The sequence below is a fragment of the Nicotiana tabacum genome, chromosome 13 (assembly GCF_000715075.1).
Source record: "Nicotiana tabacum cultivar K326 chromosome 13, ASM71507v2, whole genome shotgun sequence".
Taxonomy (NCBI): domain Eukaryota; kingdom Viridiplantae; phylum Streptophyta; class Magnoliopsida; order Solanales; family Solanaceae; genus Nicotiana; species Nicotiana tabacum.
The window spans coordinates 129,053,255-129,125,343 of NC_134092.1; the positions used below are offsets into that span (position 1 = coordinate 129,053,255).

General features: G+C 38.8%; 2 protein-coding genes and 1 long non-coding RNA gene across 5 annotated transcripts in view; 1 reads left to right on the forward strand and 2 right to left on the reverse strand.

Moving 5' to 3' along the window:
- Positions 1-7,047, forward strand: part of LOC142167939 (uncharacterized) — a 12,500-nt gene extending 5,453 nt beyond the window's left edge. Inside the window, exon 3 of the long non-coding RNA XR_012698186.1 lies at positions 6,869-7,047. This is a non-coding gene — a long non-coding RNA (uncharacterized LOC142167939). The remainder of the gene's footprint in view (positions 1-6,868) is intronic.
- A 28,129-nt stretch (positions 7,048-35,176) lies between these two features.
- LOC107782832 (mechanosensitive ion channel protein 2, chloroplastic) lies at positions 35,177-44,259 on the reverse strand. Of its 3 annotated transcripts, none has more exons than XM_016603767.2 (14): positions 44,106-44,259; positions 43,281-43,517; positions 43,130-43,189; positions 42,537-42,694; positions 41,936-42,059; positions 41,753-41,850; positions 41,547-41,660; positions 38,705-38,765; positions 38,434-38,583; positions 38,179-38,289; positions 37,879-38,046; positions 37,667-37,780; positions 36,747-36,803; positions 35,177-36,407 (listed from the first exon to the last, which is right to left on the reverse strand). In XM_016603767.2, the coding sequence occupies exons 2-14, from the start codon at positions 43,365-43,367 to the stop codon at positions 35,451-35,453; spliced, it is 2,259 nt and encodes a 752-aa protein (XP_016459253.2). In that variant the 5' UTR covers positions 43,368-43,517; positions 44,106-44,259; the 3' UTR covers positions 35,177-35,450. The 3 variants fall into 3 exon arrangements, with proteins under 3 accessions (XP_016459253.2, XP_075084616.1, XP_016459254.2); XM_075228515.1 differs by lacking the exon at positions 44,106-44,259 and adding an exon at positions 43,985-44,096; XM_016603768.2 differs by lacking the exon at positions 44,106-44,259 and adding an exon at positions 43,653-43,824.
- A 401-nt stretch (positions 44,260-44,660) lies between these two features.
- Positions 44,661-51,504, reverse strand: LOC107782831 (uncharacterized protein At4g38062-like). Its single transcript, XM_016603766.2, has 2 exons — positions 51,399-51,504; positions 44,661-48,854 (listed from the first exon to the last, which is right to left on the reverse strand). Exon 2 carries the CDS (start codon positions 48,819-48,821, stop codon positions 45,267-45,269), a length of 3,555 nt encoding a protein of 1,184 aa, XP_016459252.2. The 5' UTR covers positions 48,822-48,854; positions 51,399-51,504; the 3' UTR covers positions 44,661-45,266.
- Positions 51,505-72,089: the final 20,585 nt, after the last annotated feature.

Genomic DNA, 72,089 nt, shown 5'->3' on the forward strand with positions numbered 1-72,089 from the left:
AGCATAACTGAAATTCCTCAATTCAACCTAGCCCACAAGCCTTCGAATCAAATTTCCGACATCCGAAATTTCTTATAAGATTAGAAGTTCGCATCTACATACCGTATAAGTCTGAACAAGCTGTACCAAAAGCCGTAACCATAACTCACATACTCAAATTCAAATACCGCATAGCTCGAATGCTCTAAGCAATGATTTCAAATCAGAGTATCGACTCAAATCAACAAATGCTGGTAATAAACCTCATATCAGACAAAACCTCGTTCTAAAACCTTCGTACACTACCGATGATAAAAGAAACATACCGAATTCATAACCATTCATTAGACCAACAGGTCATGGAGCTCCCGTTCCTTCTACAAGAACTATAGCAAATTTCAAAGCCGACTTCCGATATTATCCTCCTAATTATACCACAATCAATCTGATAGCATCCATTCTAGGCCCAATGACCTCGTCTCCTCCAGCACGACCACTCTAGTGACATGACACATCAATACAATTTAAAGCCACAACCCGTGCAATTCGTGCACCAGATAACAACATTCCAAATGTACCCAATCGTAATAATGACCCAAACAGGAGAACCGTTCCGCAAGCTCGACGAGTACCACCCCGACGCTATGCTAATAACCCATTACACACCGCAGAACCATAATATATGAATCTTACACAAGGGATCATATTTCCACATAACCCTGCTGCAATACGCGACCCTATCCAAATACTGGTCCATATGAAACACCTCAAGCCACCCTGCTAAAATCAATAACCATGCACAATTCGACATCAAGTACCCAAAGTATATTACTATAACCACAGAGAAGCAAACGACACCATGCCATATAAAATCTGAAAGAACGTGACCAATACGTCATCAACCAAGCAATATCCAATACTATTCTCACTCAAATTCCGCTATAAGGCCATAATAGAACCGCACCATATGTGCATATAACCAACGAATCACAACTCCTCGTAGCATAGAATAGTAACTCACATATCATTCTAGAACACGAATAAGTTTCACATCAACCGAATGGCACATCCTTCAACAATAGCAGTATGGAGCCGATCAATCCGGCTCGGTGTAGAATACACATCCTAATTGGGCCTACCAATGGGCCCTGAATCAACTATGGTCAGCCACCAATAGATAAACAACCTCCGAACGTCCACAATGACGGAATCATAACACCTTCTATCATCTGGCTAGCTCCGGCCATAACTTCACAGTCCACCACCATGAAACAATCTACTCATGAGAACTCCCAATCTTCAATTCCATAGAATACATGAATCACCCTATTTGATTCCACCTCCATCGCCCGAATGCCTAACACCTCTCTCATACACAATCCTCCCACGAGAAATACTTTGAAACTTCTTCCGTGCCACCTAGTCATCGAAAACCATTCATGCTGCCTAAGAATTTATGTCCTTCCCTTCAAAACTGAACTGTGACCTGGTACATGTAAATCCTATTCCCGCACAACACACCACATCTGTTATGCCATCATATGAAAAGTATAAGAATTCCATTATCAACTCTGAGTCACTAGCAAATTACATACATTATTAGTCAGAAACCTCTTTCTTGCTTCTTTCTAGGATGAAACTATAACACACAACACGTTCCGTACATCGGTAGAAAATATCTGGTTCAAACCATGGTAGAACCCATCATGAACACTTTGAAATCCATTTGCACATAACCAAGCTATCTGAACTGAATTCCTCTAACTCCACCAAGCCACATAGGTTTCCAAATTCGAGAGTATTGCCACGAAATACCTGTAGATACTAGCCACATCATAAGTATCCAAAGAGCCGATCATACCCATTATTGTGCTAACCCAACATACTACCAAGTTGTCCTATTTCTCCAAGTCCTTTCTAAATTGCCTTCAAATTGCTACTTTTTCCTTGTTAGAACACTACTATCCTTAACTAAAACTTACCCCACGAACTCTAGCATAGAATCAGGCCGTCCTAAGGCTTATAAGCCGCCGAATTTCTTTTTTTTTTTTTTTTTTTGTATCCCAAAGGTTCCACAACCAAAAATGCTTACTCTGTAGAGACTTTATGTGAACCTAAAACTGTTTCCTTCGCCTTCTTGATACTGAAATGCATAATTCACAATGATATAAGATGCCACGAGTCTCAACACCGTTCAATGCAACTCCAGTTTTCTAGCCATATTTATAAATCTTGAATCCATTGGAACCATTCTCGAGAGTCATCCACTCTACTCAATTCTCGAATTAACCGACCAAACGGACCGAAACGACTTGTGCCCCATTAGCACACCAACACCTAAGGGAATAAAGAGTAACCCGCACTCCTACACAACCGAGCAAATTTCTACTCCATGTACACTATATTCTTTGTGAATAACCGCTCAATTATTTTATGGTCCTCCTATAACCATAGAGTGTAATACAACTTGTGTCCAGAAATTCCTTTGCCCGAGTCATCCTCGACCTCGACCTCTGCAAGTCATAACTGATTCACCGGTATACCCCGAACCGAAACTAATACGACCCATAACCGTGCAATCAACTCGTCGATAGCAGACTCCCCCACTTAGCCTTAAGCTGCAATTATATAAAATTAGAATCTGTAAGGATTTCTCCTTCTCAATTACCAAGGTCTCGCACCGTTAACCTGCCAGACTTCTCGAAGTCTTTTATTAAGCCTTTCATGAACATTCTGAATCTCCAGCCAAAATCACACACACGACCTCCTACCGGGTAGCAAGTAATATTCCTCACAAAGCTTCATCAACATCACGCCACCGCTAGCTGCACACAGGAGATAACCCACATGTAGAATTCCTTACCGACATTTTTCAATGACACTACACTGAGTGCAACGACCACTAAATCCATAAATTCTCCTGAGTTCATGCTCGCCCACCATTTGTATAAGTCTGCACTTTCCCTATTGACATCAACTATACGTCAACAATACCTTCCGAACTTAAGTCATATTGCACCTGACACGATAATCAGATCTCCACACCTCTATTCATTTCAAACACACTCCTTTCTGCCATATTAAATTTTTCCTTTGTACACTAACCATCACTCCAAATAGAGTTTATAGGCCGATTCACATACTAACACGATTCCAAAATATTCTACACTTTCTCAAGGCACACGACTACCCTACTAGTGAATTCATATGCTAATCTGCCACTCTTACTTCGATTAAATCATCTCCTTTAAGAAACATCTCAACCTCTACTTCTCCTACTTGACCTGCTAGTGCTTCAACCACCGCGAAACACTTCCCGTCATGTCTTCCCTCATACTTTTCTACCCAACCGCTGCATCAAATCGAAATGTATCTCTTTCGCACCTAAACCAATAAAATGTTACCGACTCTAAGTCTCTTCAAAGATTATCTTTCCCGAGCCATCAACATCAAAATACCCATTCGCAACCACCATTACTACACAACCATTTACTCTTCTTGAGTTCAAACTCATTGACATACATGAGAATTTAATTTGCCCCAAAATTTAACAACATGAAAGACCCTTCAAAACATTCACACTCGAGACGGTACGTTGCATCAAAATGAAAATTCAAGCACCCAATGGCCTTCCTTTACATTTCAAGGAAATACTTCTCGTCACATTCAAATCGTCTTAACATATCCCGCAGTTACATCACACTCAACACAAAGCCATTCCACCGCTCATTGAGCCACGAATTACACTTGTAAAGGCATTACCGGACATATGAGTCCAAATATACAGGTTACAACTGAAGCTACCGAGCCAAAACTACGGTTTAAACCTGGCCTCAAGTCCTCCAGACTAGCCCATCACCAAAACATATAATACACACCTCGAACCTCGTTCATAGAATCACAAGCCGGCGTTGCACAACTGATACCGAGCGCTCATGGTCGCATACGAGATGCGTGGAAGGAATTCAAAGAGTTATGTCTCAAGCTGAATCATTTTCGCACGATAGAATACAAGAATGTGAAGTTTCCTAAAGGTTCTGTAGCCTCTCGAAGATAAGTACAGACGTCTCCGTACTGATCCGCAAGACTCTACTAAACCCGCTCATGACTCGTGAGACCTATGTAACCTAGGCTCTAATACCAATCTGTCACGACCCAAAACTAACCCTGTCGTGATGGCGCCTATCGTGGAACTAGGCAAGCCGACTCATTTCCAAAACAAACCGATATATTCATTTCAAAGATAATTTCAAGGTAAAAATCTCCATTTAAAGAGTTCAAATCAAAGAAAAATAGAAGTGCGGAAAAGAAAAGCCCGACATCGGGGTGTCACTAGTCATGAGCATCTACTATAATCTGTCTAACAATATCAAGGCTAACTTAGCCTAGAAAATAGCTAAATACAACTAGAGGAAGATAAGAGGGAGAAGAGCAGGGGCTACGATCGCCAAACAGCTTCCTTACTATCTCCAAGAAAACCTGTAACCAGAACACTCAATAACAGCTACTGTGTCCAGCTACACCTGAATCTGCACACAAGGTGCAGGGAGTAACGTGAGTACGCCAACTCAGTAAGTAACAACAATAAATAAAGACTGAGCAGTAGTGACGAGCAATAAAGCATGTAACGTTCATATCAGGAAATCTCAGCAAAATACCACATGCTCTTAAAAATCAGGATTTGAATCAAACATCTCGTTTAAACCTAGTACCAGTAAAAATCATTTTAAAGACATTTTTTCAACAGTTTTTCAAACAAAGGCTCAATGCAAATGTGAGTAAAAATGATGAAATCATAAACAGCCCCTCGGGCAAACCTCATAGTCACTCTTGCCACTCGGGCATACCTCACAATCACTCTTGCCACTCGGGCATACCTCACAATCACTCAGCATTCGGCACTCGCACTCAGTAGGTACCTGCGCTCACTGGGGGTGTGTACAGACTCCGGAGGGGATCCTTCATCCCAAACACTATAATCTGCACGGACAACTCACGTGCGATAATAATAAAGTATGTTGTAGGCGGGCAGCCCTGATCCACACTCATCCTCACAAATCAGGCCCTCGGCCTCACTCAGTCACAAGTATATTGTAGGCGGGCAGCCCCGATCCACACTCATCCTCACAAATCAGGCCCTCGGCCTCACTCAGTCACAAGTATGCTGCAGGCGGGCAGCCTCGATCTACACTCATCCTCACAAATCAGGCCCTCGGCCTCACTCAGTCATAAATATCTCAAGCCACTCGGGCATTTCAGTAAAACAGGGCATTCGGCCCAAAATATTTATATGCATCAAAATAGAGTCATAAGACTGAGTTATGCATTAAACAAGTATAACCATGACTGAGTATAGATTTTCAATCGAAAACAGTGAGAGGATGATACAAAACAGCCCCTAAGGGTCCAAACAGCATTGGCGCAAGGCCCAAACATGGCATTCAGCCAAATTTACAGAAATTCTTTCTAAATCATATAAGTATCAACGGTTTCAACAAAGTATGCAACTTTACTAAACTCAAAGATCTTTCATTTGATAGGTAATAAACCATACAACACTTCGTATAATGAGAGTTATACTCAATGGAATTTAGGTCTTATGCGAACTCACTTGAAACTTTAATCTTATGAAATTTCCAACTTCCAAACTTCTCATTAACCATTTGAAATCATCCCGAGTCCCTCGGGACCTTAACCAAATATACCAACAAGTCTTAAGATATCATACGGAGCTATTGGAATCATCAAAATTAAATTTCGAGGTCATTTACACATAGATCCATATCCGATCCATTTTTCTAACTTAAATTTCTCAATTATGAGACTAAGTGTCTTATTTCACTCCGAGTTCCTTTTGGACCCGAACCAACTAACCTGATACAACTCAACATAGCTGAACAATACATAAATAAGGATAGATGGGGGAAACGGAGCTATAACTCTCAAAACGAACGACCGGGTCGTTACAATTTGGCATAGTTTATTTATGTATTGCATGTTGTCTTCCTCATATCAGTACATCTGATTTTGTGCTCTTGTGTATATTGTCAACCTTAGTTTTTGTGTTTCGTTGTCATTGTTTTAATATGCTTCTCTGCTAGTTAGTTGTCATGTCAGTGATGGATTTTCATACCTAATAGACCTATAAAGGTACCATGGTTATACCAGAGGCACACTATCAATCAATTTTTTGCTAGGATTCAAGTTAGGAAAAAGTTCTCAATGATAAATGAAACTAAAGAAGAGAAACTATTTGGATGTATCTTGTTGTAAGCTACTCGTCCCTTAATGGTCAACCTGTTGCTATGTAGTGGATATAGTAGTGGGTTTAACTTGTTATTCATAAATGTTTCTTATGCTTCTTGTTTTCTTAGTAGTGATTGTCAGTTCAAATTTCTTATCATCAAAATCATGTCTAGTCCATCCTTCATGCTGTAGTTATATGGGTTTTATTTTTCTATCTCAATACCTATTGGCACCAGAATTGGTCCAAAAGATTTGGCCTCTTTTAGCCCACCGCCCCTGGTCATCGTGTAGGGAATCAAGTGGACCATGTCCACAGTTTTGTATTTCTCTCTCACTTTTTAAAATTCTTCTAGTGGTTTGATTTTTTGCCTTTACCTAGCGGGGTGAACTTGTGCAAAAATGTTCGTCCTGAGACTGCAACCAGTGTTTATTTGGAAGTTTTTCCCTTGCCCTTGCTTAAAAACTAGTTCATTTACAGTGCTGCAGCATGTTCCTAGGCTCATGACTAGCATCTTGTATGTCCAATCTTTTCTTTTTCTTTTTTGTTCCATATATTTAGTCCAGGCATTCAATATCTTTTGGTGTTATGAGCATTCTTAGACCGGATTCACTTGAAGGGTAATGAGTTATCTCTCTTTTGTAGGTGGAGTAGATCAAGAAATGGAAGATGAAGGCAGCGATGATCTAGACCTTACTTTAGATGAACTTTGATTTTCTATAGATGAATGTTCTAGGAATCTTTTGTTATTAAATTTTGAAACTTACTATCTTGAAATGTATTAGACTTGTGCACTTCGGGTAGAACATTTGCTTTATGGATATTATGAGCTTGTTATTATTAATAGTTTCATTTTGTGATTTTTTAAATTTTAGTGTTATTATATATATAAAAATTTATTTACAACAGGGGCTATATTTCTTTTAAATGAACTGTTGCAATAGCCTATGTAAACTGTTGCAATAGGTCCTATAAACCGTTACAAAATGTCCTATAAGCCGTTCCAATAGGTAGTTAAAACCGATGCGATAGCTTTTTCTTCATTGTTGTAGTTTATTATAAACCGTAACAATACAAATAAAACTGTTACAATAGCTTAAAGAAACCGTTGTTATATCCTTACATAACCGTAACAATAGCTTACATAAGTGTTGTATTAGATAATATGGTAACGGTTATGAACCGTTGCTTACACAATATAGTAACGGTTTTAAACCGTTCTAATTTGAAAGAATAATCGTTCCAACAGAGAAAGGGAAAACTATTGAAAACCGTTGCAAGAACCGTTCCTATAGCTCTATTGGCACGCGGGCGGATGTAACGGTCTGTAAATCTTTGCAATATCTCTATAGCAACGGTTTATCTACCTATTGGAACGGTTTTCCATGCGTTACCGTAGACTAATTTTTCAGTAGTGTCCCTATTTTTCTGCTTTTAGGTTATGAAAATAGGAATCTTGATCAAGTTGTGGATGAAACTTGCTAGAGTGATCTTGGCTTCTACAAGAACTCTAAGTTCTATGAAGTTACTTCATCCGATCTTATAATTCATCCATATATTCTTTGGCAAATTCTTTTAGAAGAAGAACGTAGTGACATATTCAAAGGACCTTAGAGCAAGTTATTATATTGTATATGATAGTTTTATAGAATTGGTATTACTATCACATTATGGGAAGTTGGTGGTGGAATAAACATTATGGAAAGAGACATTTGATGCTAGAGACTGTTTCATATTTTCTTTTTCGTCATTTCTTTCTTTCACTGTAATGTGTTTTTTTTTTTTTTTGGCAAATATTTCATGTTGCATTTACTATCAGTTTTGTCCTTTGAGTACAAGGGATGAAGTGTGGATTCTAATTTTAAATTGTAGTCACAAGAATATCTCTTTGGAATTTGTTGCATGAGCTCTATGAGGACCATGATTTAAATAGTGTTTTTCACTTTTAAGCTGCTTATTTGATTATTGATCAGGTTATATCAAGGGATAAATAAATGTAATTTTTATGTAATAGCAAACTTAATTGATTATTATAGAGTTTGATTATCTTTTACAAAGATTATATGTTTAAATTTATTTTAATTTTTTTATGATCGCACAAAGCGCGAGTAAGTACACTAGTAGAATAATAAAAAATGCATTTAGTTGAGCAATGCGGTTGTAACCGCAATAATAAAAAGAGTTGTGTTGAGCAATCTTGTGTCAGTTGCGGCGGTTACTGTTAACAACAAAAAAGGCACACCATTGCATATTACGACAATTTTGATATTCTATAATGGCGGATTTTTGGGAACCGCTGTAATATACTTGTGGCGGACGGAATTATGGCGATTTCTTAAGTTGTCGTAATTGAGTATTTTGGCGGTTTTAAACCGCGGTTACACTCAAAAATAACCGTCACAAATCACATTTTTTGTAGATCTATATATATGAATTTTGCTAATCTACTGCATAGTTGTAGTGAGTTTTGCTAATTTACTACATAATTATAGTGTGTTTTACTAAATTATTACATATTTTTAGTAAGTTAGCATTGTATACAACTTTGCATTTATTTTTTTGCCCTTTTTAAAAATAACAACAACAACAACAATAATATACTCATTATTATCCCACACTGTGGGGTCTGGGGAGGATAGTGTGTACGCAAACCTTACCCCTACCTTGTGAGGATAGAGAGGTTGTTTCCAATAGACCCTCGACTCAGGAAAGCATAAGCACCACATTAATAAAATATAGACACAAAGGGATAGTACCAAAAAGCCATATAAAAGCAGAATAAAAATAACAAGATAGTAAGGTGATCAACAATGAAAGAAAACAACGGTTAGTCATAAAAACATACTACCAACAGAAAGCGAAACTGCGTGCGAATACTACTGCTATAAACACTCTAGACTACCTACTCTACTATCCTAATCCTCGACCTCCATACCATTCTATCAAGGGTCATGTCCTCAGTCAGCTGAAGTTGCGCCATGTCTTGCCTAATCACATCTCCCCACCTCTTCTTTGGCCTACTTCTACATCTCCGCAGGCCCTCCAATGTCAACCTCTCACACCTCCTCACCGGGGCATCTTGCTCCTCCTCCTCACATGACCAAACTACCTAAGTCGCGCTTCCCGCATCTTGTCCTCAATAGGGCCACACCCACCTTATCGCGAATAACCTCATTTCTGATCCTATCTAACCTGGTGTGCCCGCACATCCATCTCAACATCCTCATCTCTGCTACCTTCATCTTCTGGACATGAGCGATCTTGACTGGCCAACACTCAACCCCATACAACAACGTTGGTCTGACCACCACTCTGTAGAACTTACCCTTAAGTTTCGGTGGCACCTTCTTGTCACACAAAATACCAGAAGCGAGTCTCTATTTCATCCATCCCGCCCCAATACGATGTGTTACATCTTCATCAGTCTCCCTATCCCACTGAATAATAGACCCAAGGTACTTAAAACTACCTCTCCTAGGGATGACCTGCGAGTCCAGCCTCACCTCCCCTTCCCCTCCTCGAGTCTCGCCACTGAACTTACACTCCAAGTATTCTGACTTGGTCCTGCTCAACTTGAAACCTTTAGATTCCAGGGTCTGCCTCCATACCTCTAATTTTTCATTCACACCGACTCGCGTCTCGTCAATCAATAAAATATCATTTACAAATAGCATGCACCACGACACCTCTCCTTGGATGTGGTACGTCAGTACGTCCATCGTCAGAGCAAACAAAAAAGGGCTGAGTGTCGACCCATGATGCAACCCCATCATGACCGAAAAATGGTTTGAGTCCCCACCCACCGTCCTCACTCGGGTTTTTACTCCATCATACATGTCCTTACTCAACCTAATGTAGGCAACATGTACACCTCTAGCCCACAAACATCTCCATAAAATCTCCCTCGAAACTTTGTAGTATGCCTTTTCTAAGTCAATGAACACCATATGTAAGTCCTTTCTCTCGCCCTTTTTAAAAACATTACCATCATTTCAATTTCAGGGACTTTTTTGTCATTCCCCACGAGAAAAACAAAAACCCTCATCCTTCACAATAAAGGTATCTCTTTTGTTCTTCTCCGCCGGCAACATTTTTCTTTCTAAAATTCTCCACCGGCGAATTCCCCTCCCTATTTTTTATTTTCGGTCACTGTTCATCTCTATTTTTCTTCCGACGGCTCCTCCTTTCGGTTAGCAATTGTACTCATTTTACTTTTCCAGTATTTATCCTTAAAATAAACTAAAAATGAGAAAGACTCAAGAATTTCTACTACAATATTTTCACCAGTGCTGTAATTTATAGGGGTTCAAAATGCAAAGAGCCCGCTAATTGTCACGACCCAAAATTCCACCACATGTGTCGTGATGGCACCTAGTCTCTAAGACTAGGTAAGCCGATTTTCATTATATTTCGAAGCCATTTTTTTTTAAAGTAATCAAAATTAACAGCGGAAATAATTACAATATAACAACCTCCCAAGACTAGTAGTACTGAGTCACGAACTCTAACTGAATACATGAAATGATCCCAAGGATCGAATACCTAATACTGTTTAAATAATAAATAACAGTACAATAAAATGGAAAGATTTCAAGGAACTACGATGACCAGGCAGCTCTACCTTGAATCCTTGCGATCCCACTCTAACTCTGTCTGAGTCTGATATCTCCAATACCTGACTCTGCACAAAAATGTGCATAAGTATAGTATGAGTACACCACGATCGATACCCAGTAAGTATCAAGACTAACCTCAGTGGAGTAGAGACGAGGTACAGTCAAGACACTCACTAGTCTAATAACCTGTGCAACATGATATACAATATAATAGGAAACAAATAATAATAATGATAACACTAATCAACCAGTAATCTACACAGCAGGGCAACAAGAACACCATTAATGATACTCAACAGATAATAAATACATGTACACCCAATTAATTCAAGTTTTTCAAATAAATATCTTTCACATATAATTCTTCCAAATAACTCTCTTTCAAATATAATTTCTTCAAATAAATATCTTTCAAATATACTTCCTTTAAATAAATCTCTCTCGAATATAATTTCTTTAAATAAATATCTTTCGAATGTAATCCTTTCCAATAAATCTTTTCGAATAAAAATCCTTTCAAATAAATATTTTGAATATAATTCTTTCAATAAAAAAGTCACCATGTGACACTTCATTTCATAATCATTCAACCACGGGTCTCAGCCCATTTTCATATTTTTCATAAGCACGGGTCTCAGCCCTCTTTCATATTTCCACGGCACTTCGTGCCTATAATTAAATCATCATATTTCCCCGGCACCTCATGCCCTCATTTCATATCACAACTGCACGGACAATTCACGTGCCAATATTATCATTATTTACTCCCAGCACCTCGTGCCCACATTTCATATCATAATTCGCCTGGCAATGGCCACATACCCCAATTTCAACATAAATCATACTATTACCAATTTACCAACAATAAGACCAATGGCATAAGATATACAAATAAACACAAAAAAAATCACAACATCACATAACAATCACCAACGCAACAACTCCACATCATCACATATCATCCCTAACAATAGCCATGTGATGACCCAAAAGGTCATCTTATAATTTAGAACTCGAATTTGCGCTCTTAAGCCTTAAAAATCTCATTTTTTACCCTCCTCGATTTGCGTGCACAGTCCGGGCAGGTTTCCTGAAAACTTTTATGTTGGAAACTAATAAAAATAAGAATTTTTCCTTAAAAGTTGATTTTAGTTGATTTCGGTCAATATTTTTGGTAAACGAGCCCGGATCCATACTTTGACGGTCCCGGTAGGTCTGTATCAAATATGGGACCTGGGCGTATGCCCGAAATCGAATTTGGAGGTCCCTAACTTGAGTTATGAATTTTTGATGAATATTAAAAGTTTGAAAATTATTTGTTTTTAAGAATTGATTGATATTTGGCATTGTTAGTATCGGGTCCGTATTTTAGTTTCGGAGCCCGGTACAGGTTCATTATAATATTTAAGATATGTCTGTGAAATTTGGTGAGAAACGGAGTTGATTTGACGTGATTCGGACGTCTAGTTGAGAAAATAGAAATTTTAAAGTGTTCTTGAGAATTTCATTTGATTTGGTGCTAAATTTAGAGTTCTAGGTGTTATTTTGGCGATTTGATCACACGAGCAGGTTCGTATGATGTTTTTAGACTTGTGTGTATGTTTGGTTTGGAGCCCCGAGGGCTCAGGTGAGTTTTGGATAGGCCACAGGATGTTTTGGAATTAGAAAATCTAAGATTTTAGCTGCAGCAGCTGTTCTGGTGTGCCCTTCTTCGCGTTCGCGTAGGTAATGTCGCGAACGTGAAAGGTAAAATAGGGGCAGGGGAATTTTCTTCTTCACGAACGCGATGGACTGGTCGCGAACGCGAAGCGTTGGGGGTCGTACCCTTCGCGAACGCGATCTGTCTCACGCGAACGCGATAGTCTAAGGGACCTGGGGAAGGGGAGTCATGTTCTTCTACGCGAACACATCCACTGGGTCGCGAACGCGAAGGCTTGGGGGGTGCTGCCTTATGCGAACGCGTAGATAGACTCGCGAACGCGAAGGCCTTAGGCTGCTGTGCATCGCGATCGCGACAGGCCTCTTGCGAACGCGATGAAGGCCTGTCTAGTGACTTAAAACAGACTCCAAACACGGGTTTAAGCCATTTCTTCAATATTTTTCAAGAACCAAACGGGTAGAGTCGATTTTCAAGAGCCATTTTCTTCCCCAAAGTGTTGGTAAGTGATTCTAAACCATTTTCTTTCAATTATCCATTACATTTTATGAATTATCAACCTAAAATCTAGAGTTTTCATGGTAGAATTAGGGGTTAGGGAAGAAACTAGGAATTTCAGAAATTTGAGGATTTAGACCCCAATTTGAGGTCGGATTCCAAAACTAATTACATATTCGGGCTCAGGGGTGAATGGGTAAAAGTATTTTGGTCCGAACCTCGGGTTTTGACCAAGCGGGCCCGAGGTCAATTTTTCGATTTTTTGGAGTAAAATTTGGAAATTTTAATTTATGAAATATAATTGATTCCTTTAGTAATATTTGATATTATTGAGTCATATTTTAATAGATACGAGTGGTTTGGAGGTGAATTCCAAGAAAAAGCTGTGATTGAGAATTAAGTGGCCTTCGGAGCGAGGTAAGTGCCGTGTCTAACTTTGGCTTGAGGGAATAGGTATTATGTGTTCATTTTGTACGTGATTGGTTGTTAAATGCGATGTATAGGTGAGGTGACGAGCATCTATGCGTCGTTGTCGAGTCATAGCATGCGAGTAAAATTCTATTCTTGTCTATTTTGTAGCCTTAAATTCTACTATCCATGCTTAGCGGGTTATTTGAAATGTTGGGTAACTCATATTTGGTTTCACTGAGATTTGGTAACTTTCGAATATTGGTTCGAGATTGAGATTACATTGTGCTATTGATTATGAAAAAAAAAATACTGGTTTCTTTGTGATACTCTTATCTATCCGCTGTTATTGATTCTGTGATTCGTGAGGAGGAGTGTAAAGCACGAAGGGTGATGCCGTGCATGCATTATTTATATTGTGAGGAAGAGTGTAAAGCACGATGGGTGATGTCGTGCCGTTCTATTTATTTATTTTGGTGAGGTTGAGAGTAAAAGCACGAAGGCTGATGCCGTGCCGTTCTATTTATTTATTTGGTGAGATTGAGAGTAAAAGCACGAAGGGTGATGCCGTGCAGTTTTACTTTGATGTTTCAATTGCTCAATTTGTTTACGGATTTTCTATTTAATTCTGTCATTTCATTATTCTCACTCTTTATGTTGTATTCCCCCACTGTATGTCCCTTTCCCATTATTTCTGTGTTATTGCTTTACTTACTGTTGTTGCCACTAGCATGATTATACTGTTTAGGTTATATGTGGGAGTCTTGTCCTAGCCTCGTCACTACTTCGTCGAGGTTAGGCTCGACACTTACCAGTACATGGGGTCGGTTGTACTAATGCTGCACTCTGCACGTTTTGTGCAGATTTTGATTCCGGATCAGGTTGATCGAGATTTGCTACTCGTCTGCTATCCGGAGACTCGAGGTAGATCTGTCGGCGTTCATAGACCATGAAGTCCCCGTCTATCTTTTATGTCCTACTATTTTCTTTCATTCAGACAGTTGTATTTTTTTCAGCCTATTACTTATAGTAAATTCTAGAATGCTCGTGAATCATGACTCTAGATTCGGGTGGTAGTAATTAATACAGTTTTTTGATATTCCGCACTTATTATATTTTATCTTAGTTAATTATTGTTATTTACTGAATGGAAATAAGGAATTGGTTTAACGATTTTCTAACGTTGGCTTGCCTAGCAAGTGAAATATTAGGCGCCATCACGGTCCCGTCGGTGGGAAATTTCGGGTCGTGACAATTGGTATCAGAGCATTAGGTTGCTTAGGTCTCACGATTCACGAGCAAGCTTAGTAGAGTCTGGTGGATCGGCACGGAGACGTCTGTGCTCATCTTCCTGAGGCTATGAAGTTTAGGAACAAGTTTCACTTCTTTTCTTCTATGTCGTACCATTTTGCTTTCTCAATACTGATTGAACTCTTCTACTCTTATTCTCTCGCAGATGGCGAGAACACGTACCGCTTCCTCAGCTGAGCAGCAGCCAGAGCCTCCAGTAGCAGCTCCTACGCAGGGCAGAGGTCGAGGCTGAGGCCGCGCCAGAGGCCGAGGCAGGGGCAGGGCTCAGCCTAGGGCCCGAGCAGCAGCCCCAGCAGTGGAGCATCAGATAGAGCTTGACGAGGAGGTTCCAGCCCAGACTGTTCCTACCGGACCAGCTCAGGTTCCGGAGGGGTTCATTGCTACCCCAGTACCTCAGGATGCTTTGGTCCGTTTGGTGGGCCTTATGGAGAGTGTGGCCCAGACTGGCGCATTTCCCATGGCACCAATAGTATCTCAGGCTGGAGGAGGAGCCTAGACTCCCACCACTCCCGCTCCGGAGCAGATAGCTCCCTAGTATCAGGCTCCAGCAGCTCAGCCAGTCAGATTAGTTCAGCCGGTTATTTCAGCACAGGTCGGAGATGGGCCAGCTATGTCTTCTGAGGCTTTATGGAGATTGGACAGGTTTATCAAGCTCTTTCCTGTTCACTTCAGTGGTACTCCTTCAGAGGATCCCGAGGAGTATCTTGGCAGTTGTCACGAGGTTTTACGGAACATGGGTATAGCGGAGACTAATGGGGTCGATTTTGCTGCATTTCATATGACTGGTTCCGCTAAGAAATTGTGGAGAGATTACTTGTTGACCAGACCAGCTGGGTCGCCTTCTCTTACTTGGAACCAGTTCTCTCAGCTCTTCATAGAGAAATTTCTGCCTATCACATTGAGAGAGGAATGTCACCGTCAGTTTGAGCGTCTCGAGCAGGGCAGTATGACTATTACTCAGTATAAGACCCGTTTTGTGGATTTGGCCCATCATGCTATTCTTCTACTTCCCACCGAGAGAGAGAGAGGGTGAGGAGGTTTATTGATGGACTTGCTCAGCCTATCAGATTGCAGATGGCTAAGGAGACTGGGAGTGAGATTTCTTTTCAGGCGGCTGCTAATGTCGCCAGACGAGTCGAACTGGTTCTTACTCAGGGAGGTCAGGGGTCTGATAAGAGACCTCATCATTCCGGTGAGTTCAGCGATGCCTTATCTAGAGGCAGGAGTACTTTTGGTAGAGGTCATCCTTCCAGGCTGTTTTATTCAGCGCTCCAGGCATCCCACGGTGCCTCAGGTAGTCGTGGGCCTCAGATGCATTATTCCGACCAGCTAGCCAACAGTGCACCACCAGCTCCTATTAGTGCACCTCCACTCCAGAGTTATCAAGGTGGTTATTCAGGTCAACAAGGTCAGTTTCAGGGTCAGCAGTCACAGCAGCCGAAGTTATGTTATACTAGTGGTGATCCGAGGCACATTGCTAGATTTTGCCCTCGGGCAACGGGCAGCTCACAGCATCAGAGTTCTCGTGCCATGGTTCCAGGACTGGTTGTTGCACCACCTGCTCAGCCAGCCAGAGGCAGGGGTCAGGCAGCCAAAGGTAGAGGCCAAACTGTTAGAGGTGGAGGTCAGGCCATTAGAGGTGGAGACCAGCCAGTTCGAGGTCGTCCCAGGGACGTAGTTCAGGGTGGTGGGGCCTAGCCCTGGTGTTATGCTTTCCCAGCCACACCTGAGGCTGAGTCATCTGACGTTGTTATCACAGGTACTGTTTCAGTTTGCAGTAGAGATGCTTCAGTTCTATTTGATCTGGGATCTACTTACTCCTATGTGTCATCCTATTTTGCTTCCTATTTGGTTGTGCCCCGTGATTCTTTGAGTGCTCAGGTGTATGTGTCCATACGAGTGGGAGATGCTATTGTTGTAGATCATGTTTATCGTTCGTGTGTGGTCACCATTGGGAGTCTTGAGACTCGTGTAGATCTCCTACTTCTCGACATGGTTGATTTTGATGTCATACTGGGTATGGATTGGCTGTCACCTTATCATGCTATATTAGATTGTCACGCCAAGACAGTGACCTTAGCCTTGCAGGGGTTGCCTCGATTAGAGTGGAGAGGAAATCTTGGCCATTCTGCCAGCAGGGTTATCTCTTATGTGAAGGCTCGGCATATGGTCGAGAAGGGGTGTCTAGCTTATTTGGCTTATGTCCGCGATTCTAATGCGTGGATTCCTTCCATAGATTCGGTGACGATTGTTCGTGAGTTTCCAGAGGTGTTTCCTGTAGACCTGTCGGGGATGCCACCCGATAGGGATATTGATTTCTGTATTGATTTGGCTCCTGGCACTCAGCCTATTTCCATTCTGCCATATCGCATGACCCCGCCATAGTTGAAAGAATTGAAGGAGCAGTTGCAAGATTTTCTTGATAAGCGCTTCATTAGACCTAGTGTCTCGCCCTGGCGTGCACCTGTGGTGTTTGTAAAGAAGAAAGATGGATCGATGAGGATGTGTATAGATTATCGGCAGTTTAACAAAGCCACCATCAAGAACAAATATCCATTGCCGAGGATTGATGATTTATTTGATCAGCTTCAGGATGACAAGGTGTTTTCAAAGATTGATTTGAGATCTGTCTACCATCAGTTGAGGATTAGGGCATCCGATGTTCCTAAGATAGCTTTTCGGACTCGGTATGGGCATTATGAGTTTCTAGTGATGTCATTTGGGCTGACAAATGCCCCAGCAGCATTCATGGATTTGATGAACCGGGTGTTCAAACCCTACCTGGATTCCTTTGTGGTTGTGTTTATTGATGAAATCTTGATCTAATCCCACAGTCGAGATGAGCATGAGCAGCACCTTCGGATCGTTCTTCAGACTCTGAAAGACAGCCAGTTATATGCTAAGTTCTCAAAATGCGAGTTTTGGTTGAGTTCAGTTGCTTTCTTAGGTCATGTTGTATCAGCAGAGGGTATTCAGGTAGATCCTAAGAATATTGAGGCAGTTCAGGACTGGCCTAGACCCACATCAGCTACAGAGATCCGTAGTTTCCTGAATTTGGCGGGCTATTACTGTCGATTTGTGAAGGGGTTTTCATCCATAGCAGCCCCGTTGATCAGATTGACCCAGAAGGGTGCCCCGTTCAGGTGGTCAGACGAGTGTGAAGCGAGCTTTCAGAAGCTCAAGACAGCTTTGACTACGGCACCGGTATTGGTGTTACCCACAGGTTCAAGATCTTATACAGTATATTGTGACACATCTCATATTGGTCTGGGTGCGGTATTGATGCAGGGTGGCAAGGTTATTACATACGCTTCGCGACAGCTGAAGGTTCACGAGAAGAATTACCCTGTTCATGATCTAGAGCTACCAGCCATCATTCAGGCACTGAAGATTTGGAGTCACTATCTTTACGGCATGCCATGTGAGGTATTCACTAATCATCGGAGCTTGCAGTATTTGTTCAAGCAGAAAGAACTCAATTTGAGGCAGAGGAGGTGGCTGGAGCTATTGAAAGACTATGATATCACCATATTGTATCATCCCGGGAAGGCCAACGTGGTGGCCGATGCTTTGAGTAGGAAGTCAGTCAGTATGGATAGCCTTGCATATATTCCAGTTGGGGAGAGACCGCTTGCATTGGATGTTCAGGCCTTGGCCAACCAGTTCGTGAGGTTAGATATTTCTGAGCCCAGCCGTGTTCTAGCTTGTATAGTTGCTCGGTCTTCTTTATTTGAGCGCATCAGAGATCGACAAGATAACGATCCTCATTTACTTGTCCTTAGAGACACAGTGCGGCACGGGGGTGCCAAGCAAGTTACTGTTGGAGATGACGGAGTTTTGAGGATGAAGGGTCGTATTTGTGTGCCTAATGTGGATGGACTTTGTGAGTTTATCCTTGAGGAGTCCCACAGTTCCCGGTATTCTATTCATTCGGGCACCGCCAAGATGTATCAGGACTTGAGGCAACATTATTGGTGGAGGCGAATGAAGAAGGACATAGTTGCCTATGTAGCTCGGTGCCTAAATTGCCAGTAGGTAAAGTGTGAGCATCAGAGACCTGGTGGTTTACTTCAGATGTTAGATATTCCTGAGTGGAAGTGGGAGCGTATCACTATGGACTTTGTTGTTGGACTCCCATGGACTCAGAGGAAGTTCGATGCAGTTTGAGTCATCATGGACAGGCTGACTAAGTCAGCGCATTTCATTCCTGTGGCAATTACCTATTCCTCGGAGCGATTGGCAGATATTTATATTCGTGAGATCCTCTGTCTTCACGGTGTGCCTGTGTTTATCATTTCTGATCGAGGTACGCAGTTTACCTCACACTTTTGGAGGGCAGTTCAGCGTGAGTTGGGTACGTGGGTTGAGTTGAGCACAGCATTTCATCCTCAGACGGACGGGCAGTCCGAGTGTACTATTCAGATCTTGGAGGATATGCTCCGCGCCTGTGTTATTGACCTTGGAGGTTCTTGGGATCAGTTTTTGCCGTTAGCGGAGTTTGCCTACAATAACAGCTACCAGTCGAGCATTCAGATGGCTCCCTATGAGGCATTATATGGTAGACGGTGTAGGTCACTAGTTGGGTGGTTTGAGCCGGGGGACGCTCGGTTATTGGGTACAGATTTAGTTCATGAGGCCTTGGACAAGGTCAAGATTATACAGGATCGACTTCGTACAGCTCAGTCCAAGCAAAAGAGTTATGCCGACCGTAAGATTCGTGATATTGCATTCATGGTTGGAGAAAGAATATTGCTTCGGATATCGCCCATGAAGGGTGTTATGAGATTTGGGAAGAAGGGCAAGTTGAGCCCTAGGTATATCGGGCCATTTGAGATCCTCGAGAGAGTAGGGGAGGTAGCTTATAGACTTGCGTTGCCTCCAGGGTTATCCTCAGTTCATCTGGTATTCCATGTGTCTATGTTTCGAAAGTATTACGGTGATCCGTCCCATGTATTAGATTTCAACTCTGTCCAATTGGACAAGGATTTGACTTACGAGAAGGAGCGGTGGCAATTCTAGCCCGGCAAGTTCGCCAGTTGAGATCAAAGAGTTACCCTTCAGTTCGAGTGCAGTGGAGTGGTCAGCCTATTAAGGCAGCTACTTGGGAGTCCGAGTCCGATATGCGGAGTAGATATCCCCACCTTTTCACCAGCCCAGGTATTTATCTATGTCCGTTCGAGGACGAACGGTTGTTTTAGAGGTGGAGAATGTGATGACCCAAAAGGTCATCTTATGTTTTAGAACTCGAATATGTGCTCTTAAGCCTTAAAAATCTCATTTTTACCCTCTTCGATTTGCGTGCGCAGTCCGGGCAGGTTTCCAAAATACTTTTATGTTGGAAACTAATGAAAATAAGAATTTTTACCTTAAAAGTTAATTTTAGTTGATTTCGGTCAACATTTTTGGTAAACGGGCCCGAATCTGTGCTTTAACGGTTCCGGTTGGTCCGTATCGAATTATGGGACCTGGGCGTATGCCCGGAATCGAATTTGGAGGTCCCTAGCTTGAGTTATGAATTTTTGATGAAAATTAAAAGTTTGAAAATTATTTGTTTTTAAAAATTGATTGATATTTAGCATTGTTAGTATCGGGTCCGTATTTTGGTTCCAGTACCCGGTACAGGTTTATTATTATATTTAACACATGTCTGTGAAATTTGGTGAAAAATGGAGTTGATTTGACGTGATTCGGACGTCAACAAAATAGAAATTTTAAAGTGTTCTTGAGAATTTCATTTGATTTGGTGCTAAATTTAGAGTTCTAAGTGTTATTTTGGCGATTTGATCGCGCGAGCAGGTCCGTATGATATCTTTAGACTTGTGTGTATATTTGGTTTGGAGCCCCGAAGGCTTGGGTAAGTTTCGGATAGGCCACGGGATGTTTTGGACTTAGAAAATCTGATATTTTAGTTGCAGCAGCTGTTCTGGTGTGCCCTTCTTCGCGTTCGCGTAGGTAGTGTCGCGAACGCGAAAGGTAAAATGGGGGCAGGGGAATTTTCTTCTTCGCGAACGCGATGGACTGGTTGTGAACGCGAAGCGTTGGGGGTCGTACCCTTCGCGAACGCGATCTGTCTCACGCGAACGCGATAGTCTAAGGGACCTGGGGAAGGGGAGTCATGTTCTTCTACGCGAACACGTCCACTGGGCCGCGAACGCGAAGGCTTAGGGGGAGCTGCCTTACGCGGACGCGTAGATAGACTCGCGAACGCGAAGGCCTTAGGCCGCTATGCATCGCGATCGCGACAGGCCTCTCGCGAACGCGATGAAGGCATGTCCACTGACTTAAAACAGACTCCAAACACGGGTTTAAGCCATTTCTTCAACATTTTTCAAGAACCAAATGGGTAGAGGTGATTTTCAAGAGCCATTTTCTTCCCAAAAATGTTGGTAAGTGATTATAAACTATTTTCTTCCAATTACCCATTATATTTTATGAATTATCAACCTAAAATCTAGAGTTTTTATGGTAGAATTAGGGGTTATGGTAGAAACAAGAAATTTCGGAAATTTGAGGATTTAGACCTTAATTTGAGGTCGGATTCCAAAATTAATTACATATTCGGTCTCAGGGGTGAATGGGTAAAAGGATTTTGGTCCGAACCTCGGGTTTTGACCAAGCGGGCCCGGGGTCGATTTTTTGACTTTTTGGAGTAAAATTTGGGAAATTTAATTTATGAAATATAATTGATTCCTTTAGCAATATTTGATATTATTGAGTTATTTTTGAATATATACGAGTGGTTTGGAGGTGAATTCCAAGAAAAAGTAGTGATTGAGAATTAAGTGGCCTTCGGAGCGAGGTAAGTGCCGTGTCTAACTTTGGCTTGAGGGAATAGGTATTATGTGTTCATTTTCTACGTGATTGGTTGTTAAATGCGATGTATAGGTGAGGTGACGAGCATCTATGCGTCATTATCGAGTCATAGCATGCGAGTAAAATTCTATTCTTGTCTATTTTGTAGCCTTAAATTCTACTATCCATGCTTAGCGGGTTATTTGAAATGTTGGGTGACTTATATTTGGTTTCACTGAGATTTGATAACTTTCGAATATTGGTTCGAGATTTAGATTACATTATGCTATTGATTATGAAAAATAAAATACTGGTTTCTTTGTGATACTCTTATCTATCCGTTGTTATTGATTCTGTGATTTGTGAGGAGGAGTGTAAAACACGAAAGGTGATGCCGTGCATGCATTAGTTATATTGTGAGAAAGAGTGTAAAGCATGAAGGGTGATGTCGTGTATATTATGAGAGGTTTAAAAGCACGAAGTGTGATGACGTGTCGTACTATTTATTTATTTGGGTGAGGTTGAGAGTAAAAATATGAAGGGTGATCCCGTGCTGTTCTATTTATTTATTTGGTGAGATTGAGAGTAAAAGCACGAAGGGTGATGCCGTTCAGTTTTCCTTTGCTGTTTTAATTGCTCAATTCGTTTACGGATTTTCTGTTTAATTCTATCATTTCATTATTCTTACTCTTTATGTTGTATTCTCCCACTGTATGTCCCTTCCCATTATTTATGCGTTATTGCTTTACTTACTATTGTTGCCACTAGCATGATTATACTGTTTAGGTGATATGTGGGAGTCTTGTCCTAGCCTCGTCACTACTTCGCCGAGGTTAGGCTCGACACTTACCAGTACATGGGGTCGGTTGTACTGATGCTGCACTCTGCGCTTTTTGTGCAGATTTTGATACCGGCTCAGGTTGATCGAGATTTGCTACTGGTCCGCTGTCCGAAGACTCAAGGTAGATCTGTCAACGTTCACAGACCTTGAAGTCCCCGTCTATCTTTTATATCCTACTGTTTTCTTTCATTCAGACAGTTATATTTCTTTCAGACTATTACTTGTAGTAAATTCTAGAATGCTCGTGAATTGTGACTCCAGATCCGGGTGGTAGTAATTAATACAGTTTTATGATATTCCGCACTTATTATATTTTATCTTAGTTAATTATTGTTATTTACTGAATAGAAATAAGGAATTGGTTTAACAATTTTCTAACGTTGGCTTGCCTAGCAAGTGAAATATAGGCGCCATCACGGTCCCGTCGGTGGGAAATTTTGGGTCGTGACAAGCCACCCTTATCTCTCCTATAGCCACCCTTATCCCTCCGCCCCGACAATACCAGTAGTCACCCTTATCGCTCATATAGCCACCCTTATCTCTCCTATAGCCACCCTTATCCCTCCACCCTGACAATATCAATAGCCACATTTATCGCTCCTATAGTCACCCTTATCTCTCCTATAGCCAAGCTTATCACTCCTATAGCCACCATTATCGCTCATATAGCCACCCTTATCACTCCGCCCAGACAATACCCCAATACACATAACAATAGTGAAATGCCACCCTTATGCCAGCATAATATCAACAATGGAATACCACCCTTATATCCTTAAAATAACAACTCACACAACACAAAAATTTACACGAAAAATTATCACGGCAACATAACAAAATCAATTCACATTACAGTGTGCCCAATGGCCACAACAAATTCCATGGATATAACAGAATCAATTAATTTCACAATAACTAGCCCAAGGCTCCACACAATGTATATAAAACCTCAAAAACAATCAACAAAGATAGAAAAATAATCAACATAGGGCACACCTTCATTAATCCAAATTTAGATAATTATATTAACACCTCTTCTTAAGTTCATTTAATTAATTATTTGCAGAGGAAAAATCCATAATGAAATTAAATCCCACGAATATCAAACCATCAAACTCACGGAATTCACATAAATATACAGGTAACATGCACATCAAATCGCTATATAAAAACAAAATCAATAAATGCGAATTGAAGCATGGCAAACAGATGACTAAATAAATGCCAACAATTATTCAATTTACTACACAATATGCCCAAGACTTTAACTCAATAAAATTTGCACATATAAGCCGAGTACGTACTCGTCACCTCGCATATACGGCTTTTCACATTTCACAAATGGCACATAAGACTCGATGCCTAAGGGGTAATTCCCCCACTCGAGGTTAAGCAAGACACTTACCTTTTTGAAGTTATGCCGATATACTAAAATCGCCTTCTTGCTTGAATTGACCTCCGGACCGCTTGAATCTATTCAAATCAATTGTATAACTTTATTAAAATTCATCGGAAATAATTTCGGATAATAAAACGTCGACTTAAAAATTTATTCCAAAAAGTCAACAAAAGTCAAGCGGGACCCGCCTCTCGGAACCCGACATAATTTTTACAAAATTCGAACACCCATTCCGGTACGAGTTCAACCAATTTTACTCAAATCCGACATCAACTCGACCCTCAAATCTCCAAATTAAACCAAGAGGGTTTTCACAATTGTTTCAACTTAATTTACCAATTAAATGTTAAAAACAACCATGGATTCGGATAATTTGACCAATATTGAGTTAAGAACACTTATCCCGTTATTTTCCTTGAAAAACTCCCGAAAATAGCCTCTTCCCGAGCTCCAATCCGTCAAAAATGAAAAATGGGACCATTTTCAGAACTTAATGTTTCTGCCCAAGCATCAAAGCATCGCGATCGCAGAAGAACGAATGTGATCGCGTAGAAGGAAAATGGCTACTGCCCAAAAAGTGTTACGTGATAGCGGACAGATTTGTGCGATCGCGAAGAAGGAAAATCTGATGCCCAGGAACTGAGCTACACGAACGCGTGAAGAAGAAGGCGAACGCGAAAGAGGGAAAGGCATACTTACGCGTTCGCGGATAGAAGAATGCGAACGCGTAGAGGAAATAACCACTAGTCCCCAGCTCACAGTTTCTACTACGCGAACGCGAATGTGGATCTGCAAACGCGAAGAAGGGAAAGGCAGACCTTCGTGATCGCGGATGGAGGCTCGCGAATGCGTAGAACAAATAATTCCTCCTCCACAATAACACTTCGCGAACGCGAAGGAGATGACGCGAACGCGATTAAGGAAACCAGATGACACATTCAGAAGTTCAAAATAGAAGAAAATGGCATGTAGCCTATCTGAAACACACCCGAGGCCCCCGGGACCCCGTCTAAACATACCAACAAGTTTCATAACCTAACACGGACTCGCTCGAAGCCTCAAATCACATAAACAACGTCGAAACTACGAATCGCACCATGAATCGAACTTATAACTTTTAAACTTTTCAACTTCTAAACTCACGCCGAAACCTATCAAACCAACCCGGAATGTCACCAAATTTTGCAGACAAGTCCCAAATGACATAAGGAGATGTTTTCACTCTCGATATCGCATTCCGACCCCAATATCACCAAAGTCAACTATTGGTCAAATTTTCTAAAAATCTTCCATTTTCCAACTTTCGCCAAAATGCGTCAAATTGAGCTACAGACTTCCAGATCCAAATTCGGACATATTCTTACATCCAAAATTACCATACGGAGCTATTAGAATTATCAGAATTCGAATCCGATGTCGTTTACACATAAGTCAAATCCCCGGTCAACTCTTTCCATTTAAACTTCAAAAATGAGAATTGTTCTTTTAATTAAATTCTGAATCTTCCAAAAATCAAGCTCGATCGTACATGCAAGTCATAATACATATTATGAAGTTGCTCGGGATATTAAGTCGCTGAACGGGGTGTAAATTCTTAAAACGACAAGTCGGGTCGTTACACTAATTAATTGTTATATATAAGTCAAATTTTACATCTTAATTTTGAGTTAAATTTCTATATTTTGAAATTTGGAAACAACATGAAAATGTTAATCTAAAGGGTTTTTAGTTTTTATTATTATTATTTTATGCAAACGACGAGTGATGTAATCTATTTTACCTCAAAATATTATAGTACTTAAAAGAAATTTGTTCAACTCTATACAATATTATTAGGTATCGCTGGATAAAATTAAAATTTGAAGAAGCAATTTCCTCTAAATACTAGTATTTGGAAACTTGCGTTGCACATTTATCCTAAAATACTTTGCATGAGATATGAGATTTGAGTCGTAAAATGATAGAATGTTAACAGTACATATATTTTAGAACTTTCGTTGAGCTATAAAATAAAAATAAAAATATACAAAGTAACAACTAGTTATTTGAAGTTAGAAAATTTTAAAAACGTGATTCTACTTTATTAACATAGTACTTTAATTTAAAGACAAATAAATACATACTCGTACACTTATAAAACATGCATATAATAAAAAACATCTACCTTTTAAATTAACAATGATGCATGAAAAATAGGAATAAAAAAACAGACTTTCAATACCAACATGCTCAACCCAACGCTTCAGCCATCAGTAATATGAATATCTCATTCGCCTCAAACACGTGATATTAAAAAGAAATATATAATAAACTTTACATTCTAATTCAAATAGGTAAAATAAATTCTCTGTAAAAGAATAAACTTGACAGTAAAATTTAATAATAAAGTTCCTTTAATTGGATGAGAGCTCACAAACTAAGACTTTGAATTTGATAATACAAGCGATGCTTACAAACTTTTTATGCCTAATGTTATAATTTTTATTACTTAATACATGACTTCTTAAATTAAGCTTTACCTGACTACAGAAATGTATGCGTGCATGTGTTTGTATGTGATTCCTTCTTCTTCTTCTTCTTTTTTACATTTGTGATAGGACGACTTTGATTCATTACAAAAATTTCCTATTGGTGCATGCATTCTTTTCTTGTGGTCATTCTTTCTCCAAATTTGTTAGTCACACTAATTTGGTCTTGCTTTCCAAGAAAAATCAAGTGAACACTTTTTTGGATTTAAGACCAAACTAGCTTAAGTAATTTAATCAGTAATATCATTTCTAAAAAAAAAAAAGAGTAATATCATTTCTAGTAGTGACGGCAAAATGATTAAAAGAAGACAGTTATCCACCCATATTATCCATTAAAAATGGGTCGGATAATGAATTTCTTCAAATATGAGTAAGAACTATATTATTCACTTAGCAAATGGATTCAACTTTTAAATTTGTAAAGCCTCAAATTGAGGGTTCCTCGAGTTATAGGGAGACTAAGAATTCTCTCAAACAGGGACGTACACACGTTAGTCGAAGCGGTGTTGCTTCGCCGGAAAACTTTACTAAATACACATGTAAACAGTGGACCTAAAATGATATATTAATAGAATGACACCATCGGAGAATCAAGTGTATTTGGTCTGATGGCTTGAGCGCCAATTTTCAACCAGAAGGATGAGGGATCGATACCCACTCCCTAGTGTTTTGCACGTTTTTAAAGCATATAATTAGTTTAAAAATTAGATTCTACAAGAATCGTAGTCTATCCTTAGTTTATAACTTCTGAGTGACCGGATTTGCTGGTGTTAGTCTTCTCAATTTTTTATTTTCCATGTAGTTATAGTATCTTATTTTATTTTTACTGATGACACCGCTTGTAAAAAATCATACGTCCGCCCTGCTCCCGAAAGTGATAATATTTAACTCATGGACATGGATATCCATATTATCCATCATTTAATTCGTTTTTATCCGTATTGAATATGAGTCGGGTCGGATAATTTATCAATTTTTTACATTAACTCATTTTTTATCGGCTTATATCCGATCGACCCGACCCGTTCGTTTGCCATCCTTAATCTCTAGAGTGGTGCATGATCGATTAACAAAGTTGTTGCCTTTGATTATTTCCTCCAATCAGTTCGGATTTCTTAAGGGAATATCCAAGTATTGTTGATGTACTTCTAACTCAAGAAATTAATTCAGATATTGGGAAGAGGTCCAGGGTAGCTAATATGTTCATCAAATTAGATATGGCAAATGCGTATGCTTGTGTTTCGCGGCTGTTTCTTACAATATATTGAGGAAGTGGGCTTGGTGAAAATTAGTTGCACGCAATTGGTATTTGGTATTATTAAAAGGTCAAACTTTTGTACCTACAATACAATAAATGATATACGAAATATTGTTCGTTTTTTTTACAATTCAAAAACAAATTTTATATTGGGCAAAATCGTAGTTTAGATTAATTTTTTAATAATTAGGGTTTTGAAATCGATTAAGATTATGATTACTATATCTTTATTTGTTTCAACTATGCTGGAAGTCCTAAAAAATAAGCAGTTTTTGGCAGCTTGGTCAAACGGTCTCTAAATCCTTTTCTAGATACTGAAGCTCTGAACTGATAATAATAATAATAATAATAATAATAATAATAATAATAATAATAATAATAATAATAATAATAATAATAATAATAATAATAATAATAATAATAATAGAAATACCTAAGTAGCAATTCTATTTAACTTCCACGAGGATTAAGAAATCTTATAATATGGTCTGTACTCTGTTGTTGGCTCCTCCAATTTCCAAATTATCATCTGCAATCCTGGAAAACTACCACCGTTATTTGGGTCGTCTGCCACATTAATGGCTTAACTATAAAACGGCTCAATATGAGATTGATAGCAATAGTTGTTATTTCAGTAAATTGTTATTTAGTTCTGATAAATGGTATTTTTCTCTTCAACTCATCAAGGTCGAGTTTTTTCTTATCTTGAATCCCCAATCAAAGCTCGATCTAGTAATTTGCTTTGCTTTTTCATGTTTTAGATCTTTAGGGAATCTGTAATATGGCCATTAATTTGGCTTCTTTTCAAGTGGGCTAAATTTTTATGACATAGTATCCACTATAACAAAATTTGTGGATCATTACATTTGTCATGACATAATATCCACTGCCAAGGATTTCTTGCTATAAATAGAGGACTTTCTCCCTATTTGTAAATACACCAATTCAAGAGTTTTTCACTCTTGTCTTTCTTTCTCCTCCTCTATTTAATTATAGAGTATTTTGTAAGAGAGTGAAACACTTGTGTGAACCCTTTATTTAGAGTGATCTTGTGAGGTTATTCTCTTGGAGTATTTGGGACTAATTAGAGTATTTACTCTAATTTAGTACTCTCTTTTGTACTCTTGTTGGTATAGTAAAATTGCTCCTCTCCGCTTGTGGGCGTAGGTCACCTTGACCGAACCACGTTAAATTTGTGTCTTCTTTATCTTCTTTAATTGCCGTTATTATCAACTTGCATTGTCTTTGTTATTGTCATTATAACGTTATTTGGCTAAATTCTGCACTATCCGGTACTTGACCGAACCACGTTAAATTTGTGTCTTCTTTATCTTCTTTAATTGCCGTTATTATCAACTTGCATTGTCTTTGTTATTGTCATTATAACGTTGTTTGGCTAAATTCTGCACTATCCGGTAACCCGATCCTAACAAATTGATATCAGAACCAGATCTAACCGGGTTAGTTTAAATAGCCAAAATGACTCTAACAAAGTCTTATGTTGAGAAATTTGACCGAAGTGCAAACTTCGGAATGTGGCAATTAAAGATGGAGCTATCCTAATTCAGGATGGCTTAGATTTAGCACTGCAAGGAAAGGAGAAGATGCCGGATAAAATGATGGACGAGGAGTTTGCCGTCATAGACAAAAAGGCAAAAGCAGGTATTATTTTAAATATTTCAAATGAGGTTTTGCGTGAAGTTGCAGCAGAAAGCTCAGCCAAAGGCATATGGGAAAAGGTTAAAACCCTATATATGAAAAGAACAGTAGAAAACAGGCTTTACCTAAAGCAAAAACTCTACACTTTTCGTATGGCTGAAGGTACCTCTATACTTACATATCTTGATACTTTTGATTCTCTTCTTATGGATTTAAGTAACATAGATGTTGAAATCAAAGATGAGGATCAAGTTGTGTTATTGCTTGTTTCCTTACCCCAGTCGTTTAAACATATAAAAGATACTATGCTTTATGGAAAGGATAATATCTCTTATAAAGATATCAAATCTATTTTGAAATCAAAAGAACAAATAGATAGAGATATTACTAGGGAAACTAGTGGGAACCAAGGGAAAGGCTTATTCATAAGAGATAGATCCAATAAGAAAGATTCAAGTAGTGAAAAACCTAAATCAAGGTCAAAATCCAAATACATAAATGTCATGTGCAAATATTGTCATAAAAAAGGTCTCAATATTTTTGAATGCTTTAAATTGAAAAACAAAGAAAAGCATACAGAAAAGAAAAATGAGCACAAAAATACTGATACTGACGAAGCAAGTATTGCTGCTGATGAGACTGAGGGAACTATTTTTTTAGCAATTAATAATAGTTTCAAATCTAACAATGAATGAATTTTAGATTCGGGTTGTTCTTATTATATGTGTCCTAGTCGGAATTTATTTACCACATATGAATTTATTGGAGGTGGAGTTGTCTTGATGGGAAACAATGTTGCCTGTAAAGTTATTGAAAAATATACAGTCTGAATCAAAATGCACGATGGTGTGGTGAGAACTCTCACTGATGTTAGACATGTTCCTGACTTAAAGAAAAATCTCATCTCTTTGGGCACTCTAGAATCTCTTGGGTGCAAGTACACAGGTGAAGGTAGAGTTCTAAAAATTTCTCATGGTGCTCTTGTGATCATGAAAGCACGCAGATCTAGTACGTTGTATACTCTTTTGGGATCTACTGTTACAGGTGCTTCTGCTGTTTCAATATCGGATAAATCAGATTCTGACATCATCAAATTGTGGCATATGCGATTGGGGCATATGAGTGAAAAAGGTCTTTCTATCCTCAGCAAAAGAGGTCTCTTATGTAGCCAAAGTACCAGAAATATGGAGTTCTGTGAACATTGTGTGTTCGGGAAACAGAAAAGAGTCAGCTTCAAATCTCCAGCGATTCATTGAACAAACGGTACTTTGGATTACATTCATTCAGATCTTTGGGGTCCTTCATGTAGCGCATCAAAAGGTGGTGCCAGGTATATGTTAACTTTCATTGATGATTATTCAAGGAAAGTTTGGGTTTATTTCCTGAAAAATAAAAGTGATATTTTCTTAAATTTCAAACAATGGAAAGTTTTGATTGAGAAGCAAACAGGAAAACAGGTTAAGCGGCTTAGAACAGATAATGGCTTAGAATTTTGTAATGATGAATTCAACAAATTTTGCAAGAATGAAGGAATTGCTCGATATTGTACTGTGAGAATGACACCTCAGCAAAATAGTGTGGCAGAAAGGATGAATAGAACTCTTTTGGAAAGGGCTCGTTGCATGATTTCAAATGCTGGGTTAACAAACGCCTTTTGGGCAGAAGCTATCTCTACAGCTTATTATATTGTCAACCGAGCTCCTTCTTCATCTTTGAACTTTAAGACTCCAGAGGAAATGTGGTCAGGTACTCTTGCTAATTATTCTGATTTAAAGATATTTGGTTGCCCTACATACATGCATATAAATGATGGAAAATTATAGCCAAGGGCTAAAAAGTGTATTTTTCTTGGGTATGCATCTGGGGTGAAAGGATACCGACTATGGTATCCTGATCCCACGGTACCAAAATTTATAATTAGCAGAGATGTAACCTTTGATGAATCCTCTATGTTATATTCTAGAAAAGAGTCTTCTAATTCTTGTAATACAGATAAAGGAAAGAGTACACAGAAGCAGGTGGAGGTTGAGATTGGCATTCTTTCTGAGCTAAGCTCATCAACTTTGGAGCAAAATACAGTTGAAACTCCTGAAGTTGAGCCAGAAGCTGAAATTCCTGAAGTTGAGACTCTTGAAGTTGAATTAGAAGAAGAGGAGTATTCTATAGCCAAACATAGACCAAGAAGAGAAGGTAAACAACCATTAAGATTTGGTGATTATGTTGCATTTGCTTTTTCAGTTGCACAGGAAACTGAAGAAATTGGGGAACCATCAAAATATTCAGAAGCAGTTTCTGGTGCTTACTCAGCCAAATGGCTGATTACAATGAATGAAGAAATTGAGTCTCTCCACAAGAATGGTACTTGGTCTCTTATGAAGCCGCCATCAGGAAAAAGAATTGTTGGGTGCAAATAGGTCTTCAAGAAAAAGGATGGCATTCCAGGGGTTGAAGATGCGAGGTATAAGGCATGATTAGTTGCAAAGGGCTATAGTCAGGTACAAGGAGTTGATTTTAATGATATTTTCTCACATGTTGTTAAACATAGCTCTATTCGTATCTTGCTTGTCTTCGTTGCCATGTATGATTTGGAATTAGAACAACTTGATGTTAAGACAGCTTTCTTGCATGGCAAACTTGAGGAACAAATATACATGCATCAACCCGAAGAATTTGAAATTAAAGGAAAAGAAGATTAGGTTTGCTTGTTGAAGAAATCCTTGTACGGTTAAAGCAGTCTCCAAGACAATGGTATAAAAGGTTTGATTTCTTTATGTTGGGCCATGGTTATTCGAGGAGCATGTATGATAGTTGTGTTTACTTCCGGAAGTTAAATGATGGTTCATTTGTGTACCTATTATTTTATGTTGATGACATGCTCATTGCTGCTAAGGATTTAACAGAAATTCACAATTTGAAAAGTCAGCTGACAAGTGAATTTGAGATGAAAGATTTGGGAGCAGCTAAGAAAATCCTTGGCTTGGAGATCAAAAGAGATCGAAAAGACAACATGTTATTTCTGACCCAGAAGAAGTACTTGGGGAAAGTCTTGGAGAGGTTTGGCATGAAAGATGCTAAACCAGTTAGTACCCTTCTTGCTGCTCATTTTAAGTTATCAGCTGCTCAGTCCCCGCAGTCAGAGAAAGAAGAGAGGTACATGGCACAGGTTCCTTATTCCAGTGCAGTCGACAGTATTATGTATGCAATGGTTTGTACACGTCCAGATATTTCACAAGCAGCGAGCGTGGTAAGCCAGTATATGGCTTGCCCTGGTAAAGCACATTGGCATGCTATGAAATGGATTCTCAGATACTTGCGAGGTACTTCAAACACATGTTTGGAGTTTGGGATAAATACTAACACTTTGGTTGGTTTTGTAGACTCAGATTATGCAAGTGATCTTGACAAAAGAAGATCACTGACAGGCTATGTATTTTGCATCGGTGGCTGCGTTATTAGTTGGAAAGCTACATTATAACATGTAGTAGCTTTATCTACTAACGAAGCAGAATACATGGCAGTGACCGAGGCGATCAAAGAAGCTTTATAGTTGAAGGGTCTATTTGCGGAACTCAGTTCACACCAAGGTGGTATTATCATTTTCTGTGATAGCCAAAGTGTCATTCACTTGACTAAAGATCAAATGTATCATGAAAGGACGAAGCACATTGATATAAAGTATCACTTCATCCGAGAAACTATTGCTGAAGGAAAAGTCTTTGTTCAAAAGATCAACACTAGAGACAATCCTGCTGACATGTTCACAAAACCTCTTCCAGTATCCAAGTTCAAGCTTTGCCTGAACTTGATTGGTATTTATGAAGAATGATTTTGCCCATTGGGGTTTTTTGCGAAGAAGGTGGAGCAAATTTACTATATATAAGCCGAAATTAGGCCAAGGTAGAGATTTGTAATATGGCCATTAATTTGGCTTATTCTCAAGTGGGCCAAATTTGTATGACATTTGTCATGACATAATATCCACTATAACAAAATTTGTGGATCATGACATTTGCCATGACATAATATCAACTATTAGGCCAAGGATTTATTGTTATAAATAGAGGAGCTTCTCCCCATTTGTAAACACACCAATTCAAGAGTTTTTCACTCTTGTCTTTCTTTCTCCTCCTTTATTTCATTATAGAGTATTTTGTAAGAGAGTGAGTATTGGGAAACACTTGTGTGAACCCTTTCTTTGGAGTGATCTTGTGAGGTTATTCTCTTGGAGTATTTGGGACTAATTAGAGTATTTACTCTAATTTTGTACTCTCTTTTGTACTCTTGTTGGTATAGTAAAATTGCTCCTCTCCGCTTGTGGACGTAGGTCACCTTGACTGAACCACGTTAAATTTGTGTCTTCTTTATCTTCTTTAATTGTCGTTATTATCAACTTGCATTGTCTTTGTTATTGTCATTATAACGTTGTTTGGCTAAATTTCGCACTACCCGATAACCCGATCCTAATAGAATCCTTGATACACATGTTCTGTTACTTTTTTCTTTGATAAATTATGCATATATGAGAATTTCAAATGATGAAGAAAGATATTAACTTTTTTGCGGTATTTGTCCATCTCTTTAGGCAAATATATAAGTTTCCCCTAAACTTGTTCCGAAAAGTTGGTTGCATTTACGGGCGTTTATTTAGCCCTAAAAACATTTGGAGAATTATTTGCCACCCTAAGGGTTGATCTCAAAAAAGATAATGAATGCGCGTAAACTTAAAAAAGAAGGTAGGCATCCTTCTATCTATGAATGTTAAAAGCATCCTTAGCGAAATTTTGTTCCCCTTTTTTTTTTCCGTTTTAAAATAGATTTCACCATTAGACAAAATAGTCATTTACCTAAGTTCCTAATATTTCGGACTTTGGAATTAACTAAAATTTCGGTTATTAAGTATTTCTTTATTAAGATAAAATAACTCCTTATATGTAGGAATTTAAAGTGAAATAAATTTAACTTATACAAATACATTCTTAATTTAGGTAAAATAACTATTATCCCGTCATTTATGTTACTTCCGTATAGAATAAAGTTACTACTGAGATTTTAATGGTTTTGAGATTACCATATAGATCTGTATTGTTTGGACCTCAAATTATTGTTTATTATGCCTATATAATGTAGTTAAATAAGTTGCCACCCCTCTGTTTACTTATAGGAGTATTTATGTGTTACCACGTGAGTTTTACTGTAGGGGTGGAATATGTGTACAATATATGTATTACTCCTATGAAGAGTGCATATACAGATAGTAGTATTCTAGTCTAAAGATATTTTACTAATGTATGTCAGTTCTGTAGACTATTTAAAAGGGTGTTTCATTTTGGTATGTAGAGGTTGGTAATTATCAAATGCAGCCAGTGTATTGTATTTTCCTTGATTGATTTAATGTCCCGCAGTTCAGTTTCCATTTTGAGGGCCACTGCAATTGTTTCTTTTCAGAGTTACTGCAATAAGAGGTTTTATTTTTCCAAAATATCCGGTAAAGTTACTTTGACTCCATGTGACAATGAGGTCACGGGTTCTAGCCGTGAAAATAACCTCTTGCAAAAATATAGGGTAAGGCTATACAATAGACTCTTGAAGTCCGACTCCCTTCCGGACCCGCGAATAGCAGTAGTTTAGTGCACTGGACTGCTCGAGATTCAGCATCTAAAACTTACTATCCAGGCTAATTCAAAACTCACGCCTCAGAGTTGATACTTAAATCCGACACAAAAAATATCCATATTCAAGACTCTTGGTTAAGTGTGGAACACAGATTGTGCACAAAGATTATGCATACCAACTGCTGAATATCTTGAAGGATTTTGGTTAGAGATACGTCATACGAATGCAGAAATGTGTATTTCTGCTGTTAACCAGCAACAATAACAACAAACTCGGGGATTTTCCACAAGTGGGGTCTAAGAAGGGTAGTGTGCACGCAGACTTAACCCATACCTCTGCTGTTAACCAGCATAAATGAGAAATGACACAATCCTTTAAAAGTTGCTCGAGCTGGCCAATAACCAAAAACTTTGCTACTGGAAGGGTCAAACCGAAGACATACAAATAAATATAGTACATACATCCACAACCACTAGATACTAACATGATTAAGCCCTATAATTTCTCCATTTTTATACTGGAGTGACAGGCTAAATACTTCACCATCATGGACATCAAGACAACTATCTCAATGTACCATATAACATCAAATCTGGTAGTGATGACTAAGAATTAGTTTCAGACGGTTAGTGAAAACATAGGCAGGGTCAATTGCCAGTAGAGGGCCTTTTGCCCGACTGATCGGGAGCTGCAGAATTAGGACGATTTGAACGCTGTCCATCTTGTTTATCTTTCTCTGCAACGGTAGAAGCATTACTACTACTACTACTACTACGGCTAGTAGCCAACTCCTTGGACTCTGTTGGATTTGGTGGCGGCGACATCTCTTCTTCAATTGGAAGAGTTCTCTTCGAACCCTCGAGAGCAACACCAAGAACAATGTTCTCTTCCAGTGCAGGTTTTGATGATACAGATGGTTGTGTAGCTGCTAGCCTTTCATCCTCTCGTTTAGAAGGAGATGAGACACCGCCTGTTTTCTCTCTAACATCTGATGATGGAGAAGCTGCAGAATTATCAACTGCATTTCTCTTAACTTGCTTGTTGCTAGAGCTGTTCTCTGAGAGAGCTTTGGAATCAATAGTTGGTGCTTCTGCAGACTTTGAATCAGCTATGGAGATAGGTTTTGAGGTAGTTTTCACTGTCACCTTACTTGGTTTTGGATCAGACGGTGTTTTAAGGTCATCTTTGGTTTCAGCATGTGCCACTTTGTCAACTTTGGGATCAAGTTTCAAGTCAGAAATTGGCACATCTTTACCATGAGAGTTAGCTGGAACTGTTTCTTTGACTTTAGGATCAGATGCAGGTCCGCTCTTCGTCTCAACCTTGCTATCAGGTGCCGATTTCATGGTAGCCTTTTCCTTGGTGTCCTCTTCACCATTCACACGAATTGGTCGACCTTTAGTGCGATCTTCCCCATTGATCTTATAGGATGGCTCAATCAGTAGCAATGGACGAGTTGATGCTGCTCCACGGTTGAATGCAGAATCATATGGTATGTTTTCCAAGTCAGCATCACTATATATTTTCTGAACCGTACGGATGGGAGTGGCAAGCCGAGCTCGGTGATGTCGAATAACTCTGAGAAGATCTAACAAAATAGCCTCCTAAAAAATCATCCAAGAAAAAAGAAAAGTCAAATCTAAATGAGCAAATTTCCAAACAAAACCGACTAGCAATAAAGAAGCATCTTTCCTGAAATTAAATGACCATTTAACAAGTAGGTGCCAACTTTCATCTCATCAATTACTTGGTTCTTTTGGGAGCGGGGCATGGGAGGGTTGCGGATGGATCATTTTACTGTTTAAATACTAAAGTTACAGAAAGCAGTGGCTTCAAATTGAGGATGGATCATTTTACTGTTTTACAAAATACTCTGGATTATAGAAATTCTTGCATAGAGGATTCCTGAAAAAAAATTAAGTTATAGCAGGATCTTCCCTCACCTTGACACACAAGTATTCTTCGAAGTGTGACGTCTTGACAAAGCAGGATATCAAGATCTGCACCAAAAAACGAAGCAGATATTTAAGAGTGAAAAAGAACCACCGACTCTAACATTTCGAGAATGTCAAGCAACATTTCATGAGAGAGAGACAGACCGAGACAGAGAACATCTGGAAGAGCATAAATGCGCTGTCCTATAGTGTTCTGAGTCTCTCACTTACCTAACGGATGTAAACACACACACGCCCAGAGCAAACAACAATTGGTGTCGTACGCTAAATGGATGGGTCAGCCATAACTCCAAGTGATAGCTGATAGAAAGCAGGCAAGCAGGGCGACTAGTTTCAACTGGACCATGATCTTAAGGTCTCAATGCTACAAACGGTTTTTTGCTTTTAGCAAATGGAAAGGCTATCAATTTGATAATATTCACACACTAAAGGTAAATTGGTCTTGAGATACGGTGCACTTATAGAATGGTCTCACTGATACCGATACAGCATAAGTCTTCAGTAAGTTAGCATAAATTAGTATGCCTTGGGTTTACACATTTTGCTTACTTTCTAAGAATCCTATTTGGCAACTGCAATAGAATCGTTTAGTTTGGAAGGATAAACAGCCCTACTTCTTCGCCAAAACAGTCTACCAACTTCAATCAAGATACAACTCTAGCCCCTTATATCGGAAAAGAACCAAAGCAGCAGCCACGGTTTATGGAAAACCAAATTTACTAAATAAAGTAAATTTGGAAGCAGACCAGAGGTGGGTACTCTTACACCCGAGAGAAAAGAATTTAGCACCCAAGATCATTTCCAAAACAAACTGATCAGAAAAACACGCAAGTAAAACAGCATTTGTACTGATAACGACAAACCATCCAAAAGTCACAACATATTAATGCTCAAATATTGGCACTAACCAACAGGGCTTGATTTTCAGGGTTGACATTCTCCAGGAATACTCTTCTGTGCAACCTCTGTTGCTCAACTTGGGGATTCTTCGCCAAAACTTTGCGCATGTCAGCTACAATATTCTACAGAAAAAAAAGTCATGATAGCATTGAAATCAACCATCAATAGTGTAACTTATTTTTCTGTATTATGTTGGAGACGAGGATAAAGTAATGCTCACATTTATCTTACTGACATCCAAATGACTGATGGCTAGGTGAGTTTTAATACGCCAATGAGTTTTCTGAGTCAGATTTCTGACAACATTAACCGTAAACTTGTGGTTTGGAATGTGAACAGCTTCTCGATCCTCGCCTCTTATGATTGTGGGGGACCACCAGCCCACATGCTGCGAAAAACAGATATCGAAATTTGTATGAGTCGTGGTAAAGTTAACAGAGAATGCTAGATGAAAAAGCTCATTCATTCTTCTGATCTCAAACATTAAAAGCAGGGTTTTCCCTCAAGAGCAAGTTCATACCTCAACTGTACCAGAAACTTCATAGCCTTCAATCTTGGTTTGAATCCATTCATTAAGGACAAATGGACGTGTGGCATGTATCATGATGCTTGAAAGAAAATTGGTGAATATCTGATAACAACAAAATCAAAAGAGTAACTGCATCACCATCTTGATCGAACTCGAAGAAGAGCTATAAACTATAAACTGCCTTTCCATGCCTAGACGAAGATAAGCTTGAATATTGGTTACAGTAAGATAAACCGAGAAACAGACCTCACGTCCAGCAAGTGTCAGCAAGACAGTACCAAGTCCTCCCGCAGTTAACCATTTCTGTGTAGAAAAACCTAGCAACTCCATGAACAATGACGCAGCTGCTACCCAGACTGCAGTATACACAGCTCTACCAGCAAATTGAAAGCCCATCTGCCAAGAAGCAAGAGACCCTTATATGTACAATCTATATCAATTGAGAATAACAAAAATTACTTTCATCAAAAGAAAAAAAAAATATTGAATGACACTAACAAATCCAATAGGTGCTTACATTTCTAGTATCATTTGTATCACTTGTCTCCATAAAAAACTTCTGTGCTTGTTGAATAACACTGCATTCAATAATTCAAGGCTTACGCTTAAGAAGATACAACAAACAGCTATTAGTGAAGCAAAAATTACATTGGTATAAATAAATTTTAACTGCAGGAGAACAGAGAACACTGAAGGGTCACTCAGTATGATGTCTAAGGAAAATAATCAACAACAACAACGACCCAGTAATCCCACAAGTGGGGTCTGGGGAGGGTAGTATGTATGCAGACCTTACCCCTACTCCGGAGGAGTAGAGAGGTTATTTCCAATAGACCCTCGGCTCACGACGATTGTAAAGGACAGTGGAGCAGTAACATCAAAAGAAGTCAGAAAGATAATACCAACAACTTGATAACCAGAAAGCAGAAAGAAAAGCAATAACAATAAGCAGTAACAATGACACAGTGCTACAGACACAATGGAAGTAATAAGGACACAACAAGAGCCACTAGCATCCTAAGACAAAACACTATCAAACCAGCCTCCTACAGCCTAACCTGCAAGGCTGCAACCCTAATGAAGTAGTATGGACACAACAGGAGCTACTAGCGGCCTAAGACACAACACTATCGGACTAGCCTCCTAACCTACAACCTTAATGCTCGACCTCCACAGTTTCCTATCAAGGGTCATGTCCTCGAAAATCTGAAGTCGCACCATGTCCTGCCTGATCACCTCTGCGCAATACTTCTTAGGCCGCCCTCTACCTCTACTCGTACCTGTCAAGGCCAGCCGTTCATACCTCCTTACCGGCATCCATGCTTCTCCTCCGCACGTGCCCGAACCATCTAAGCCTAACTTCCCGCATCTTGTCTTACATGGAAGCCACGCCCACCTTCACCCGGATATCTTCCATGATATATAATTTGGTATAAGTTTATCCAATATTTGGTTTGTAATTTGAATCATGTATAACTTACTACACCATATACCACCAACCAAATGGAATAACTTATCCATGTATAACTTATATATGGATAAAGCATCGTTTTCCTAGAAGCCAATGAAGGTCAAGCATCCAAGGGTATAATTGTAAACTCATTGCTTTTTAGTTTAAAAAATAAACAAATATTTCAAATGATAGCTTGTATATCCAATTTTAGTGCAATAAATCCAACAACCAACAAGAAGCGATTCGTGTATTCCTAATCCCTACATAACTAATCAAAGATTGTCATATAAAATAGGGAAATGAAGTTGATAAATGGACCTTGGGCCTAACTCAACCCCAAAAGCTAGCTTATGAGGTGAGGATTGCCCAAGACCATATAAGAAGACCAAGAACCTCAAATCCCACCGATGTGGGACAACTCAACACCCCCCTCACGCCCAGGCCTGCAAATTGGAGCGTGGATAACATAAATGGGGGCCCAACATCGGTAGCAATAATCGGGATGGGCCAGGCTCTGATACCATGTTAAGAATGGACCTTGCTTTTGGGATTGAGTTAGGCCCAAGGTCCATTCTTAACATGGTATCAGAGCCTAGCCCATCTCGATTATTGTTACCGATGTTGTCCACGCTCCAGGTTGCAGGCCTGGGCGTGGGGGTGTTGAGTTGTCCTACATCGGAGGGATTTGAGGTCCTTGGTATCCTTATATGGTCTTGGGCAATCCTCACCTCATAAACTAGCTTTTGGGGTTGAGTTAGGCCCAAGGTCTATTTATCAGTCTTCGAACCAAACGACCCTCGAGTGCTAACATATTGCCAATCTCATACAGAAATCAGACATTAAAGGAGGTGATCCGCTGATCCCAAGTGCTGTAGTATAGTCAATACAGTTACATGTATTAAATAGAGAATTTTGTTGGAGCGAAGTTTGGATACTAAGGCACTTGTTAAGCAGCATTACAGCTTACCAAATGGTGTTATCTCGTGATTATTGTAAAATAACTAACATCCAGTTTTGTAACAAAATAGTACAAGAAAGCTTAAGAAATGCTCCCACATCAATCTAAGAGGCATTTTGCTCTCTAATCTGTTCCAGTTTATCTGACCTGACTCTCCATCTCTAAGATATTAAGCAAATACACGATACTGCTACTTTATCTTATGCTAGTCTTGAGTCACAGTTTAGCAAAGTATCCCTCGTTTTAAACACACATCTTATCATTTCCGATATAATGTCTATCTATATAATATATATTCCAAAACTTCTTCACTTGATATCGCTGCAAGTTAATGCAGTCATCTAACTAGAAGGGAGTAGAAAATGAAAGCACAAGACACATGCCAACATAGGGACAACTGTTTAACCAGTTGCAATACGTCAGTCCAAGTAGACAATATTAACACAAAAATCACTAGAACCTTAGAATTACCCCACCGATTTTAGTGCAGTCATGATTTCTTTATAAAGTCTCACAAAATGTCTTCTGCTCTAGAAACTTTATTTTTTATTTTTTTCATATTTCATCACCAAATTTTGTACAAGATTAGTTGGTTGAAGAAGTTTTATTTAAAATAAGTCGTACTAAAGACAAGATACTTGAACCATAAAAACCCATGTTCAAACTATTTTGATTTTCGAGCATAGGTTTGATTGCCATAACTATGGCAGAATATTTCCGAGATGTTAATGAACAAGACCTTCTATTTATTGATAATATCATCCTATTTTTTCCGAGTGATAAGAAGAGAAAAAAAGAAGTTGGGTCAGAAGAAAATGCCATTTTGGAGCTTTATCAACAATATACTTGTTCGATTCCCGTCATTCGCCCATGATTCAAAAATATTAATATTAGATAAATGATTGGCTACAGAGGGATTCTTTTAAGGTCTTCAGAAACCACACTTACCTGGACAAACAATATGCAAAGGCTAGCACAGTAGACAATGATTTTACAAAATTCAGAAGTCGTTGTTTAACAATTTGACTAGCTTCTGTGGGTAGCACCATGGGTTCCAATGCTCTGTAAGGAATATATTTCATGCATCAGCTTGCCATCAAGAAGCATATCAACAACGAGAGGAAAAGATATATGCTTGCATTGAATGACCTAACCTGCAGACAAGCATTGCCCCAGTCCACAACAGCAAAGGTTGAAGATAAAAGGTCGTTACATGAAATGTACCACTCTTTCCCCAGCTGTTATCGTTCTTCTGCAGCATAATCAGACAATATTGTCAAACCTTAAAAGCCAAAGAGGGATACATAGAAAGAAACAGAATTAAAACATACTCATACTTGGAGGAGTATGTTTCTACTTTGACGCAGTAGCGGCGCAAGACCCCAAACTGCAAAAGCAAGGATTCCAATTGCTGGAAGCAACTTAAGCATAAGCGGGCTGCCTTGTAAGCTATTGTATGATCTGCATGAATCAACAATAAGCTTCTTAATTAAGATTTAAGAGGAAAAAATATAAGCTATGTTAAACAAGTAAACAGGGTGAAATCTGGCTGCTGCTGCTAAAGCACGTGCTCATATGAGTTGAAATTGCGCATAAAGACACTATTGCTTTCTCCTAAAAATCAGCAGGTGGACCTCATCCTCTTTACAATGGTTTGAAAACCATTAGAACACACCAAAACTCAACTTCAATATTATTATATCCACAAAAAGTAAAGGGTTCCACCGCATGATGTACGTGCTGCTTTAACTTAATATAGTGCTATAGCACTCCTCCTTCTAATTCAACGTTCTTCAAAACTATCCTCATCTAATCTTAAATTTCATTCTATCATCTTAACACAAATTTATATTTATGCAAGTACATATAGCAAATGATACATGCATAATCTTTCCTGATTGAATACAAACGAGGATTACCTTTTCAGTAGAGGATTACCTTTTCAGTATATGAGCAGCATTCTTTACAGAAGAAATGTCAAAAGCTTGCTCTGGTTTTAGGAAAGAATTACACTTGAACAAATGGCTTCTATATGGGAGCACATGTTTCTTCACTTGCAATCCTCTTACGTGATGGATACTCCAAGAGTCCTGCCGCTGAAGATGTAACAAAACAGAAAACTTATTGAGTCTAGATTAATTTCAGAACCCCTGATCCTCTTTATTCAAACATGTTACCACGACAGAATAACAGAGAAGATAACAACAAGGAAAAAGCATAAGCGCATTGTTTGCACAGATTACTCTATCCTAAGAAATAATACCCATCAAACTAATTCTTTTACATGTTTACAAGATTTCCACCTCATTTTTCCCTCGGAGCTTTCTTTTCTTTCTTTTAACCAGGATAGTGAACGCAAAGCGACAGAGAGTTTCTATAAAATGAGATAAATAAGACAGTGTTCCCAACGCATTCACCAGTAGGAACAGGACAGGCAAGAGGAGAGAAAAGGGAGAAGGAAGTTAAACACAATTTACACCAATCTTTCAGGTATCCAAAGAAGTCATCCATGTGCAATCAAAAGTCCTTACCGATGATAAAGATGACAAACTCGTGCAGCAAGAACGCCAACTGCTCCTTCCTATTGTATTCTATAAGGAAGTAAGTCCGACTAATTCAAATGATATGGTAAAAAGAATTAGTGATGCGGGAAAAAAAAACATAAGCAAGTCGGGAAGGTACCTGTACAGGTGAATATTTCTTAAGGCGCTCATGGTTCTTGCAAGTCCCTAAATAATGAGACAATTGCAAAGAACCAGCAGCAGCCATTATTGGACAAACCTAAGCAGACAATTAACTATCAACGGCAGCATATAAGATAAATAGGTTACTCCATATTCATCAAGAGTCTTTCTAACTGCAAAATAAGTATATCAAAATTGATGATTCCCCCACAACCTCTACTTCTCTTGGAAAAATCTGCAAAACCCAGAATTGAAAACCTCATCAGAATTGAAATTTAATCACTAATGTGCCTTTGGAAGTTAAATTTTAATGAAAAATCAAATCTTTTTAACTGGATTTTTTCTTTTTAACAGGATAGAAAATTCTAACCTAAAGGAGTTTCCAGTATAAATTGAAAAGTTATAGCCAGATTGAATTTTTGAAGCAAAATTGAGAAAAATACCAACTTTCAAAAGGAATAAAGATTAAATAAAACAAAAGTTGAATTTGAACGAAAAATCAAATCTTTTTAACTGGGTATTTTTCTTTTCTCACAGAATTCAAATTTCTAGCCTAATGGCATTTCCAATATAAACTAAAAAGTTATAGCAGGATTGAATTTTTTATGCCAAAGTTGAGCAAAAAAGCCAACTTTGAAAAGGAAAAATAAATAAAATAAAAGACAAGAGTTGAATTTGAATGAAAAATTAAATCTTTTTAACTGGGTCTCTTCAAATTTCTAGCCTAATGGCATTTGAAGCAAATTTGAGCAGAAACCCCAACTTCCAAAAGCAAAATAAATAAATAAATTCTTAACAGGAATATGAAGATGATGATACTAACCTTGCGAAATTCAGACTCTTAATTGGTGGAATAAAGAGGGGGGGAAACCTAAAAATAGAATTTGGACGCGGCAAAATGGCGTCGTATTATAAGGGGTTGCAAGAAAAACAACTAGCGAAGTATATTTTATTATAAAAACTATAACAGAAAAGTTGATGGAGGTAGTAAGAAGAGAGATATATGGTGTTTTCTAAGATTAGGTCCCACAAGAAAAAAATACATTTAATTGAAGCCACGTGGCACACTGGAATAATATTCCATTATTCCAAAGCTGGGTACTGGACTACTGGGTACCAATTAGGGGAATTTGAGGTTGAGGTGCTGAGAAAACACCAAGGTCAATTATAGGATGACACTTGTTGAAGAAAAAAAAAATTATAGGATGACAATTTGATCTGTTAAATAAAATTGAATTATTTTTAGCGCCGGAATGATTTTTTTTTTCACTTATACAAGATATTTTTTACTCGTTAAGTGACCTGACAATCCATGAATCACCAGGCAACTCTTTTGTTCTTTAGGAATCAGGGCCATCCTATTAATTTGTTGAAATTTGATGTTGTTTGTTGCTGACTTACAAATTTCAAAATAATACTCTGCTCGTGCTAGAAATGCACAATGTAAAAGCATAAAATGAGAATATTTTTACAACTTTTTGATGTGAAAATTGCACAATCAACCTAAGAAACTTTTACTAGACTGGCATGACGCATATTAAGACTCTGTGACATGATATTCTTCTTGATCATGGTTACTTATGTTTACAGCTCCTACTTTGGTAATTTTAAATTGATAATCCTAAGAATTCCCAAAGGAAAATCTAACCCTTCAATATTTGAGTAGCAGTTCCTATCAGAATGTGGATAATGACTGATAGTACCAAATATTTGCTCATAGAGAAAAGAAGTCACATCTTGGTTCTTCATTTTATTATTATACTTACTTCTTGAAAATGATATTTGATGAGGTTATTTTTCTCTTTTTTATGTTTGATTGGTGCTGAAAGATAAATAGAATGGAAGATTAGAAGTCAAAATGCAGAGGTAAATGACAGTTTTCCTTGGTTTCTTAAATAAGTAAATAACAAGGAAGACTTAAAGGCTACATTTGTCAAGAAGCTATACAAAAATAACTTCTATTCCCTATTCTGAATTACACAAGCTAATTGTTGAGAGATCTCAACGGCGATCTATCATCAATAATAGCTTCTAATCTCTTGGTTGGAGTTGAGGGCTGTCTGCTTTTATTCTCTTTAACAGGATCAAATTCATTATCCCATTTCAAGTCTGTTTCCAACATACTGTTGTTGTCACAGTTTTGTACCATCCTTTCCAAACTCACACTTAACTGCATATCTTCCTTAGATATCAGGTCAGTTCTTTCTAATAGTCCCATGAAAGTATCAAGCAACTTGTCCTTGTCTGATGACAATTTATTAACATCGTCAAGAAGCTTCGCCTTTTCTCCATGAAGTTTCTTGATCACAATATCTGAACTTCTTATTTGTTTTTCAAGTCTAAGCTGCAACATGTCTGTCTCTGATCTTTTCGCTTCTAGCTCAGCTTCAAGCTCTGTCCTTTCTCCAACAGAATCGGACAAATTATTTTCCAACTCAGCAATCACCAAGTTCCTCATCTGTATTTCGATCTCCTTCAGAATCTCAGCCGTTCTCATCTTCTCCCAAGTTTTATGAAACATATCAACCTCTGCTTGCATCTCTGAGAGTCTGACTGAAAATGAGCTAGTTGAACTTTCAAACTCAATTTCCAGTGAGTTAACAAGCTGCTGGAGATCATATATTCTGTGGTCTTTCTCTTCAACAAGCTGGTGGAGGCTCTCCTTCTCATTCTTATGCTTTGTTTCTGCTTCCACTTTTGCTAAAATGGCACCTTCAAGCTCTTTTTTTCTCACCCACTCTTGCTCCAAATACTCCACCTCCTTCTGAAGATCATATATTCTGTGGTCTTTCTCTTCAACAAGCTGGTGGAGGCTCTCTTTCTCGTTCTTATGCTTTGTTTCTGCTTCCACTTGTGCTAAAATGGCACCTTCAAGCTCTTTTCTCACCCACTCTTGCTCCAAATACTCCACCTCCTTCTGAAGATCCTGAGAGATCGTCTTGTCCTCAACATTAAGCAGTGTTTTCTGTTCCCTTCTTGTGAGTTCCTCGTTCAAGTCGAAGAGCTGCTGCTGGAGTTCAGTCACTCTTCTATCTTTTTCTGCTAGCTTGAGTTCAAGGCTTTCTGTCTCTAGTTTGAGGTCAAATTCAACATCGGCTTGGGCAAGAAGGGAGGCTTCTACTTGTCTCCTCATTTGATGGTTTTCTTCCAGGTTGGCTTTCAACTTTTCAGCAACAGATTTCCACACCTGCAATTCAAATTCCAGTTCATTTCCTTCACTGAAACTTTCAGCTAGTTCTTCATTTGCTCTATCCAAGGCATCGCGAACTTGTTTCAAGTCACTCTTTGTATGCAATACCTGCTCCTTTAGATGATGTTGAGAAGCCGATGCTTCTTTCAGCATTTTCTTCAGTGTATCAACCTCTCTTTGTAAAGGAAGCTGCTGTTGTTGTTCTTCAGAGTTCAACGACTCGACCTTTTCTGATAGCAGTGCTACCTTTTCACGCTCCTTTTCAAGATCTTTTTGAACTCTAACAAGAGCTTCATTCTTCGTATTCAACTGCTTGATTAGAGTGGAGATATTCTCAGCTCCTTCTCTCTTTCCCAGTTCCATAGAAGCATAATCATCAGCAACTCTTTGATGGAGCTCCAAAAACTGAGATTTTAACACTAAAAGCATCATCGAAGTCTCCTCATTCTGTAGCGTTAACTGCAGTGTCAATAATTCACATGTCTCTAACTCCTCTTGAAGTTCAGTTATTAAAGTGCCTTTGCTCTGTAATGAAGACTTGCAACAATTGAGCTCCCACGTAAGTTGCTCCAATTTAGAAGCCCATTCAGCTTCTTTGGCTTTGAGATTACTAAAACAGTCCTTGTGCACCAGCTCCACGCCTTTGAGCTTGTTTCGGAGTTTTGACAACGAACAAGAAGAAGCTCCAGCTTCTTGAATTTTCGCTTCCTGGAATTCTTTAAGGGATGTCATCAGTTCATGATTTTCTTGTTCTAGCCTCCTGAATTGGTACTCCATTTCCTTGTGAAGTGTATCCCTTGTGCCCAATATGTCTCTTAGATTTGCGATTTCTTTGTCCCTCTGACTTGTCAAGCTCTCAATTGTAGACTTTGATTCCTCATACTCTGCACAGACACTATCAAAGGATGTTTTAGACTCGGCAAGTTGAACTTCCAGTAGCTTTCTCCTGCTTTCTTCATGAGCTAAAGCCTGATTGCACATCCACAAACGGCTTTCAAGATCTTTTGATATTCTAAGCTGAGAATCTAAATTCAACTGCAGCTTAGAAATCTCATCTAGCAACGTGCATCTCTCCTTTACCCATTCTTTCTCCTCCTCTCGATGTTGTTGCCTGAGTTTTCCATAAGCCTCCTCCAAATGACTGAACTGTTCTTTCTTCCATTTGAGTTGATCAGTGAGCTTCTTGTTTTCCTCCTCCATCTCAAGTAGCACATTATCATTGTGTCTCAGCTCTTTGGATACGTTCGCTCTCTTCTCAGCTTCAGACGACTTCTTCTGTGAAGATGATAAAAACTCCCGTAGCCCCTCAATCTCTTGTTTGAGAGAACGAATTTGTTGCTCTTGATCCAAATTAGTTGCATTTGCACCATCTAAAGCCAATGCCAGCCCTCTATTATCTTCTTCATATTTTCGAAGCTGTTGCCTGAGCTTGCCATGAGCCTCCTCTAGATGACTGAACTGTTCCTTCTTCCATTTTAGCTGATCGGCGAGCTTCCTGTTTTCCTCCTCCATATCAAGTAGCATATCATCATTGTGTCTCGGCTCTTTGGATGCTTTGGCTCTCTTCTCAGCTTCCGAGGACTTTTTCTGTGAAGCAGATACAAATTCCCTAAGCCCCTCAACTTCTTGTTTGAGAGAACGAATCTGTTGCTCCTGATCCATATTATTTGAGTTAGCACCATCTAAAGCCAATGCCAGCCCTTTATTCTCTTCTTCACATTTTTGAAGCTGTTGCCTGAGCTTGCCATGAGCCTCCTCCAGATTCATGAACTGTTCCTTCCTCCATTTTAGTTGATCTGCGAGCTTCCTGTTTTCCTCCTCCATATCCAGTAGCATGTCATTATTGTTTCTCAGCTCTTTGGAGTCTTTGGCTCTCTTCTCAGCTTCCGAGGACTTTTTCTTCTGTGAAGCCGATGCAACTTCCCTTAGCCCCTCAATTTCTTGTTTGAGAGAACGAATCTGATGCTCCAAATCCATATCGGTTGCATTGGCATCATCTAAAGCCAATGCCAACCCTTTATTCTCTTCTTCACATTTCCGAAGCATCTCAGCATAGTCAGCACGAAGCTTATCATTTATAGAGCTTAGATGCCTGACAGCAGTCTCCTTATCTTTTAGTTTCGTCTCAATTGCTTCGTACAGTTGTTTCGTGACAGCAAGTTCATCTTCTTTCCCAGTCAATTCATGAGTGAGCTTCTCTACTTTCAAATTAGCCTCCTGATTCTTGGTTACCAGCTCGTTGTGGGCTCGTTTCAAGTTATCGCAGAACTCAGCTTTACTTTGGTAGTTTTCCCTGAGCTTTTCAATTTCAAGTTTGGTCTCATCTAGTGCTTCATGTACTGTTTCCATTTCCTCAATCCACAATTAGATCTACTAAATCACCTGTTTGCAAATAAGAGATAATTCCAGCATCAAAACATGATCTAATTCTTATGTTTCTTGCATTCATAAACTGGACAAACTATAATATCGATCTCAAAAAGGATCAGTAACTGAAACAAACAAACAATCATAAGTTTATTGCATGCACAAACTGGACAAATTATAATAACAATCTCAAAAAAGATCAGAACTGAAACAAATAAACTATCACAAGTTTATTGCATGCATAAGCTAGGATATACAAAAACCATCATAAAATCAGAACTAACAACAACAACAACAAACCCAGAATAATTCCACAAGTGGGGTCTGGGGAGGGCAGTGTGTACGCAGACCTTACCCCTAACTGAGAGTAGAGAGGTTGTTTCTGATAGACCCCCGACTCAAGGAAAAAGGAAAAGAAAGTAGTAGGAACAAGCAGTAACAATAGCAAAGATAAAAAGAAAACAAGCGGAATGATCAACATGTAGTAATTGGGATTTACCAATAAACAATCATAAGTTTATTCCATGCATAAACTGGACAAACTATAATATCAATCTCAAAAAAGATCAGAACCGAAACAAATAAACTAAGTTTATTGCATGCATAAACCGGACAAACTATAATATCAATCTCAAAAAAGATCAGAACTGAAACAAATAAACTATCACAAGTTTATTGCATGCATAAGCTAGGATATACAAAAACTATCATAAAATCAGAACTAACAACAACAACAATAACAACAACAAACCCAGTATAATACCACTAGTGGGGTCTGGAGAGGGCAGTGTGTACGCAGACCTTACCCCTACACCTTGAGAGTAGAGAGACTGTTTCCAATAGACCCCGACTCAAGAAAAAAAAAAAGCAGTAGGAACAAGGAGTAACAATGGCAAAGATAATAAGAAAACAAGCAGAATGATCAACATGTAGTAATAGGGATTTACCAATAATAGAATACAAACTACCATAAGTTTATTGCATACATCAACTGCACATAATATAATCTCAACCTACAAAAAGGTAAAATCTGAAACAAACAAATTGAAGCTGTTGGGCAAAAGGTTTTTGCATTTACACTGCAGCTTTTGAGTTAAGCTAGAATCTCCAAAAGCAAAAACTATAGGGGCAGCAGCTAAGTGTTGTTCCCAAAACCTCTTACTTCTTCCAAGAAAGGCACAGCAAAGACATGAATTTAGGCTAGATTGGAAGATATGAAAATTCAGCTCCTTTGAACCTTCCCAAAGGTCTAGTTTCCAGTTTAGTGCTGTGCTCTTATAATAAAAATAACATCCTAATAAACTGCCTATAACTAGGTGTTCCTTGTTCACACTCTTTTTCAACAAAAGTCCAAGATTTAGGCTTTTTCTGTGGAATAACATTTCATTTAATCTTTCTACAATGAAATGAATAAAATTGTGTACATCTTCACTCTATAATCATGATCTGGCAGTCTTTACTTATTTCCCCATCCATGGATTTGCACTAAATAATCTACGCAAGTAGAAGCAGAGGCGGAGCCAGAATTTCAAGTTTATGGGTTTAGGATTCTAATCGTTTTAAGTTATAGGGTTTTAAATTAATAATTTATATATATTCAAAGAATATTTTAAGACAAATATATGGTTCGAAATAAAGCTACCGAGTTCGACCGAACCCGCTCCCGGCACTCTAGCTCTGCCCCTGAGTAGAAGTATACTCCCTATGTTCCCTTTTACTTGTCATGTTTGTCTTTCTACGCACCCCTTAAGAAAATATTAATTAAAAGGACAATTTAACTAACTTACCATTATTTATTCTTTGATCTCAATTTATTAAGTACTACTTTTGCTTTCACCACATTAGTCTCTCCTCACATTCATTATCGTACGGATAAAGGTGAAAATATTAATAATTAGTTCTCTCTTGATTTTTCTGTGGGATTTTACGGGGTTATTGTTGTTGTTGTAGTTCTCTCTTGATTTTCTAAAATGGCAAGTATTTTGAAGCAACTATTTTTGAAAAACATGACAGCTAAATAGCAACAATTAGCACAACCATGACCTAGTTTAATAAAAAGGGCAGGCCGGTGCACTAAGCTCCCGCTATGCGCGGGGTCGGGGAAGGGCCGGATCATAAGGGTCTACTGTACGCAGCCTTATTTCCACGGCTCGAACCCGTAACCTACTCGTCACATGGCAGCAACTTTACGAGTTACGCCAAAGCTCCCTTCTAAACTAAAATTAATCACATTCTGGAAGTTCAGAAAGTTCCAGGTTATACAATTACAGTCTAAGTTAAGAAAATAAATAAAACCTTTAACCTCATTTCCAACATTATACATACATTTATACAATGGTACTATCTTATTCAGCCACTTCCACAAAAATCAAAAGCTGTATCATCAATCACATATTTACAGAATCAAGAGAAAGAAACAAAAAAAAAGTAAACTTCAATGGAATTATGAATACCCCACGTATTAAAAAATCAGCAAGAAGTTAAACAGAACAAGATCAAAGCTTTTTGTTGCAGTAACCAAGAAATAAGAATAAAGAAATTAGGTGTTTATGAAAATACCTGACAGTGAGATTTTGGGTTGTATTCCATTCAACAGAAAAAGAGAAGTGGGATTTTAAGTTGGAAGTGAGGAATGTCAGATAGTAGCCGTTGTGAAATGGAAAGTGTTTTTTAATTTTTATAGATTTGAATTTCGTTGACGGGGAAGATTGAATCGGAATTACCGTTTGTCGTTTAACGCCGTTGGTTTCGGATCTCTTGTTAACTAGCCGTTGACATCCTAAGCCCAATCAACGTATGTATTATTTCCAGATTCGGGCCCAAGAACTAGAGGCCCAAATGAGAAACCGGGTGATTTATTATTTATTTTTTTTGGTGAAATGACATTGTATAGTAGCACTCAAAATAATAGTAAGAATATATATATATATATATATATATATATTGTGTATACTTAATTTTATACACTTTTGTGACTATCAGATATAAATAGTTTCGGTTGCGGGCTAAAAGTGATCCCTTTTGTTTTTTTTAGATTTTTACTCTGTAGAGCAATTAGTAAGCAAATATTATATAAACAATAGTATTTTTGATTTATTTTAAAAGAGCAAATTCATTTACATATATAGCATATTTTAAAAATAATATGTTACCATCAGATTCTTTGTTTCTTAAAACTGACCCATTATTTAAGGGATCATGTTAGAGCTTAAAAATTTACCATATTCAACCAAAATCTCAAAACTGAAGATTATTTATCTACTAATCTCTCTACTATCACGAAACCAAAACTTCCTCCCTTTTCGTTCTTTTTCTCAAAATTGTATGGATCATGTGAAGTTTTTTTTTTATTATTCCTTTTTAAAACAAGGCATTTGAAACTCTCATGGAGTTGGAAATTTTTTGATATTGATGCACATCCGACCAATATCTTATGTATTTTTATTATGTACTAAAATGTGTTTGATGCCTATCTTATGTATTTTTACAATGTATCAAGTTGTTATTTTATGTATACTTATGATTTGAGCATATATACCCTAAATATATACAGTGTATTTTTTATAACCTAGGATCTAGGATCCAATATTTTTACCTTATATGATACTCCTATATGTTTTAAATTATATTTATTTCAATTTAAATATGTATAAAATATATATGCAGGGTATAATCAAGATCTATAAAATATATACTCAAAGCAATTTTCACTTTAAAACACACAAAAAAGTGACAAAATTATTCCAGTATTATTACATGCATCATACTTGCAAATTATGTGTAAGATATATATGTTAAATTCCAACAATTTTAAATTATGTTAATTAGTATAAAATAATTGGTATATTCATGGTATGTGTAAGATATAAAATATTTATACTAGAATATATCATACATGTTTTTTCTAATTAAAAACTTGTGCATATATCCAGTATATTTGTGAAATATTTATAGTATTAAACTTAATTACTGTAAAGATATACTATATATATTTAATATATTTGTAAATTATCTACAATATAAAAATTAATATATGTATATACACACACTTAGTATGTACTATCATTAAAGATTTAAATATTCAAACATGAAAAAAAAACATAAACCCAAAAAATATAAACTAAGGAATCAGTTGGGTTGGGGATTAAAGAACAAATGCTTAGGAGACAAATAAGGAACAAATCCTTAAGTTAATACGCTGCATGATGGCATATGATTAGGGTTTCAGTTTTGGTTGGGATCTGTTATATGAATAAATATTTTATGGCTATTATTGATATACTAAGTTTGCTGCTAGAGGCTGGGTGGGTTGCTCTGATGGTAAGCACCCTCCACTTCCAATCAAAAGATTGTGAGTTCGAGTCACCCCAAGAGCAAGGTGGGGAGTTCTTGGAGGGAAGGATGCCGAGGGTCATTTGGAAACAGCCTCTCTACCCCAGGGTAGGGATAAGGTCTGCATTGGAATTATATTGAGTTGTTATTGTTGTTATTATAAGTTTGTTGCTAGAAATATATATTATGTTTTTAAAAATTACAGAGATATGTAAAGCTCCCCTTTTTTCTGGACCTAGTGAAAGTCATTTACATGTTCTCTCTAATATTTCTTCAGAAACTTCTTTTCCTTTTTTTCCTCATCTGTAAGGGTGATTTGTCCAAATAGGACACTTCGGTATCATTATTGATTTTTTGACGGCGTTTGCTTTATGGGTAGAACTTTAAATTTAATAAGTGTTGCCAGTCACTTGCTTCGTGAGCTACACTTTTGGTTTTAACCCTAAAGGTTTGTCCATGGAGCAAGCAAGCGAAGGTCAAAAAATTAAGACCATCTATTTTCAAGGTTATCGAGTGTAATTTTTTGCATATGTATAGGGTCATTTTTATTATAAGGATAAAATTTAGTACTAGACTTTTCCCTAAAATAAAAAGAATCCCAAATCAAGTTATACTTAAGATTAGATGTGGCAAAATGGTTAAAAGAAAACAGTTATCTATCCATATTATCCATTAAAAAATAAGTTGGATAATGAACTTTTTAAAAACGAGTCGAATATGGATAAGAACCATATTATCCACTTAGAAAATGGATAACTAATAGGTTTAACTTTTACATTTGTAACCTCAAATCGAGAGTTCCTCAAGTTTGGAAGATTAGGAATTCTCCCAAAAGTGATCATATTCAAGACGCCATGGATAATATGAATATCCATATTATCCGCCGGATAACCCGTTTTTTTATCCGTATTAAATATGGATCGGGTCGAATAATTTATCCGTTTGTTAAATAGCTCGCATTCGACCCGCTCATATTAGACCCGACCCGTCTGTTTGTCATCCCTGCTTAAGATCGTCGAATGATTAAGATGGTGTTGAAGCTCAACCATGTAAACTCACCATACCCAAATGGCCTCGGATCCAACTCATCTCCTTTTCTTAATATCTCCATTTTCCCAAGTTATCACTTGGATGGGTGACACGTGTCTTATATTAATATCAATGGTTTGAATTTAATTAATGAAATCAAACTCTTAACTATGTACTCAAAGTTTCAATTTAAAGAACTTATTTCAACGAAAAAAAAAAAATCTCCATAACTAGGATATAAATATAGACCCAGTTCTCTAAAATTCCTATGTTAATAAGTTCCAACTACTCTAGGTTTTATCACTTAGACAGTGTATTAAAAAAGGCACCATATTCCATATGTCATTATATCTTGCAATTTCTAGTCAATTATTTAACATGAACCAATCTATGGTCAAATACATGTTAAACCACACCAATCATCGACGATAACGCGTATTCAGTAGATAATTTAACTTTTTATTTTATAGCGTAAACAATTATATCCTCCAACTTTAATTGTCCAAATTAACAACTCATTAGTTTATATTCACATAATGCAATGGAGTTGCAAAGTATTTTATATTCGTAATTATGTTAGAGGACCCATATTTTGGACGTTGAACTCTATCTAAGATTTGGTTAATTTCATATAAAGGAAATTAAAAATGAAAGTATAACCACTTGTACTAAAGGCATATATCTCTTTTTAATTGCCTAACTAAGAGTTATTTTACAAGCTCGCTTTCTATTTTTGTTTTCTTCTTTCCTTTCTTGGGCATTTGCATCATTGCATGTGAAAATGTGACCTTTGGCCAACTAAAGACAAAGCACAGTATACACATAAATTTTTGTAAGCGATATTAATATTTGAAGAAATAAATAAATCACTATAATAATAAGCGGTATCATTTTTTATTTTTATAATAATTATTTTTATTTTTTTTATTATCAATACATACATATTTATAAAATAATTTGACGAAGCGGTATCACGCAAGATGTCTACGCCATGAGTCTGTGGGATGGTATATTTCCCTTTCATTATCTCTACAGCTATGCAAATAGAAAAGTTTTTTTATTTTTATTTTTAAATCCCTGGACGGTGATTAGTTATTATAAAAAGAATAGTCAAGTAATGCTAATATAGATTACTAAGCAATAACATGGTATTAGGCCAAAAGTACTATTATTGCAAGAGAAGAAACGAGCTACCACGTTCTATTGAAACCTCACATTAATTCCATCTTCCTTGTTACGTAATGAAAATATTGCACACACTAATATTCACATTGTATAAGTGGTTTGCAAGTGTTATTTAAAATTATAAAGGTGTATCTGTAATTAAGTCATATTATATGGGTTTTAATGTACGTAATTTATGTTATTTTCTAGTTGACTGGGAAAAAAACAAGATATACTTGTACCAATTAATTATAGATGTGACTGATATCGGCATGTGTATATCCATGATCATGTTCTTGTTAGTATGAACAATAATTTTCATAGTAACTTTTCTGCAAAACATATTCAATTTTGAAATTCACATTTAATTCCTTATGCAAAACGTGTCACGCATATATACGAACATAGGTCTGCGATATATCTTCTAAGATTGTGATGATTTGGCTAGCCATTAATCGTTCAATATTAATTGTGATTCTAGAATTAGCACATGTTACATGAATTTGAGATCTTTGACTGAAACATCATGCCGCACAGGTGAAATTAGAATTTGAAATTTATGAGTTCAAGATTCCAGCTCATTTAAGTTACTAAAATCTAAATTAATAATTTATATATTTAATAAATTTTTAAAATAAATATAAGATTTGAATTAAAACTAATGTGTTTGACCAAGTCCGTAATTTGTATTTTAGCTCTGTCCCTGAGTACAAGTCTTTATTAATTATAAATTGATTGGAATATAATGAATCAATAAGTAACATGTACACAGCCTATCATATTCGTTTCACTCCCGGGAAATGCACGCTAAAATTCTTAAAGATAAGAACCGTGCAAAGTTCTATAATCAAGAAATTTAAGTGAGTAGGTGTTGAAAAAAATATTTACAATTACTATTCTGTTATATATAATATATAAAAATAAAATATAGGAACTAATATAAAATATAATTTCTAAAATGTTTCATATATATAACTTGAGTGCATGACAATTGGTGTAAAAATCTGTCATATTGTATAGGGTGAAATATGCTATGACACGTGGCCGTCCAAAAAAAGGACGCGTGGAATTCAAGACAGGAATAACTAAAGATCGAATGCAACTGTTTCGTTTGTCACCGAAAAGAATAGCGCTCATAAAGATGTAATAAATGTCCTTCGCTCGGTAACATTTAATAGAGAATATTCCATGGTATTAGGAGCAATTACCCATTACAGGGAATTTGGCATTTATGTTCACCGTTATATCTTCATCAATGCCCCTCATAATTGACATTAAAGAAGGGCACAATCCTAGGACCTCCTTCATAGCTATAAATAGTGAGTTCAGTTGTCATTTTAAAGGACACGAATTTTCTGGCAAACTTACGCTACATTCTATACAAAACTCAATACAATCTTATCTTCTTACTTTTTGATTTCGTTGTTGTTGTGCTCGGAAACCCCGTTCCCGGAACTGTTGCTTCTTCTGTTTCGTTTATATCCTAAGGCTAAGTACTGCATAATTCTTCGATTATTTTATTATTTCAGGATCAAATTAATTCATTTGTCTAGAAACTACATATAAATTCAACTATACCAATTTACGAGTAAACAATTTGGCGCCCACCGGGGGGCCTAGACAGCCAGGTAATTAAATTGATCCTTGCCTTTTTTACTAACGTGTTTTGATTATTTTGCCTTAAAAAAGATCATAAGAAATGGCAGATAACACTGTTAACGACATGCACAACCCCAAGATTCGAGGGAATCGGCCTCATTTCGAGGACTCAATCAGTGACACTCATAATGAGGGAAATGACGCTACACTGGTACATGACAGGCAAATATCCTCGACATGTTTGGGAGACCACTCCTGATGGTGCTGATGAAGAACATGTTGTCGACGCGGTAAGGGTTTGCAAGAGCAACAGGCGATCATTCTACGCCACCTCACGCGACATGATAAGGTTATGACGGAGTTGAAGCGAGAGCTGTCAGTAGTTTCAAATAAGGCAAACAGATGAGATCCGATTCCTCCCGGGGTTCCCACGAATCAAACAACGCAGAGTGTCGACAACAACACTACCAGGAGTGAAATTGGCTCCGATGGGGCGGGGGGAACGAATCTGGCCTCAATAACGAGAATGATCCTTTCAAGAATGAACTTTTACGGTTTATGAGGGAAGTGAACGCCCGCATGGACCAGATCCCGGGCACGCCACCAGTGCTGAAAGGTCCGGACTCGAAAAAGTATACTCAATTGCCATACAAGCCAAGTGCGGCACCAGAGTTAATCCCGAAGCGGTTCAAAATGCTTGAAGTGCCAAAGTATGACGGAACTTCAGACCCCCATGAGCATATTACCACCTACACAACAGTGGTAAAGGGAAATGATTTAGCTCCTCACGAAATTGAATCTGTGTTACTAAAGAAATTTGGAGAACCCTCGCGAGGGGAGTCTTGACGTTGTATTCGTTGTTACCCGAGCATTCCATAGACTCATTTGAAATGCTCGCGGATTATTTCATCAAGGCTCATGCCGGGGCTAGAAAAGTACAGGCCTGATAGGCCGACATATTCAGGATTGTGTAAGGAGAGTCCAAGCTGCTACGAGAGTTCGTTACCCGATTCCAGAATGAGAGAATGTTGCTCCCGGTTGTCCCGGATGAATGAGCGGCCAAAGCATTCACCAAGGGATTGAATCTGAGGAGTTCAAACGCTTTATGAAAATTGAAGGAAAGCCAACTCGAGTTTCAAGCAACGACCTGGGCGGATGTCTACAACCGGTATGAATCAAAAATAAGGATCGAAGATGATAAGGTTGGTTTTCCATCGTCGACCAAAGGACGAGAAAAGAACAAAGAAAATCAAAGGATGATTATGACGCGGATAGACGGACTTCGAGGGACCTGTTTTTGCCCTACGAACGTATCGGAGGCCGCAACAGAAGCTTTCGGACAGCGGACAGGTTCGTCATTGAATGGAGGACTGCTCGCGGTTGGGACAATCGATCACTGCAGGATAAAGAAGTGTTAGGGTTGAGGGATTTTTCTTACCCTAAGTTATTGGAATACAACTTCAACGTAAATATAGTGGAGTTGGTATCGGTTGTGAGAAACATCAAGTAAGCGCGGTTCCCGAAACCGATGAGATCTTATCCCAACCAGAGAGATCCCAAATTGTGGTGTGAATACCATGAAACAAATGACCACCAGACAAGGGATTGTCGACTCCTCTGGGAAGAAGTGGCAACATTATTGAAGAATGGTCACCTCAGAGAATTCTTGAGTGACCGAGCTAAGAACAATTATGGTCGTAACCGGAACAACGTGGAACCCTCGAAAGTAGGAGAATATCCCCTGCGTCAAATAATCAACACGATCTTCGGAGGGAACAAGATTAACGAGGTCACCTTTTCAGCAGCAAAGAAGATGAAAGTATCAATAACGCATAGCAAAAGGCTTCGGGAAGACGATATCACTTTTACGGAGGAGGACGCAGACGGATTGCTGCTACCACACAACGACGCACTGGTAATTTCTTTAAATGTGCTAGATTTTAAGATTAAACGTGTTCTAGTGGATCCAGGAAGTTCAACTAATATCATACAATAGAAAGTATTGGAACAAGCTAAACTCATCGGAAGCATTATTCCGGTCACAAAGCTTCTCGCCAGATTCAACCTCGCAAGTGTGATAACCCAGGGAGAAATTTTATTACTCACGAACACTGAATGAGTAATGAAAATAACTCTTTTCGAAGTAGTAGATGGTGATATAGGATACAACATCATTATGGGAAGGTCATGGTTGCACGAGATAAAAGTTGTACCATCAACGTATCACCAATTACTGAAGTTTCCAACGCCCGAAGGAATTAAGCAGATAAGGGGTGATCAACCGACGGCGAGGGAGATGAATGCAATTTCGGTCTCCAGTAGCGAAGGAAAGGAACACTTGGCATAGCAATTATAGGGACCATCACCTACTCCCGAACTAGATGAAGTTAGCCAGCATCGGAATATTATTAGGTGCCGAGATATTTCCAAGTTCCAGAAGAGGCCGATGCAACGAAGTCCACAACAGAAGAGCTGGAGCAAGTGGCATTGTTCTAAGAAATTCCTAGAAAGAAAATTACACTTGGGGACAGGACTGCACCCAGAACTCAGGTCTGACTTCATTAAATTCCTTAAATCTAACGCCGATTGTTTTGCATGGTCGCATGAAAATATGACAGGCATCCCGACAGAGGTAGTTGTACACAAATTAAGCTTGGATCCAAACATACCTCCGGTAAGACAAAAGAAACGCCTGATTGCCGAAGCCAGGAATAAATTCGTCAAATAAGAGTTAACATGTTTACTTAATATCGGTTCAATCCGAGAAGTAAGATATCCAGATTGACTAGCCAATGTAGTAGTAGTTCCTAAGAAGAACAATAAGTTTTGCATGTGTGTAGATTATAAAGATATTAACAAGGCATGCCCGAAAGACTCGTTCCCACTGCCAAACATATGATTGATGCCACGACCGGGCACGAGTTAATGAGTTTTCTCGATACTTATTCCGGGTACAACCAAATTAGATGAACCTAGAGAATCAGGAAAAGACTTCATTTATAATGAATTTCGGTATATATTGCTACAATATAATGCCATTCGGGTTGAAAATGTCGGAGCCACTTATCAACGGCTAGTGAACAAGATGTTTGAAAATCAAATAGGAAAAACTATGGAAGTTTATATAGACGATATTCTTGTTAAGTCTTTAAATGCAGTTGATCATCTTAAAACATCTGCCAAAAACTTTTGACATCTTAAGGAAGCATAATATGAAACTTAATCCCGAGAAATACGCGTTCGGGGTCAGCTCTAGTAAGTTTTTGGGATTTTTGGTATCACAAAGGGGAATTGAGGTAAACCCCAATAAGATCAAGGCCATAGAATACATCCCGGACCAACTATCAAACGTGAAGGAAGTCCAAAGGCTTACAGGGAGATTGGAAGCTTTGAGCAGGTTCATTTCCTGGTCATCAGAAAAGTGTCATCGTTTCTTCGCACTGCTAAAAAAGAAAAATAATTTTGAATGGACCCCGTAGTGCTAGCAGGCTTTGACGGATTTAAAGAAGTACTTGTCAAGCCCTCAATTGCTTTCAAAACCAAAAGAAGGTGAAACATTGTTGGTTTATCTCGCGGTCTCAGAAGTTATAGTAAGTGCAGTTTTAGTCCGAGAAAATGAAGGTACGCAATCTCCCATTTATTATGTTAGTAAAATTCTAAAAGGAGCAGAAACTCGTTACCCACATTTAGAAAAACTGGCCTTAGCTCTCGTAATCGCCACTCAAAAGCTGATGCCCTACTTCCAATGCCACTCGATAGTCGTGTTGTCTACTTTCCCTTTATGGAACATCCTACATAAACCCAAGCTCTTGGGTAGATTGGCCAAATAGGCCATCAAAATAAATGAATTCGACATAGAATATAAACCAAGGACTGCAATTAAATCACAAGTCTTGGCTGACTTCGTGGCCGATTTCAGTCTGGGATTATTGCATCTGGCAACCAAGGAGGCAGTAATGGTGTCGGAATCGACATCAGGGTTTTGGACCTTATTTACGGAGGGAGCTTCTAACGTAAAAGGATCTGGGCTCGGTATAGTCTTAATCACGCCTTCGGGGGAAACCCTAAGGCAAGCCATCAAGACGATCTATTTAACTAACAATGAAGCAGAGTATAAATCTTTGATTGTAGGGCTCGAATTGGCCTGGGGTCTTGATTCTTAGGTCATCAAAATTAAATGCGACTCACAGCTGGTGGTAAATCAGGTCTGCGGGATCTTCGAGACCAAAGAGGAGCGCATACAACAATACGTGGTAAAGGTTGAGGCTCTGTTGGCGCGATTCCGGGAGTGGTCAATTACTCATATCCCAGGGAAGATAACACATAAGCGGACGCATTGGCAAACCTAGGATCATCAACGAAAATAAAGGGATCGGAGTCCACGACGGTAGTACAACTGATGAACTTAGTCCTGGATACAGATGGTTACTATGAGGTAAATTTGACTAATCTGGTTTGGTACTGGAGGAATGAAATCATCGATTATCTCGAACATGGGAAGCTACCTGAAGACCCCAAAGTATCCCGGACCCTGCGCGCCAAAGTAGTATGATATAGCTTCAAGTGAGGCCAATTATATAGAAAATATTTTCAAGGCCTGCTGGCCCGATGCTTAGGGGAATCCGAAGCTAACTATGTCATGAGAGAGGTTCACGAAGGGATATGCAACAACTGCTCGGGCGCAAATTCCTTAGTACTGAAGTTGGTAAGGACAGGATATTATTGGCCCTGCATGGAACAAGACGCCAAGGACTTCGTACGAAAATGTGATAAGTGTCAACGCTACGCACCACTGGTGCATAAACCGGCAGTACCCTTACATTCGATTATGTCCCCGTGGCCTTTCATGAAATGGTGAACGGACATCGTCGGACCACTGACATCGGCTCCCGGAAAGGTAAGATTTATTTTAATTTTGACCGACTATTTTTCTAAGTGTGTAGAAGTAGGTCCATATCAGAAGATCGGAGAAAGCGAAGTAGTGGATTTCTTGTGGGAAAATATAATATGCAGGTTCGGAATACCAAAAGAGATAGCATGCGACAATGGGCCATAGTTTATCGGCGCAAAAATTACAAAGTTCCTCCAAGATTTAAAAATAAAGAGGATCATATCTTCATCCTATCATCCGAGCGCAAACGGGCAAGCAGAGTCGACAAACAAAGTTATTATTCAAAACCTCAAGAAAAGGTTGGAAACAGCTAAAGATAACTGGCCTGAGGAATTATCCGGAGTTCTATGGGCATACCGAACTACATCTAAGTCGAGCACAGGGGAAACCCTTTTTCCCCTCGTGTACGGTGCAGAAGCTTTAATCCTGGTAAAGGTAGGGGAACCCAACTTGAGATATTTCCAAACATATGAAGAATTGAACAACGAAGCAATGTTATTCAACTTGGAACTGCTCGATGAACGCACGTATTTGGCGCATGTAATAATGGTAGCTCAAAAGTAGAGAATGGAGCGGTATTATAATCGAATAGCCAACCTCCGTTATTTCAAAGTATGAGACTTGGTCCTAAGAAAAGTAACTCAAAACACTTGTGAGCTCAATGCGGGGAAGCTAGGTCCAACGTGGGAAGGCCCCTACCGTGTTTCAGCTATCACCGGGAAAGGGTCATACGAGTTGGAAAACCAGAATGGAGAAAAGTTGCCCAACAATTGGAGCGTGGCACACCTAATAAGATATTATTGTTTATGAACATTATCCGATCAGAAAGTATGTGCTGCACTCATTTTCCCTTCGTTCAGTTTTTGTCCCAATTGAGTTTTTCTGGCAAGGTTTTTAACGAGGCAACAACAAAAAATATACTACAAAGACAGCAACAATAAGACCTTTAATAGCAAGGCACACAAGCAAAGATCCACGCGGGGATGGTTAGATAATCTTTTTCTCTATAGCAAATTCCCACCGGGAAGTTACATTTGCTATGGAGCAAAGGTTACCTGATCGTTCACGAGCACAAACCACTAGAGGGTTGTTAGATAGTCCTTTGCTTGATAGCATAAATTTCTTAGGGGAACTAAAGTGTGTTACCAAGTTAAGTATTATCTAGCAATGCATTAGTGGAATCTTCTAAGATACAAGACTTCTAGTATTCCAATTCGCACTTTTCGCATTCTAACACTGGGGGAATGATATGAGGATACGACAACAATGACTGCCATGTCAACCGGGAAATGAAAAACCGGAAATATAATTGCATCAACGGGGACTGGGGACTGAGCGGCCAGCCGCGTAGAAACAAGTTGTACAAGTTAGCCACAAGTAATGAAAATTTCTTTTCAGCATAGCAAATGCTTATGTATGTACTTTTTGAAAATAGAATGAATAAAATGAAATACTTTTTTTTATCTTGTTTCTTGTTTGAACGATGAATTAAATTTTTCATTTGAAAGTTAAACAAGTACTTCAAATGCTAGTGCCGTAATGAACATGAGACGTCCTCGTCAAGAGCACCGTAAACATAAGAAGGCCCCTCTTATAAAAATCCTCACGTTAAAGGGTTGGTTCCGGAAGAATTTATGCCCGAAATCAAAATACCTTCGGGGAAAGATACACCTCAAGACGTATACGAAAAGACGCAAAAAGTAAATTTGCGCAAATACTTATCAAAGCCCTCACGAAAAAGGGCTGTTGCCTAGAGCCAAAAATGCTTTCGGGTAGAATATACCCAAGGCTTCACATAATAAGACACAAAAAACTTGCACAAAATTCTTAAGCAAAAGGAAGACTCAAACAATACTCGAGCAAAAAATATTTTTATTTACAAAAACATGTCAAAATGGCACAGGTACAAGAATTGGAAAAATAAAAGAAAAAGCTAAACTGCAGTATCTCCGGAACCAGGAGGAAGAGAAGTGTTTGTGCCCCCGGGAGAAGTAGACGGACCCACCGATGGCTCAATATTTTCACCAGTTTGGCCTGCAGTATCATCATCCTCCGATTCTTCTTCAGTTCCCGAGAACTCGAAACCGGAACCAGAAGGACTAGGTGCGTCAGACCTCGTTGGGAATCCACTTTTGGCAGCCAACTCAAGTTCATGGGCCTTAGCAATTTTGACATCAAAATCAATGACACCAGTTTTGGACTCTTCCAAGGTTTTTCTTCTCATACTGTACATAGCATAAGTTTTCTCAACAACAGGGGAAGCAGCTCGGTGCTTAAGTGCTTCTTTGAGTTGGGTTACTAGAAAGGTTTTCCTGGGCGGACCTAGCAGATCTGAGGCTAACATCAAGGTCACAGACAATTGAACTAAAAGGCCTATTATGATCGATAATTTTCTTGTACTTCTCTTCCAGTTGGGCATGTTTGGCCCCCGTAGCAGCAAGCTCTTCAATTTTGGAGTTCAAGTCTGCCTCTAAGTTGATCACTCTTTCAGTAGAGGCAGTCTCGCGTTCGGTTACAGCAAGAACGACGTTATGGACTTCAGCCCATTTGGCCCTGGCTTCGTCAAATCTAACCCTCAGTGGGCCGATTTCTTGCCTAAGGGTTATCACTTCTTGCTCACTTTGCCGCAAACGAGCCTCCAATACAACAACCTCAGCAGCTTTGGCTTCCAGTTCTGAAAGGTGAGCGACATGTAGCTCCTGCTCTGCCAAAAGTTGATCTCGTACGGAGGTAATCCCTTCCTTTTCACGAATCAACCTCTGAAGGCCCTCGGAAGCAATAAAGTTGGCCTACAAAGTAAGAAGGGCAAAATTCAGGATATGTTCATACCGAAAAATAGAAAAAGTAATAAAGGAAGAAAGGAATGTACCGCTGCAACGTTGTGCATGGCTTTGTTCAACAAACACTCTCCAGAGAGTGTCTAAATCTTTTCTCAGTCTTTCTCTGAAGCCAAATACTTCAGATAATTAGCAAGCTCCACCGACCGGGATAGCAAGTTGCATCTGGTAGAGACAGAAAGAGTAACATTCCTGCTCCTTTGTGGATCTTCAGAAAGGGCAACATAATTTTGTTCCAAATTCCCATGAACTAGAGACTGTGGAAGAGTGGACGGAGGTGGAAGTGATGTAGCAGTTGCTGGTGTTGGTGAAGATGGAGATGAAATTGATGGAGTTGAAGAATGGGAAGCAACTACATCAAATGTAGTGCTGGTTATGGGATGCTCGCCAACCAAAGATGGCAGGGACCCGATACTCAGCCCTGCAGTATCGGGCACAACAATTGGGCCCGAATACGGGAGTTGACATTATCTACCAAATCAAACTCTCCCCAAAGTATCGAGGCATCCGCCTCGGTTGTTGTAATTGTCTCAACAGGTCGAGCATCCTGTTGAGATGATGAGGATCGTCATCTTTTATGGATAGAAGCTCCCTTATCACTAGCTTCATTATCATCATCGATCGTCATGGTGTCTATGACCAGCCCGGAATGAGGGCCTGTCACCATCGCCACTAGAGATTACTCGGGGGCATCGGTCATCGCCCTCTTATTCTTTTCCCCGAATGCGGAGTAGCATCTTCTCTTTGGTTGTTTGTCTTCCGGCCGGGGACTCCATAAAGAAATATTTGCTCCCAAAGCAGGCCCGGAGACACAGGTTCGAGTAAGCGCCTCCTGAAGCAGCCTCGCTGTATCAGTAGGATCAGCTAAGACATCCTTCTCCGGGTAGACCTAATTTCATAGACAGGTTAGAAAGGATCAATCAAGCTCTTCATATGAAAAAGTAAAACAAGGTGAGTTTGAATTACCATGATTCTTGGCCTTCCACGCGTATTTAGGGGCCAATTTTTTCCACAAGCAAGTCTCGGGCATCGTAATGTCCAAGATCTTTTATACCCACCGGTTCAAACTTTCAACCACCAGTGGGATCCATCGAGTTACTGAAACAGGCGAAGGATGGAGGATCAATACGGCTATAGAAAAATATTTAGTAAAAGGAAATACTAAACAAAGATCTTATGAGTGCGGTTCCAAGCGGCCAAAAAGGATGGAGTCGTTGCCATGATGATCTCATTGGTGGCAGCTACAACAAATCATTCCATCCACCCACAGTCGTTGTCATCATCCATGCTAGACAACAAAGCATGGTGGCTACGCTTGCAGAGGTTTATCATTCCCCCGCGAAAGATTTTGGGAGAATAGAGATTCATTATATGAGCAAACGTAAGCTCCTCTCTAGTCTCTTGGCACAAACGCCGAAGGCAAGCAACCGTCCCCCACACAGAAGGACTTACTTGTGCTAAACATACTTGGTAGCGGAGGAAAAACTCCGCAATCATGGAGTCAAGCTCTTCGCTAAAAGAGAACACACCCAAAGTAAAGAGATACGTGTAAAAATATGTAAAACCCTCCTTGGGTAGGGTGACTTTCTCCGATAGATCAGGAGCAATAATATCCAAGTCATGGCAGCGGTAGTCTTCCTTCACAACAGGAATGCTAGAAGGACGTATGAAAGAAGGATACCCACTGACAGCCCATGTATGAGAGTTAGTAGTAGGGAATTTCTTTTCGAAGTCTTTTGTGGTAATAAGACTTCAAGGGATGATGGAGCCCACTGTTGGAGAAGCACAGTCCTTGTCCTTGTTCTTGCTTTTTGAAAAATTGGTACGCTTTGAGGAAGAAGCCATTGTATGGAAGAAGGAGAAGGTTTTTCGTTTGAAGAGAATTAGAGAAAATATGAAGAGAAAGATGCAATTTAGATAAGGGAAGCTTGAAAAATTATGAAGTATAAGGAAGAAAGTTGATACGTATAAGTAAAAGTTTTAGCGGCTAAATTCATGGCCATGATGTAACAACCCGGCCAGTCGTTTTGAGAGTATTATCACCAAAACCCTATTTATTGCTCCCTCTATTTCATTTTGTGGTTACGTAACTTGCCAGGAGGATTTGTTTTTGGTTTCTGAGTGAAATGGGACGCATAGTCCCTAAAATGAAAGTTTACGTCAAAGAAATTGACCATAGTTTTAATTGTGTGAAGATGACTCCGGAGTAGACTTTTGACGGTTCTTATAGCTCCGTAGGATGATTTTGGTCTTAATAGCGTGTTCGGATATTGAATTGGAGGTCCGTAGGTCATTTTAGCATCAGTTGGCAAAAGTTGAAAAATTGGATGATTTTTGGGAAGTTTGACCAGGAGTAGACTTTTGATATCGGGTTCGGATTCCAATTCTGGAAGTTGGAGTAGGTCTGTAATGTCAATTATAACTTGTGTGCAAAATTTGAGGTCAATCGGACTTGATTTGATAGGTTTCGGCGCCGGATGTAGAAGTTTCAAGTTCTAAAGTTCATTAGGCTTGAATCGATGTACAATTTGTATTTTTAGCGTTGTTTGATGTGATCTGTAAGGCCCCATAAAATTTTTGCAAAAGAAAATAATGTTTCGTGGTGCCGAATTGGGCTTACATGTTTGAGGATTGTATAAAATAAGACCATGGCCTTTTCTCTTGGCATGGGTGATGGTACACTAAGGTACCAAGGGCGTCTATGTGTTTCAAATGTAGATGGTCTCCAGGAAAGAATTATGACTGAAGCTTACACTTCTAGGTATTCTGTGCACCCGGGTTCTATAAAAATGTATCATGATCTTAAGAAAATCTATTGGTAGAATGATATGAAGAGAAATATAGCGGACTTTGTGGCGAGATGTCCAAATTGTCAGCAAGTGAAGGCCGAACACCAAAGGCTGGCGCAAAATATAGAAATTCCAATGTGGAAGTGGAAAATGATTAATATGGACTCTGTGGTATGATTACCTCGTACTCCTCATAATTTTGACTCAATTTGGGTGATTGTGGATCGACTCACGAAATCAGCACACTTTTTGTCGGTTAAGTCTACCGACACAGCGGAACCGTATGCTTAGTTGTATATCAAAGAAATAGTCAGGTTGCATGGCACTCCGATTTCTATCATTTCTGATCGGGGAGCACAATTCACTGCTAAATTTTGGAAGATATTTCAGCAAGGTTTGGGTACTCAAGTGAATCTTAGTATAGCCTTTCACCCGCAGACTGACGGGCAGGCAGAGCGGACTATTCAGACGCTTGAGGATATGTTGCATGCTTGCGTTCTAGACTTCAAATGTAGCTGGGATGAACAATGGTATATCGATACTAAAAATCTCCCAATGTGAGATATGGAAATTAATTTGAACACTGTCTTGATCCTAAATTGAGGTTTGATGTTGATTAAGGCTTTCATTGATATTATGATATTCTTGTTTGTATTATTTATCATTCTATTGAGAGGGTGTTTTGTCATTCATACTAGTACTATTCCATATGTACTAACGTCCCTTTTGCCGGGGGTGCTGCATCTTCAATGGATGCAGGTGGTTCCACAGCAGGAGACATTGATCAGTGATAGCGGTATATCCCTTTTCCAGCTGACTTGGTAAGCCCCACTTCATTTCGGGGTCATGTATCTTTTGTTCCTCGTGTATTATGTTTGAGGTATAGTCGGGGCCTTGTTACCGGCATTATCATAATACTCTTTTGTATCTACTAGAGGCTCCGTAGACATAGTGTGGGTTGTGTATTGGTACTGGGAAGTTTGAACTATGCTATGATGTGGTTGTATTACTTGTCCATTTGAGACTTTAAAAAAGTGATGAAACTATTGGTAATGAATTGGTATTGTAGACATGAACAGCTTTTGTCTAATTATGGAAAATATGTATTATCTCCATTCATGGATGAGTTTGGGTAGAAGGAAATCTAATAGGCTTGCTCGGCCGGGTTCACTCGGTTGAGCACCGGTTGCGCTCTCCGGTTTTGAGGCGTCACATGATCTAAAGGCTCGACTAAGTCCGTATGATATTTTAGGACTTGTTGGTAAGTTTGGTTGAGGTCGCGGGGGCCTCGTGTGGATTTAATATAGTTAACGGATCATATTTGGATTTGTGAGAATGGCTGAAGGCACCAGTTCTAGTGTAATCCCACATGCGCAAGATTGACCGCAAGTGCGAGCCTTCAGAAGCGAGCAATTGGGCGCAAATGCGGGGCTAGGGGAAATGGCCAGTAGTCGCAGATGTGACGTGCAGGCCGCAAAAGTAAAGTTACTTCTGCGGAAGAGTGATCGCAGAAGCGGACGAGTGCTTGGGAGGCCTTTTCGCAGAAGCGGATGAGTTTGCGCAGATGCGCACCCGCAGAAGCGGTCTTTGAATCGCAAAAGTGGAAATTGGCAAGGAAACTGGGACCGCAGAAGTAGCTGGGAGGCCCGCAGAAGCGAGTTCGCAGGAGCGGATGAGTAGACCGCATGAGAGAGGGAAACTACAGAAGCGGATATGTTGTCGCTTCTGCGACGCCGCAGATGAGACTAAGTTTCCGCATAAGCGGAAGTGCTGGACAGAACACTTAAACACAAGGGTTTGCAATTTTGCTTCATTTTAAACATTTTGAGCTCGGGTCTTGGCAATTTTTGAGAGCATTTTTGAGGAATTTCTTGAGGTAAGTCTCTTGTACTCATTTTTAATCAATAATCTTGTTTCACCATTGATTTTCCCACCTAGATTGTGTGTTTAAGGTGGAATTTGAGAGTTTGAGGCTAGGGATTTGGAGAGTTTAATTTGGGGATTTGAGTGGTGACTTGGTGTCGGATTTTGATAATTTTGGTATAGGTGAACTCGATATCGAATGGGTATTCGTATTTTGTAACTTTTACCCGATTCCGAGACGTGGGCCCGAATCGACTTTTTGGGGCAATTTTTCGGTTCTTTGCTAAAGTCATAGATTTATGATTTAAATTAGTTTCTTGTAGTTGTATTCATGATATGTAATTGCTTTTGGCTAGATTTGGGTCATTCGGAGTCGAAAAATTGAGGGAAAGGCATCCTTATCGATTGATTGAGCGAGATTTAAGGTAAGTGGCTTGTCTAACCTTGTGTGGGAGAATTCCCCTTAGGATTTAGTACTGTTGTAACAATTTGTGATATGTTTGCACCGTGTACGCGAGGTGACAAGTGCGTACACGGGCTAAATTGTGAAAAATTTCGGTTCTTGTTGAGTAAACTTCTTTTAAATTCCTTAACTGAGTTACCTTAGCATGTGTAACTGTCATGTTTAGCCTAGTATCACATGTCTACGTGTCTTAACCTTTACTTGAAATTCGTTCAACATGCTTAGTTGAATTACCTATTTTCTTAATTATTGTATTCGGTCTTTAATTGTAGGATTCCTTGGCGTAAATTCGCGGTTCCATAATTGATGAGTTGCATATTTACTTTTGGAACTACGAGGCGATACCTCGGGAGATCCCTTTGTTTGCATATTTACTTTTGGGACTACGAGGTGGTACCTCGGGAGATCCCCCTGTTTGCATATTTACTTTTGGGACTCTAAGGCGGTACCTCGAGAGATTCTCCTATTTGCATATTTACTTTTGGGACTACGAGGCGGTATCTCGGGAGATCCCTCTGTTTGCATATTTACTTTTGGGACTACAAGGCGGTACCTCGGGAGACCCCTCATGTTGAGCATTTACAATTAGGTTTACGAGGCGATACCTCGAGAGCGCCCATGTTGTTTTCCTCTATTTGTTGTGCTGTTACTTTTCTGCAATTTCTCGTTGTTCATTTCTCAGTCACTTCATTGTATTATTATATTTTCTGCCTCATTTCCAGTAGGACCCTGACCTGACCTCGTCACTACTCTACCGAGGTTAGGCTTGGCACTTACTGGGTACCGTTGTGGTGTACTCATACTACACTTCTGCACATCTTTTTGTGCAGATCCAGGTTCTTCTTACCAGACCAGATACCAGTGAGTTGGACTGTACGTGGAGACTTCAAGGTATATCTGCCAGCGTCCGCAGACCTCGGAGTCCCCCTCTAACTTTATTATGTTATTTTCTTTATTCTCTATAGACTATGATGTATGGAGACACTTACTATTTCCTCTTAGAAGCTTGTGACTTATTTCTACCGGGTTTTGGGAGTTGTAATTATTTAAATCGCAGATTCTATTTACATATCATGTGTTGAGATTGGAGTTCAGTTTTTATATTCAGTTTTTCCGCAATTTGTTAGGCTTATCTAGTCGTAGAGACTAGGTGCCATCATGACATCCTACAGAGGAAAATTTAGGGTCGTGACACATGATTACCTCAATAAACGGTAAAAGTTGTGCTGAATCATGGGATTACGCATGTTCGGGGCATTAAATGCGGAGAGATGTGCGCTTAAATAACCGTCAGAAGCCTTCTGAGGGAATTATTGTAATTCCCGCCAAAACAATGTTCTATCAACTTCCCGATAATACAAAGTTATGTCACCGGAAAGCAGATGGACTATCTGTATAGGGTGAAATATACTATGACATGTGGCCGTCTAAAAAGGGGACACGTGGAACCCAAGACGGGGGATGGCCAAAGACCGAAGGCAATTGTTTTGTTTGTCACCGGAAAGAATAACGCTCATAAAGATGTGATAAATGTTCTTCGCCCGGTAGCATTTAATAGATAATATTCCATGGCATTAAGAGTAATTACCCGTTACATAGAATTTGGTATTTATGTTCACCGTTACATCTTCATCAATACCCCTCATAATTGATATTAAAGAAAGGCACAATCCTAGGACCTTCTTCATAGCTATAAATAGTGAGCTCAGTTGTCATTGTAAATGACACAGATTTTCTGGCAAACTTACGCTATAATTTATACAAAGGTCAATACAATCTTATCTTCTTACTTTTTGATTTCGTTGTTGTTGTGCCCGGAAATCTTATTCCCGGAACTGTTGCTTCTGTTGTTTCGACTAAATCCTAAGGCTAAGTACGGCATAATTCTTCGATTATTTTATTATTTCAGGATCAAATTAATTCATTTGTCTAGAAACCACGTATAAATTCAACTGTACTGTTTTACAGATAAACAAATATATACATCCAACCATTACGTACAACAACGTATTCCATCAATTGGTTTTTTTTAAGGAAAAAACTTTTAAATTGAAAATTTTTAAAACCGTTTATGTTTTAGAGAACCCTATTTTGTCTATTGGGTATTTGAATATAAGCGCTTAGATAAAGTAGGACGAATATAAGGATCCATATAACTAGCTAAACTAAGTTCATTCGCTTCATGTGCGGAAAGGCAATAAAGTTCAGTTCATGAGACCGCAACGTAGTGGAGCAACCACGACATGAAGTTTCTTGCCCTAGCTGGATCTCGTTGGTGTCACC

Coding starts and splice junctions, on each gene's coding strand:
- LOC107782831 (XM_016603766.2), bottom strand. CDS start 48,821: ATGGAAACAGTACATGAAGCACTAGATGAGACCAAACTTGAAATTGAA.
- LOC107782832 (XM_016603767.2), bottom strand. CDS start 43,367: ATGGCTGCTGCTGGTTCTTTGCAATTGTCTCATTATTTAGGGACTTGC. Junction 42,060..42,536: donor GCTGCTCATATACTGAAAAG/GTAATCCTCTAC, acceptor TGATTCATGCAG/ATCATACAATAGCTTACAAG. Junction 38,584..38,704: donor ATACAAATGATACTAGAAAT/GTAAGCACCTAT, acceptor GCTTCTTGGCAG/ATGGGCTTTCAATTTGCTGG.